This window comes from Setaria italica, chromosome II, assembly GCF_000263155.2.
Source record: "Setaria italica strain Yugu1 chromosome II, Setaria_italica_v2.0, whole genome shotgun sequence".
Lineage (NCBI taxonomy): Eukaryota > Viridiplantae > Streptophyta > Magnoliopsida > Poales > Poaceae > Setaria > Setaria italica.
The window spans coordinates 40042197-40110959 of record NC_028451.1 but is presented as its reverse complement, the minus strand read 5'-3'; the positions used below and the strand labels follow the sequence as shown (position 1 = coordinate 40110959).

Below are 68763 nucleotides of genomic sequence, written 5' to 3'. Positions count from 1 at the left end.
GATCCCACACTATTTCAAATTTTGTTTTATGAAACTTTTTTCATATTTTTTTTAAATTTTAAATGTGCTTTTAGACTGTTGCAATTGTAATTTAAAAATATTACAATTATAATTTTAAATATTGCAAAAGTGATATTGCAAACTTTATTTCTGTATTTTTCCGCTCGCTGGATATTGTATGAAACATAATGTCATGTTGCGGCTAGAACTTTCTATCCTAGAATTTGATGATAGAGTCATTTTTACGCATGTTTTAAATGTTACCATAGGTGATTTTCATATTGAGCAGTTAATTTTCAATGTTGCGATGGAGCGTCAAAATTGCTAGTAATTCTGTAGTATTATAGATCAACTATACAAGAGAGTTTGTAGGGATATATAGGAGCTTAATTACTATGTTCTAGCGTGGTGCCCCTTAGGCTCCTATGCTTTAAGGGGGGAGTTGTATCATGATATATACTTAGTTGTCCAACACTTGTTTTGAATTTTGGTGTACGGTTTACCCACTTGATAGACTATGATACCAGCAATGATTTAAGGAAATTATTTTAGGAGTAAATTTCACCAACAGTGCTTAAACTTATCTCGTATTCTCATTGCGGTCCCAATACTCCCAAAGTGAATATTGATGGTTCTTGAACCTATTCCATCTCATCTCAGTCCCATACTCCCAAAATGCATAGTAATTCCATCTTCTTCTCTCAATCCTTATACTTACACATATGCATTCATTTATTTAGAAAAACTTTATTTATTTGTTTCAAACCTTTAGGGTTCCAAACCAAGTTCGAATGCACTCAATACTAGCCCAAAATTTGTGATTTTTTATTTTTAGATTTTTTTTCTTTAACATATTTATTTAGTAGCTGATTTTATTTTAGAGATTAAAAAGGGATTTGAAAACCTTTGCTCTAAAATTTTGAAATAAAATCACAAAAAATACTTTGACTCTGGGTTATCATGTCTAGGAAATAATAACAAATTATAATTTTTTATGGATCCAAACTTGGTTTGAAATCCTAAAAGTTGGGAACAAATTATGAAAGTTTTTTCGTAAATAAATGGATGCATTTTAGAGCATATGGGCTGGGATGAGAACGTGTGACAAGTTTAAAAATGTTACGATGCATTTTGAGAGTACCGAAATCGAAATAAGAACACGAGATAAATTTAAGGACCGCTAATGAAATTAACTCTTATTGTATGCATGACCCTCAAGATAATTGTTGTTGCATTTCTAATTCAAATAGGACATTCAAATAGAGATTCTCTCCACTCCTTTCTTGTTGGAGAGTCGTGTAACATGTACTATCACTCTCTTTTTATTTGAAACATTGGCAGGAGCACTACCTTGCATTTAAGAGAGATAGAGGTTCCAGATTACAAGATATTGTCTATTACATAAATAAGTTGGCCTCTCTCGCAAACTAGAACAGAATGGTAAACATAAAACATTAAGATACATGGAACTCATCTCCTAACAAAGGAGTCCCACACGCTTGTCGGCGTGTTTTGATGTCATCTTGAATTAGCCCGAAAACTTGATCTAGCCGAAGAGCTTTGTAGTCGGACACCCTTCGGTTTCTTTCCTTCTAGATATGCCATGTTGTGTACATCAAGATTGCTGCTATGGATCTTCATTTCTTACCAGACAGTGGTGCCAAAGTTCTGTTCCACCATTCTTCAATATCCTCATCATCCCCTCTGTGCAATGTTGCATCATTACCTACCCAATTGCATACCAGAAACCAAACTTCTCTTGCATAGCAACATTGTAGGCACATATGTGATGCTGTTTCTGGAGCTTGATCACATAGTGCACAAACATCTGAACATGGCCAATTCCTCGCCATCAGTTTGTTGGCTACGACAATCTTGCTTTGAACTAGCAGCCATGCAAAAATATTTTGCTTTCCTTCGGCATGGGCTCTCCATATGCTGCTGCCTTGAAAGGTTGAGTATGTTACTTGTAATTGTGCAAGATACGCAGACTTTGAAGTGTAAGCACCATTTGAGGTCCAGCGCCAACGGATGCTATCCTCTTTTCCATTTAGCTGGAAATTTTCCACCAAAACCCACAATGTAACAAACTTAGCCATTTCTTCAACAGAATTCATACGCCACAACCCTCTTGTCCAATTGTGGATTGTTAAATCTTCCTGCACAGTTCGTTTCATCCTCCAAGCAAGCTTGTAAAGTTTAGGTGCTATGTCCATTGGTGCTCTACCATTGAGCCAACTGCAATGCCAAAACTTTGCACATGCTCCATTTCCAATAGTCACAACTATGCTTGCTCTGAAAAGTTGTCAGTCTATGTTGCCACATGGCGGTGTAGTTCCAACCTAGGGCCGGTCTGATTTATTCCATTCATACCATAACCATTGCAATCTAAATGCCCGGCTGAAAATCTCCAAGTCTAGGATCCCAAGTCCACCCATGTTTTTGGGCAGCACAACTTTTCTCCACTTCACAAGACAATGTCCCCCATATGCATTATCAGAGCCCTTCCACAAGAAACCCCTTCTCAATTTGTCTATCTTTTTGAGAGCCCATTTTTGCAAGGAGAACATAGAGAAAATATATGGGCATCGATGTAAGTACTGATCTGACAAGTGTCAACCTTCCCGCCTTATCGAGTAATTTGCCTTTCCATGCAGGTAGCTTTGCTGCAATTCTATCAATGAGAGGTTGCACTTCAATTTTTGTTATTCTTCTCAGACTCAATGGGAGGCCCAGGTATTTAAATGGAAAAAAATTTAGCTAACACGACATACTTTGCAGCACCTCCTCCACTTCCACTCCTTCACATCGAATTGGATATGCAGCACTTTTGGCAAGGTTAATATTGAGTCCTGACACTCTACCAAAGTGTCAAAAATCTCTCTAATTGTATCTATTTCTTCCTTGACTGGGTTGACAAACACTGCTGCATCATCAGCATATAGAGTGACTCTAATTTTTATTGTTGTGCTGCTTATAGGAGATAAGGAAGAGTTTTCCTCAGCCAATGTAAGTAGTCTTTGCAATGGCTCCAGAACAAGTATAAACAGCATGGGCGACAAGAGATCCCCCTATCTCAGCCTCGTCCTATGTCTGAATTTTGCCGTCCGGGACCCATTTACCAATACTGAGGAAGTTGCAGTGTGTAGAAGTATAGTGATCCACCCTCTCCACATTGTGCCAAACCCTATGTGCTCCATCACCTCCATCAAGTAATCCCACCGAACTGTATCAAATGCTTTTGCAATGTCTAGTTTGAGAAATAATGCCGGTCGATGTGCTCTGTGTAAATCTCTGATCAAGTTCTGAGTGTATAGAAAGTTGTCATGAATACTCCTTTTCCTAATGAAGGCACTCTGATTCCTTGACACCAGCAGATTTAGAGAGTTTGAGAGGCGGTTGGCTAGAAGCTTTGATATTATCTTGGCTATACTGCTTGGTTTGAAGTCAGTTATCTTTGTTGCCTCCGGGGTTTTGGATATAAGCACAATATGAGCCAAGTTTAATAGGTTAAAATGATACCCATGGAGGTTGTAGAAATACTAAACTGCTAGTATGAGATCTCCTTTGATAATGTCCCAGCATGATTTAAAGAATTTCCCAATAAATCCATCTGGCCCTGGTGCCTTCTCCGGCTTCAGATCCATTATCACCTCCTTAATTTCTTCCTCAGTGAAGTCTGCTTCTAAATATTGCAAGTCTTGTCTTGGCAGATTGATGGCTTCCCAGTTGAATGTTTCATTTCTTCCTGTCGTCCCCCCAAGAACTGAAGTGAAATGTTTGAGGATGGCTCCCTCTTTCTCTTCTTGTCGATGCCCTACCCCTTGAGTTGTATCCAAGCTTTGAATAAATTTTTTTCATCTTCTGCCATTTACATTGAGAAAGAAGTATTTGGAATTTGCATCTCCTGCTTTTATGAAAGTGATTCTTGGTTGCTGTCTCGCTCGCAGTTTTTCAATTGCTGACATTGCTAGGTATCTATTCTTCAGGTCTCTTTTTAGCAGTAACTCTTGTGGGCTTAAGGTTCTACGTTCCTGGACAACATCTAGGATCCATATAAGTTGTTTCGCAGCAGTCAATAAAAGTCGGTTATTCCCTATCCTTGATCTCGCCCAAACCCTTACCCACTTCGTCGTGCGCTGCATCTTGGTGTGCAATCTCAGGAATGGGTTATGCAATGACAACTGTTTGTTCCATGTCTCACTTACTTCTTCTTTAAAGCCTCGTATGTTTGGTCAAGATGATTCAAATCAAAAACCTATGTATGTCTTGAAGTTGTTTTCTGCAGTCATCAATAGAGGATAGTGATCTGAAACCAAGGATTAAGTTGCCTACAGCATGCAGTTCGGTAGCATGCACTCCCATTCCCCAGAGCAAAAGACCCTGTCAATTCTAGTATGGGTCACATTGTTCCTCCATGTGAATTTTCTTCCTCTCAGGTGAATCTCCTTTAATTCCATATCATCAATCGCTGCCTTGAAGGCTCCCATCACCTGCATATTAATATTGGTATTGTTTTTGTCTTGTGCATTGAAGATCATATTGAAGTTCCCGAAGAGGAGCCACCGATATGAATTGGCCGGCTTACACGATCTGATCTCATCCAGGAACTCAAGTTTCTCATTGTCATTCTGTTGGCCATATACCCCAGTTATCCACCAACTGATTGTGCCGTTGTAGCCTCTAATTTGGCCGTGACTGTGTTGATTGTGTTCAGCTTGGGACAAACTATAATAATCTTCATGCACTACCAGTAGAACCCCTCCTCTGGTTGCTTGAGCCGGCAAATAGGTGAAGCTTCTTGCAAACTGTGGCCCTAAAGTTTCCTTCACCACTATCTCATCTATGGTCTCCATCTTTGTTTCTTGCAGGCACACAATGGTGCATTTATGCTCACTCACTAGATCCTTCACCACTTTTCTTCTAGCTTTGCTATTTAATCCCCTCACATTCCAGTTTAAAATGATACATTTCTGCTCATTCATTTGTAACCTATGCATCTCCTCAGCCCATTTTGAGCCACTTTGCTTTCCATCCATCCCGTCACCCACCACCTTCCACCAGAACCCCTCAACCACCTTCCTCTAGAATCAACCATCTTGCTCCTAACAAAACATAATGGAAAACCAGAAAATAGATAGCTCACACTGGGCTTCCCCTCACCACACAACATCATCTTAACATTGAACATCTGAACACCTGTCCACACTGGACAGTACTAGAAACACCACAATAGACTACATATAGAAACTAAAACAAAAACACACACCCACACACCCCCTCCCCAATAGATGGAAGATGTAGAATTACTCATTTGCCTCCAGCGTCACCACGCTAAGAGGCCCCCCATCCGGATCATTCAGACCAAAAGCATCATGAAAACCATCCACTGCATTGTTTTGGAGAGGTTCCATGAACTGGCTCCTGAATCTGTGATGGTCTGCTTCATCTGCCATCTTCTTTGGTTCAAGGATCCCACATTTCTTCATGAGCAATTGTGTGGTCTATTCTTGAATAGACAGATCTATCTTCGGTTGGTTAACAATTCTTTCACTTTTCCTCTTAGATTCAGTTCTTACTTGAGATTGTGATTGGCATCCCTCATTTTCTTTGCCACGTGTCCTCGTACTAGTTTTTTTCTATCAATGGTGTTGACAGGATTCCTCCTGAATTGGCTTTTTCAGCAAAGGTATGGTTCTCCTAATCATATCACCATTCATCTCCATATGTAGTTTGCTTATTTGTGGATTTAGTTGCTTTCTTGTGATTGGCTTCTGCATTTTCTTTTCCCTTTCCTTAGAGTGGGATCTTCTGCAGTACCGGTGATACAGCTAGGGAATCCAAGATTGCCTTTGAAATTGGCTTGGTAATGGGCGTGTGCATCCCTGGCAATAGGATCCCCTTGTTTACTGTAGCCTATCCGACAACCGGCAGCCGTTCAGCAGAAACCGACCCTTCCTCAGCTTGCTGGACTCCTGCCTGGTTCAATATCAGCCCATCATCCTCTAGTGCACTCACCCCCTCTTGTTGAGCCATACCAATGCCAATTTGCTTATGACCCTGCTCATGATCATCTTCCATTTCTCCTCCCATCTTCTATTTCATTGCCCGTTCTGGCTTGTCAACACTGTCCACCAGATCGGCGTGCTTTGCCTATTCTGATTCACCCAGAGGTTGTGGTGAATAGTCCTTTTGTTGCACATGTGTTGTTATCTTCCCCCCTATCTCCTTGTCTCTTTTGCTGTCCCTTGCAGTCTGACCCTGCACATGTTTGCCCATCAATATGGCTTCCTTTCTCATCGGGTCCAAGCTTGGCCCATGCACCAATACTTTCATCAAAATGGAATGCTGGTTCTGTGTCTTGTAAAGTTGGTGTCATCACCTTCTATTTTGGTCTATATCTGACCTGCTCGCTGCCCCTCTTGCCAGAGCCCCCTTTATGGTTACTGTTGGTCATGAGGAGTGCGTCTTCACCAGCATCCTGATGTCGCTAGCCATGGACGCTCCTTCACCCATCATCATGGCTGCTACTGCCACCATGGAAACCTCTTGTCTCAACCCTTCTCAAGTCATGCCAGTTTGGAGGTGGATACTGCATTGCACCCCGACCAATTGCATCTCCTCCTCCCGGTGCTGATCTGTCTCACTACCCTACGAGTCTTTCCTGAACCGGGACCTGACGCCTAACAACACAGTCATCAGGGACTCCATAGTGCCACACAAATCTGTGTTTAATTGGCCATTCTTCCTCATAGAGATCATCAGGCAGGCCACTTATCCCATTGTGAACACTTTCATGTGAGGGGCTACTTGGCAATGGCAAGTAATCAAGAATCCTATCCAAATGAATAGTCACTGCATGCTCTAACATCTCAGCAGGACCAGTTTTAGCGGTTGGCAAATCCATTTCTCCCATTTTCCAGTAATACTCCTCAGGAAAAGTGAGTGGTTCTACTACTTGTAAAGATACCGTTTTAGCTAATCCATCAGGATTTGCTGTCCACACCCAAAGGCATAGACAGTCTCTCTCTTGCTCGGTTTCATGCTCAGTGTCAATCTCCTCTATGAAGGTTGGGGCATTGAAAATATTAGCTACGGTTTCAATTTGTTGTGCATGCTATGGTATATCTTCAATGCAAACTCTCGCACGATACATGAGCTTGGCAGCAGATGCACTGACCTGGCGCGTCCACGGCATGAGCCACAGAGTAGTGTGCCCAGCAGCCAGTGCGCCAAGGCAGAGCGTCGCGGTGCGTCATTCCAGGGTGGAGAAGTGGAGGAGGAAGGTTGATGTCGTCAGGCGCTTCACCCCCAACTCGTGTGCCGGGATGCATAGTTGTTGTAGAGCATCCCAGCGCACCACTTCACCGGAGAGCTTCGCACGACCATTGACATGCACGCCGATGAGCGCGGTCAAGGACAGACACCTCTCCTCCTCCCTCACTGCAACCGAGCGCGACACACAAACCGTAACATGATCCGGACTCCTATGGGCCGCACCAAGGATGAGCGCAGGGTCACCATACTTCATGGCAACCTTAGCAGAGGCACTCCTCGCCACAGCCGCGGTGCTCGGCCGTGAGGGAGCAGCCGCAAAAGGTTTTGGTTCTTGGCAACGGGTGGTATTGGTGGAGGATGTGGCAGAAGCTACAGCAACGGTGATGGTGGCGGAGGGAAAACGAGTGGGTGGCAAGTTGGAACGGCAATAGCGAGCTTTGTGTCTGGAGCGCAAATACAAAATGCACCTAGACGGGTCTCTGCATATGCTAATGCGATGGTCTGGTGCTAAGCAATTGAAGCACCGTGTGCTAGCCTTTGCCTTGAGCAGCTGAAACCACTGCACAGCGATGTGTGGGGAAGCTTGAAGCCTATCCTGAGCTATGGGAAGCACCGGTCATGAATGCTCTTGTGTGCAGGTCTAAGCCGGGATCAGACCAAGGCAGCCCTCAAGCGCGGCATCCTCCTTCTCTCTTCATGGAGCCATACCTGCTTTCCGTGAAATGACGAGTCCTTGGGGAATCTTGGCTTGAAGGTCCGTAGCTTCAAGAGCGCGTCTCTGTATGATACCCGGTGGTTGGCCGGCTTTAGTATGATCGAGGGAATCCGGCGAGGGGCAGCTGGTTCCGTGCCCCCCCCACCCCCCACCCCGGCTGTCCCCGGATTCCTGCTCTTCTCTTTCTACCGTTTCCTGCGCCTTCTCCATCTTCAATGCCCGCTCAATGATGCGACAAGAGCATGGGCTGTCTTCCTCTGATTCTGAGTAGAGTAGAGTAGGTCCAGAGCTTCCTCCGCGGCATGTAAAGGAGCCGGTGAGCTATGATAGGCTTTGATGGTAGGTTGCAGGTTGAGATGACCGGACGTCGCCGGCAAGTGGTGGGGTTGGCTTTGTGGATACGGTGGAGCTTGGCCCCCGCCGGCGTGATGCCGAGCGGCGTGGGTTGCTCGGCAGGCTCCGCGGTCATGTCTCTCCCCTCGTGAGTCAAAGGTGTGCACAGTGCGCGTCTGGAATCGTACTATCACTCTCCAGGCGAGATGCATGCGAGCAACGCTGTTTTTCTAGTCCAGTACATACAGGGAGAAAATGTAAGCTGTTCCCCCACCCAGCCGTTTCAGTTTGAGTGTCGTACCACGCTCTGTTTCGAACTTGGTGTATGCAACATCTTTCGTAGGTCGAATATTTCTCCCAACTTTCGTACGTAGGTTGTCCTTCATAATCTTCCGTTAAGATGAGCATTAATCGAACAAGAGTGGAAAACTGTAACGACTATATGGTTCACAAAAGTGGAATAATACTATACGTAGAAATAGAGATAGTGTAACAGCTAATTCTGAGCACAGCTGCCACTGCGAGCTCGATATCTCAGCTTGCTAGGACTCACAGATCACAAGATACGCTCCGACCAAAATGCTGATAAGTTCACCAAGGTTAAAACTGAAACAATGAATAACAGTCAATTTAGCAGTACATTAACTGATCAAAGATCATCTCAACCAATGACATGGCGTTAAAAGCAAGGTTTCAGTTCAGAAAGACAGACACTATATTACAGAATCTAAAGAAAGAAGGGGGGGGAAAACTAATCGTACATGACAGGAGTCCTTGACTATTGCTGGTTTAGTTGCAAGGGAAGTCCATGAACTAAACTTTTGCAGTATGAAATACATTTCTTCAGCGTCTTCTTATAGTTGCATCTCCACTGGACGGCTAGTTCCCATCTTTCCAGAGATCTCAGAAATTGAACCGGGAGTTGACTGTTATCAGAACAATCAAGCTTCAATCGATGATGGAAATGGAGGAACACAGCAAACTCCTGCTCAAAACCTGACTGCTTGACATCTGTTCTGCAGTTGGTACTGTTCTGTATTTTGCGTAAGAAGACAAGCAGACTTTCATCGAATTCAACAGTAGTAGGTAATTGTTGTAAAGTTCCTTCGCATTTGCTGATTAACCATTTCATAATCTCCACCTCATTTTCAGTCGAAAGGATTGATCCAGAGTAAATCTGATGACTGACAGCCTTTCTACGGTTTGTGGGAGTTGCCCACAGCCTTAATGCACACAACAGTGCAAATGAGGGGTGTCCATTTGTATGAATATATAGAGAATCTTTTGGCCAAGTTCCGATTGAGTAAATATCCACATCTAATTGGATGAAAGTTTTCTCATTAGGGTTCTCACTCAAAAGAAAACCATAGTGTTCAAGAAGTTCCAAGTTTGTGTATGTCCCGTAACCAAGGAGGACCTGTACAAAATGGCATAAGTGCATAAAAAGCAGAGACACCAAAAGAAAAAAGAAGCAAGATAATGTTATATTGGCAAAGAATAAAAACAAACCTGCTCTCCCTTTTTATAATTTTTTCTGGCATACAAACAATAGGCATTAGAATCTTCATACCCGCCATCTGTTAATCTCTCAACTTCAGCTATATCTTCTTCCTCAAATGAAGCATCATCAGGAGCAGCATAGTTAAACAGATCACCCACAGGGCATAGGCAACCAGCTTCATCCCATGCAATATGTAATGTGCGCGAAGACACCTTAATGTAGGAAAAATGAAACTTTAGAAAACAAACAAGTACAATATAGAAAACATTTAGGGCTAAATAACCTATATAGAAACTTGAGTTAGTATGAATTTCACATTGTAACTAAACCAACAGACAAAGCTAGCATACCATATTTGAAAATAACAAAAACAAACTGAGAATAAAAACAACTATACCGTTGCAAACGCCCAGAGCCACGATTTAAACATCAGAAGCTTAGGTTTAAATTCCAATTCTTTCATCAGGGGCGTCGCATCTTCCCAGTCTGATTTTATGGCACTATTAGCCTTTTGTGCAACCCAAATGGCATCATCAACCTGGTAACAAAAAAGTTACTGGATGCTTTTGGAGTGTATAGGCAAGGATAATGGGGAACAGAGAATTTGTTGACAGATCTACCGAGCTATACTTGGAGAGCTTCAACTTCAAAATCATTGAAGGTAGCCAAGATAGTGTAGTAGCTGGGCAGCTGAGACAGATAGATATACCAGACGGAATTCCTCCCTTTCCCCACTTCAGCCAATAAGCACACAATCAATATCTGTAATATATTATAAAGAGAAGGTCAGTAAGCACTAAGATGAATGCTCAAGAAGACATAACAAGGAAAACAAGAATGTTCTATACTGGCACTTGGAAAACAAAAACAGAAACACCAGTATACCATACCAGTAAAGATAATTGTACAATTTGCTAGTGATAAAACCAGAATATTTTAGTTAGCATTTAGTTTGATTACATAAGCAAAAGGGGTGCTATAAGTTTGCAAATCAAGCATACCAACCGTGTCCAAAGCAACAAACTGTATAGCACAAACAAAACTTGCACAGAAACTTTGCCCGAATTCATGGTGTGGTGGCACAAATACTATTACACTACAGCAATATTGTGCTCAACAATCCTTAGGGATGCAGGTTTTTCTGGGTCGCCCCAGTGACCCAATACCCAAAACAAAAACTCTGGTGTAATTACCCACCGGGCTGACCCACTGAAAATCCGGTGTCAAATAGTGCTAGGCACTCTGGGTCGATGGGTAGCCCATTTCCAACTCGAGCGACGGTGGCACTGCCTCGCCTGCCGCCGGTGTCGCGCCGCCCGTTGTACACAGCAGCTTGGCGCCTCCCACACCACTCCCCACTATCAAGGGCTCCACTATAGCCCCTCGCGCACGCTCCTGAGTCAACGGAGCCGAAGAGATCGGGAGACAAGCTGACTAGCTGAGGCGGCTCAGGGCTCCTGCGCCGGGCGGAGATTTGGATGCGCCCGCCGCTGGGTTGCTGCTGAGTGCTTGAGCAGGGAGCAGGTGAAGATCCGGGTAGTTTGCAATGACCCTAAACCTGCCTTCTTTCGTTTGTTTGAGAAAAAGCTCGGTCTTCACTCTTCTAGTACCAGTGATTACGTGCTTCCTGATCCAAATCTTCTTTCCAGGTTCAACTAGTTGTGGATTTAATTGCTGAGTTGTACCCTGATCCAAATGCTGAAGTCTTGTTCAGTTTGGTTCAGAGAGACTTGATAGTTTTTCAGTCTCAGGGCGAAGCAATTTTGGATTGGTTCAGTTTCAGAAACTTCAGAGGATGATTTAAAACTCCAATCGTTTTTGTATTGGTAATTTGGCATGGTGGGTTCGTGCGAGTTCTAGGTAATTTGCACAGAGTGGAATTTAATCTTGTCAAATTTGGTTGCCCATCTTGTCCTAAAGCTGCAGAGCTTGTTTTATGCATATCAGAAGCAGCAGTTCTTGTTCAGTTGTTCTCATGCATTTCAGAAAGCAGCAAAGCACTGGCAGCACAATTAATAGTGTTTTTTGGGTAACCCAATGGCTTTTTGGTTACCTTGTGCTTTTTTTTGGGTCAACCCATTACCCATAATTTTCCAATTGGGTTCAGTGGGTTGGGCACTGGTTGACCCAAAACTGACCCAGTTGCATCGCTACCAATCCTAGTCACTACTTATCCCCAATTCCTAATAACATCACCGGCAGCTTCACTAGAGCATGTACTACGACATCAGTTGAAGAAAGAAAATACAAACTAGGACGCCCAAGAAACGATGTTTACCTGCACAGAGGAGAGGTGGGGCCGGTGGGCGCTGATGCAGGCGGCGACCCTGGGGTCGTCGGCCGTGACGCGGTCGCTCGTGAGCAGCGCGGCGCGGGGCACGCGCAGCACCAACTCGCCGCGCCGCAGGTCGCGCGCCGCCGCGAGGCCCCTCCTGAGGCGGAAGCAAGGCAAATGCGGTGAGGCGAGCACAGGGAGACCAAGAACTGCGAGCGGATGGGGGGCTGGGGTTTTACCCGCCGGCGTCGGGGAAGTCGGCGACGACGAGGGAGCGGCCGATGCAGGAGGACGGCGCAGAGTAGGAGGCGGCGGCTGCGGAGGCGGATGAAGGGAACGGCGGAGGCGGCGAGTCGGAGACGCCCAGCTCGGCCGCCCACCGGAGGAGCGCCTCCATCGTCGGCGGCCGCCTTGGGTTTACGCCCTGTCCTTAGCGAAGGGTTTACGCCATCACAACTACGGGAAGTCGCGACCTTGACATGTTCGCTCGGAAAATTCAGAAGTTCGGATGCCCATTTCCTGTACTTTCTGTTTTACATTTAATCATTGTCAAAATCATTTATCACCTAAATTTTATATTTAGAATTCAAAATTAAAATTTAAATCATTATTAAAATCTTTGTCCAAAAATTAACTTGAATTATTTAAGATTCGCTACCATCACACATCCATAGTTGTATAATAAACTTACTTTTTTAATTCTTGACAGATTATCACTATATCTCCACAGTTTAAACCATACACAATGTGTATTACAACTTAGAAGTGATGTAAAAAAGATGAGAATGTATATTAGAAGTGATTCACAAAAGAGGAGAGAGGATTGTAGCATCACTCTCATCATGATAGGCGATATAGATCCGAGTGATGCTAAAAATATATAGAGCAAAACAAATTCTCGTGCATGTACCCATTTAGTTAATAATTATTGTTACAGTGAAAAAAAGTGTACTTCACTACAGTCTCATTTAATTCACGTGGCCAGACATTGAGGACTCGTTTGATAGCCCGGACGGAGGTTGGGCCAAGCCTAGCTAATGCAACCAACTGTGTTTGCTAGCCTGATCGGCCTCATGAGCCTGACCTGTGCGATGCAAAAGAGGCTCGCCAGTTTGCACCGCGTGGAACGTCAAAATCGGTCGTTCCACGCGGTGCAAGCTCGATGGCCTCGTTGCGGTGACCCCTGATTTTCTCGTCATGCACCAAAACACGCTCACCCTCCTCTGTTCTTCGCCACCGCCTCCTTTGCCGGTTCCCCTTCACCCGCGTTCGACTAGCAGAGCATGGCGGGGAGCAGCTACGGGAGGGAGGAGAGGGCAAAGGTGAGGCCACGACCGTTGAAGCGGTGGAGCAGGGCAGCATCTGCATCTCTCCGACGTTGGCAGCGGCGCCATGCTCGCAGGCTATCTCTATCTCATTCCCATGCTCGGCGCCTCTTCTCTGTTCCTATTGCTGGCCCACCCGCCATGCCCACCATTGAGCGCACGTGAGCACCTCCGTCATGCGGGATCGGCTCGATGAGCGGTAGCAGCACGATGATGGGGAGGCCATGCGGGCCCGCGGCTCCATCCCAACAGCCAGGGCCCGCGGCTCCATCCCAACAGCCAGCGCCCGCGGCCTCGTCCCCCGAGCAACGCTCCACCTCCACTATGGCAATCTCCAGCGAGGGATGCAGCCAAGCGGTGGCGGTGAGGGTGAGCAGCCGAGCTGTAGCGACATCGAGGCGAAGTTGCGGTGGCGCTGCCACGCGTGCGGGAAGAGGCGTGGTGGAAGAAGGGCGCGACGGCTGAAGACTGTGGTAACTCTATCACTTCCTCAATGCAAAAGTAAATCCATTTTATTGTGCAGCCCATCAAACCAAACTCCCAACCTAACCAACCATGAGGTACGGATTTGCCAAACGCGTCCTGAGAACCCATCTTGATCCTACAAGTGCAGCTGGCCTTATATCCCACGGACAGTGCCATTCCAAGTCGAACAGTCGACCTAGCGAGTCTTGCTCAAATGGCAGGATTAAATGAGTTTATCTCAAGTTAAGAATTCCGGGCGTTAGTTTCTAAATAACATGGTTTTACAGATGGTTTCCACCCAACAAAATTCAACAACCTGAGTTCCCATGAGCCATCGTGAACAGCAAGTATAACTTCCATTTATAGGCAACAGTGTTCTATGCTACATAATGTACAGATTGAGCTCTTTTATTCTATGATAATATGGTACAAATATCACATGTACATACAACTTTGGCTACATCAGTGTTAGTTTGTAAAATAAGGAATGGGCAATCCCCACCAACAGCTATACCGAGCTTCCATTGAAATATTTACTGAAAGCTTCCTCTTCCTTGCAATGCACCCACATGACCTTGTACACCTCAATTAGCAGCTTTGGAAATCGGCTTGCAAAGTAGCGGTCGAACCCCTCTGGCAGTGACCCAAGTATGGCCTGGAATTCATATTCATCAATTGGTGTTGCCTTATGAGAACAAAACAAAGCTTGACTCGACTGGCAAGCAAAACAATTTGTAATAGAAAACATAGTTTTATCTAAAAACTTGCCATAAGATTTCTCCAAATATGAGAGGGAAGAAAAGGGTGATGGTAGCCTAGTATTCTTAATTCATACAAAATCCCTAAAGCAGTGCCCTCCTATCATAAAACTGATGATAGTCAAACATCTTGCCACCTCTGGCAGGCTACTTCAGATCTATGTGTAATGCCATGTAAGTGAAGTTTAAAATACCAAGAAAAATATGTAATTTATCAGGTTCAACCTTGGGTTTAGCTCCCTTGTATGATGAATGTAGGTGTCAATGTACCATACTTAGGTATGACAGAACTAGTATTTCCTTCTCCAAATTTTAATAACACTGGCAACATAAATCTAGATTTTGTACTTTACAACTGAACCTTTGCACTACCTATTCTATACATTCACTTATGCAAAGCAAAACATTTCTAGGCAGAAAATAGGATGGGATAACTACCATGAAGAAATCAGAAATGTACTAAACATAGTTAAAATGGCATTTCAAAGCAAGCTAATTCACCATAGTTTGTTCACCTAATAGTTTATCCTTCATTATACAAATTCTCTCCATTATTCATTTACAACCTTCTGTCTCTTGCATGTTCTTTGGCCTGCGGTTGAGATGGTGGAAATCTAACCAAAAAGTACCAGGTAGTGCATGCAGCCATTGCTAATTAGGTCAACTAATCGATAATTTAATTGCATCCATAAATCAAAAGACAAAATCAAACACAGTAACAAGTGCATTCCAACGAACCTTGACATCATCTGAAAGTTCTCTGTAATGGCCTGATTTATTTCTGATATACCTCAGAAGATCACGAATGGACTCAAAGTTATATTTTCTATAACGCCCCATGTCTGTAACCAAAGCAGCATCGAATTTATCTCCCCATTTTCCACCAAACGCCACAGGTCCTACGCCTTCCAGGGCATTTATGAGGTCAGTTTCACTGGTTTTCTCAATTCTGTCACTGGTATCCCTTAGAAACGAAAGGCGCAATTCAGGGCTCCAGAATAGAGGATGATGCATCACATATACTGCCGTTGGTCTGTTAATGTTATAAAAAGTCAGTTCAGTAAAATCAAGAAGACAGATACATAGTCTACAAAAATCAGGGAAGGTTAGACTGCACAGGACCTTAGTTCTTACCTCATCTCTGGATTTGGATGTAACAATTGAGAAATAAGATGTACTGCTTCTGGTATGTAGTCCACCACAAAAAGATCAAAACAATTGTTTACAATGTTCCTATCCCGTTCATAGTACTCACCAAAAGGATGCTTCCCTTTAGTGATACAATAGAAAATAAGGCAGCCCAAACTAAACAGATCCATTGCGCGAGTTTGACGACCATGACAAAGCTGTTCAGGTGCTTGCCAGCCAGAGCTTCCAATTCCTGCAGTACACAATCAAGGATTAAACTGCTAGCTAAGAACTGTGTTTAAGAAATGCCATAAACAACATACAGAATGTATTTCCTAACTGTGCAACTTTGCATGGGGAAATCTCCTTACCTGTGCCATGATGGCTAACAGAAGTCATGTCATCTTGCAGGCGCTTACTGATACCCATATCAGAAAGCTTTGCTCTAATAGGTCCATCTGCGCTTATTAAGACATTCTGAGGCTTCAAATCACGGTGTATAATTCCCAAGTTATGCAAATGTGCAAGACCAGCAACTACATCTCTGCATAAGAAAAATCACAAAATTCAGCGACACCTACAAGCTACAGGTACGCATCATAGAATGCCCCACCCAACATAACAATAAGAAGACGCAAAATTACAGGTTCATGGTGTTCCAAATAGAATGTGGCGGAAGTATAATTATGAAGAGGGCATCATCTGTTTCTAACTGAGGAGTACAACATCTGTCTCAGAGTCAAAACACACACAGAAAAAAAAAATGCTTTTTACTCATTTAGACTAACATTGGTTAAAAAAAACTTGACTATTTAGACTCCACAATAAGATCAGCACACAGCACAACAATACAAACTATTGCAACTGTTTGAAAACTGGACCTGATCCTTTTAGGATGCATTCATTAAATAAATATAGGCACTATAAATCGAGAAGGAAATGGTGCTGAATTATTACACATAAGTATACGGCAACATAAAACATAATCAACACCACTAGCGACAAGCAAAACTGCATAATGGGAGACCATTCGCATACCTCATCAGCTTTAGGAGTTGTGCCGAAGGAAGCCCATCCTGCATCCACAACTCCACGTCTACTCCTTTCACATTTGAAAACTTTGACTTGATGCTGATACTAACTTCAATATTAGCAATAGATTCTCCGGAAGATAATGAGGACTGTTTTTGGATTAGATCAGCCAAGCTGCACTGGCACCTCTCAAGGGAGATATAAACAAAATCGTTGTCATGCTCACAACCATATAGTCTGACAATATTAGGATCCCGGTCAGATATAATAAGATTCTGAGTCTCCTTTTCAGCTATATCATTGTGGGAATGCAGTAGACGTTTCACAGCAACTTGACGACCATCATAAGATCCTTCAAAAACAACTGTGCCATTGCTCCCTCTACCAATTTCTTTATTGGACACAAAGAGTTTACCAATCTGACGACCATCAAGGCCACCTGTAATCCCCTTATCTGTTACTGCAGAATTTTCCCTAACTGGTGCCTCCATTGACCCACCAGTTTCATTGCTCTCCTTGTCAGATGCTGATAATGTCTCATGGCCATTGACAAGCCCATCTTTCTTCCGTGTTTTTCTTCTCTTATTAGGAGTTCCCTCTGACCTGCCTCTAATGTCAACCGGTTTCTTTTCACGCATGAATGGCCTCATAAGCTGAATAACGAACTGCCTACATGTCTTGTTTGCAGACATCAAGCTGAACAGATAACCTATGACCAGAAATATGGGGAACAGGGGGAAAAACCATCTATAAGTGTTCCTAGTGGGCATGTTGGTAGCTTTAGGATCAGGAGAGATGAAATGAGATCGAGCATCATCATGGGTTTGATTTTGAGCATCATCCAAGACAAAGTTTGACTTGCCAGAAACTTTTGGTAGCTTCCTTGAGGTTTGAAGTGATTTCAGAGTATCAGTACCATCCCTGGAGATTATTGGGGTCTCATCTCTCAAAATAATTGCATTAGCTGAATCTGAATCAGGTAAAGCAAGTGGCAAACCCTCAGTTCTAATGCACGGAATATCTCCTCGCAGGCAGGATGACTGATCAAGCATGTCAGGGTGGCTGTATTTCATATAGTAATTTGCAGTGAAAGAAGTTCTCGTCCAGTTAAATAAATGCTTGCCAAGATCTGATGCACTTAGAGAATAGTCAGTTCTCACAACCACTATGATATTATCACTGTCATCACTAGTTCGAGCATTTAACTTGGGTGGTGCTCCTTCAACCCCTGGTCCTTCCAATTCATTCAAGGGAGCTGGAATGCTGCGCTTGTAAATAATCTCACCATTGTCAGCATCAACTACAAAAACGGTTGAAGCTTTTGATCCAACAGTAACAACAGAATCCCGTATGTATGGACTTCTGGCAACAAATTCCTCCAGTTTCCACGGAAGCATCTGCAGGAATAGACACACAGATGAGAAAAGATATGTTTGTACAAGGAGGATTTCAGAAAAGCAATGTGCCTGAGAAAACATACCACGTTGTTCCCATTATAAACTTCCCAAAGTTCAGTCCCATTCCCATTCATGTTCTCATTCCCGTTCAAAGGATATATGAGGTAATTCAGACCAGACTCGGCGGTAGTAATATGATCTGAAAGTGGAGGCCCTGTGGAGATCTCCCAGAGAGGAGACTGTGACGACCGGTCCACAAGCTGAATTGTGCCGTTGTCGTAAAACTGAAGCACGGAGCTGTTCACAGACACAATCAAAAGTAATTCCTGTCAATCAATCAGACCTATCAACGAAACATAACTCACATGCCTCCTTCCACGCCAGAGGCCCCAAAATTATCCCAATATTTATATAAACATCAGTGAGGTAACCTCAGTCCCACAAGTACTATGGTGCAGAAGCAGTGTCTACATTACAAGAAACCTAATCAGCAAGACTTGCTCCATAGCAGCACGAAACAAGAAGAGGCCCAAGACGCTTCTACTTTTGGCAGATAAACCAAGGAAGCCCCCTTCACTACAAGAAACCTCATGCTATTAGCTACATTTCGTTCGCTGTATAACTAAAAAAACTCAAGCGCGGAGGCACCAATTCCGCCAAGAAGCGGCAACCGCGCACAAGGCAAACCCACACCACAGCCACAATGGGGACAGGGGAGGGAGACCACGATGCTCACCGGGGTTCGGCCTCCGCCTCGCCGCTCACCGCGCGAGCCGGCTCGTGGCGCGGGGGCTTCGGCACGACGAAGAGCTCACGGAGACTCTGCTTCTTCGGCGCCGCCGGCGCGACGACCTCGGTGGAGCGCGCCCCCGCGGCGGCGATCTCCGTGGAGCGCGACGCCGCGGCGGCCCCATCGTCCTCCGGACCAGCTACTCCAGGGAGCGCGAGGCGGGACGGCGGCCCGGGGAGCGCGGGGGGCGGGGGCGGGTGGTGCGGCGGGAGGTGCGCGGCGCCGCCGTCGTCCACGCGGAAGGCGAGCCCCACGAGGAGGACGAGCGGGACGAGGACCCGGCGGAGCGACCTCATCGTCGTCGGCGGCGGGGCATGCTAGGGCTTGTTCGGGGGGAGAGGTGGGGTCCGGAACTCCGGATCTGGCCGGAGATGGACTCTGTGGATTGCTTCGCGAGAAAGGGTCGAAGGGGACGGGAGGAGGCTTCTCGAAGCGGTTCGTTTTTTTTTTCTTGGCCGCCGCGGTTGGCAGTCAAAGCGATGGGTTTGCGAGCACGAGGAAGATAGCGGCGGCGGCGGATATGCTGCGCCGCGTACGCGCTATTATAAATCTAGATTTTAGCTTAATTTCTCTGCCCAATTATTTATGACTAATCAATGATCAACTATAGTAAAACAAAGTAGCGGAGAGATATGACAGAAGTGCCGGTATAAGTAGTTACCGCTTGTATTGTGGTAGACTAAAGAGTGAAAGGATATGCCGGTTCAATTTCTCGTATGTGTTTATAGGTGTAGGATTACGTGCGTATATTTATAGTTGAATGTACGTGCATTTATACGCTGTGTTTAGATAAAAAAAAGAGTGCTATGAATCGGTAGTATGATGGTATGGTCCTTTCTCCTTATTATTCTTTTTTATATCATGATTATTGGGACTATGTAAACTACATATCTTTTTTTAATGATGTTATTTTGTCTCATAAATTGAGTTATTACATTCTTGAGCAACAATTTGCTCAACACGCACGGGGTGACGCAACTGCCACAGTGTCGAATGCTTTGTTCGCTTTGCTAGTCGAGTAAGTTCATGCGCTGCACCATCTTCAATGCCAGTAATCTACTTTCCCCTTAACTGAACTTCCTTTATAATGAAGTGTAAACGAAACTTAAGACCACCTTTATTTTGGAGCATCGCCATCAAGAGACTTACAATTAGTCTCCAAGACCGCCTTCTCATTGCACCATTTAGTTGCGCCCCTCTCTACATGCTAAGATCTTAACTTCCTCCGCATTGTTTCCATGCACGAAGTACTCTAAGGCTGTGAGTTCTATTGCACCCTGTTCATTGTGAATAACTATTTTAACTCCTGCTTCACCACTTGATCCAAATTAGTAGTTGGCAGTTTCCATTTATCTGTTGGCTCTGCTTTCTTACCCTGCTTCTTCAGTTTTAATGTATCATTGACCAACCGCTTCCCTTCTGGATCAAAGGAACTATTATGCTTGATTACACATAGTTCCTCCCAATACTTGTATAATGGTGTACTTTCACAATTCTATTTGGAATGTTTAGTTCCATACCATTTCTCATCACAATTCACAACACTAGTGGCGCCGTCAAAAAAACTAATGGAGTTATTTGGTTGGCTAGCAGGATGTGGTAGCCATAGCGTTTCTCCTGGTTCTTTTTCTTGCCACGGATGCGGCAGAGGTACGGCCAGCAAGCAAACACGCTCTCAATATTGTTAACTAGTCAGCGTGTAATAAGTGCTTATGATCAACTTTCGATGTAAATACATTTGCATTTAAGACAATCTTTATAATAAATCATGCAAAGGTTTAGAATCAAGATTACTACCCCCGTCACTTTTATGACGTTTTGGACAACAAAATTGAACTATATACCTGCGAGTCAAAAAAAAGATGTCCGAAACGACATGTAATTTGGCCGGAGAGGGAGTTCTCTCTAAAAAGTAAAAAGAAGGGGATAGAATGGCCTTTTGGGCCTCTAACGGGCCGGACCCAGCTATCAGCCACAACCCAAACAGCCATTCCTCTCCCTCCTCTCGCGGAGCGCCACCGCAACACCTCCGGCCGTCCTCCCGTCCTGTCGTAAACACCAGCCTCCGCCGCCGCCGTCGTTGAGGACCGCCGTACCCTGCCACGATGAATTGCATCAAGTCGGCTCTACTCTCCGGCCACCGCCCGCACCCCCTCACGGCGTCTGCGGTGGCGGCGGCGGCCCCGCAGCATCAGCAGGTGGGGGGCGCCGCGTCGTTCCACTCCACCCCCGTCCTACAGCGGAAGCGCAAGACGCAGTGGCACAACGTAATCCCGCCTGCATCCGTCGCCCCTTCTCTTGTGATGTATTATTAGCAGGCCCTCGTTTTCATTGCTGAAAAAAAGATGTCTCCTTTTGTTTGATCCGACCGTGATTGGTATCTGGCCGGGAATCTGTTTGATGAAATGCCTGTAGAACCAGGTCTGCGGCACCATTGATGTGCTTTTATACGCACGCGCTTAGTGGAAATTATCATTCGGGGAAGGATTGGTGTGTTATTGCTCGATCCCTTTGGATCGATTTCGCATTATAAAACTATACTACCGGAAGGTTATTTATACAGCTCTGTACCGGGTGATAGATGCAGAAGTTGGGGATACCTTGCTCGATCTTTGATGCTTGTTAACCTTCTGTTTGTCTGGGTGCTTGTGCACTGTTTTCTGTATTGCTCATTTTGTGCTTGATGCTACATGTAGAACTTGGCCTCCAAATTTCACCAGATTGCTGAGGGCTTGACTGTGGTAAAATTGCACTGTGAATTTTCAAGTCGATTGTTTTTTTCTTGATGTTATGCATGTGAAACTTGGTCAACAGTGCTTAGTTCAGCTGGTTTCTCTGTTCTTTAAGTTTCTATGATATAGCATTGTATCTGGAATTCTGGATAGAAGTTTGTGCTAACTGACTATTCACAATATATGTGGTTCCATATTGCAAAGAAGTTTGTGCTTTGAATGGAGAAAGAATCAACACAATGTATCTTTTGGTTGAACAGAGATTCAACTATTATGCAAAACGTAGGAGGAATAGAGAAAATAAAAGGTCGATGATACGGAATATGTCGGAGTATGCAGAGTACCTCTTCCAGGTCAGTGTAATGAATTGTTTCACATTTTCATGTTATTTTAATATTGATCATTTTCCTGTTGTGTTGGAAACATAAGAGTAGGTAGATTATTAGCTCCCACAAATCCTGTAAGTCTGCTGACCTTTTTATTATTAAAACTATATCAACATATTAATTATTATGTTTTGTCATATTTCTTTGCGAAGTAGAGAGGAAAGAATCCTAAAAAACATTAGAATGGTGTGCTGCCTTCAGAAGCTCTTGCTAGATTCCACAGCAAAGCACAATAATTTCAAATTGGATCCTAAAATGCCAATTGAATCCCTGGGAGATTTTGGAAAACATTAGTGGTTCAGAATCAGCTGTCTGTATTCCTGGAAGATGACTTGGTAGGTTGATGCTTTAGACTCTGAGGCTTTTATGTCTCTAAGGAGTGTGGAATTCAATAGTGATGTGAAATTTGGGATAAAATAAACAGAAACTTCTTATTTTACCCTTTTATTTATCACCCTGTTTTGTTGCTGCTTTCCATTGCTTAAGACATTTGTGTTCATTTTGTTCTTGCTACAAAGTCGGTTTTAGCTTTCAATAACAATGTCTCTCAAATGCTTAATGCAGATATAGAATGTTCTGGTCCATTTATATTTTTATGTTTTTCTTGATGTTCAGAGTTGGCGTGATGAAGACGAGAAAACCGATGCATCTAGTGGACCTTCATGGTTTAGAGGACATCGTTGGGTTAGGAATTCAAACAACAATGGTTTCCGTACACATGATTTTTATTACGGGAATTTCAGAAGCAGAGGTCCCGCACTTTTTTGTTTTCCTATCTTATAAGCATATTTTGATTATTCTTCTCTATAAATCTTAACTCAATTTAAAACTTCTTCTGCCGGCCTTCCATGTCTAACAGTTTTTTTTGGAAATATTACGGATGTATTTAAGTGTGCAAGGCAACTTATGTTATGAAAGTTAGAAATCCTTAAATGACATTACAATGGACCTTGTGAAGTTTAAACGTCATTTGTTTCTTGTCTGGCAACAGGAGGATTTGAATTTTGCACGAGTGATGAGGATGAGGATGAACCAGAGATTCTGTTTCGTGATGCTTTTCGAGACCAGCACACATATTATTGGTCTTTTTCCTCCGATAATTTTCAATGGAGGAACTCCAGACGTGCTCGCTCAGAAAAATCCAGAAAATGGAGTTCTGAAACAGACGATGAGGATGAAGTATCCACTCCATCAGAGGTATCTTTGGCACGGCAAGCTCTGGGATTGAGCACTTCTGGTCCGCTAAAACTTGAAGATGTTAAAAGCGCGTAAGATCTTTGAGCATTTTCATGGCTTTGAGTCCTTTTCCCTTTCTGGCAGAGATTGTGCCATGATAGTGTATAATTTACTTCTTTTTTGAACTGTTCAAGATTATTTCATCATTTTTTTCCTTTCTCATGATACTAGATACCGAGCATGTGCACTTAGATGGCACCCAGATCGCCACAATGGCTCATCTAAGGCAAGTTGTTTGACATCCAAAGTTTATTGTTTAATTGCTTTACAAAATTATGTTCGACTTCTCTTTTTCTCTGAATAATGTGCTGGTACCTGGTAGTCTATGGCACATGTCCTGAGCACACGTGAGGTGCCACTGTCATGTAGGATTGAACTGAACATTAAACAGTATGGCTATATCAATTAGTGCTTAGACAATGTTTTGGACGTTTTTCTTCAATTAGTACATAAGTAATTAACTATTGTTGTTCTATGTACTCCCTCCATCCCAAATTGTAGGTTGTTTTAGCTTTTCTAGGTGCATAATGTTTGCTATGCACCTAGATATAGTGTATGTATAGATGCATAATTATATCTATGAATCTAGAAAAGCTAAAACGGCCTGCAATTTGAAACGGAGGGAGTAGCTAATTAAGCATTTTGTTTTTATTCGATGGACAGGCTACAGCGGAGGAGAAATTCAAGCATTGCAGTGCAGCATACCAGACCTTATGCGATAGTTTGGCTGCTGCATAGATAATTTTGAATGAAGATTGTGCTGCATGAGCCCCTTTCAAACTTGTCTGCAAATTCTGAAGAGTTGCCATGTGCTTGTGGTAGCCCTCACCTCCCCAATCCCAGAAGTCACATTGCTCTTAGCTCTTGGGGGAACTGAGTCAACCCAAAATTGACCAAATAATGGAGTACTGTACCATGTAAAATCTTTCCTCTCAGGGCATTGTTGTATTTTTTTAATGATAGGAAGACATTGTTTATACCACTCATTATTTTATCTTGGCTGAGTAACTATACTGCAATTTAGGTTAGGATGTTTTCGACGGGCTCATATCGTAACAAAGTATATTATCATCGTTGCTGCTGCCGAAGTTCTCGTGGACCACCTGATTTTGGCAATGTTAACATTGCGTTCATTTGTTCAGAACTGGATCCTGTGGGCATTTCTTGTGTGATGTTGTGGGGACATTTCCTGTGTTTGTTTTGATGGGGTTCCAAATTCCAATAGCGTCGTCAGGTTAATATGTGTTGCTGACTTGCTATGCGATCTCAGATACTCAATTCAGACACAATTGTGTAAGATGAGAATGACAAGCAGTTTCAACCCGTTCAATCCTGAAACAGGAGCCCATCGGTAAAAGAGTATAAACATTCTGCCTGTTTTGAGGAGATACACTTTGTTGCCTCGTTGGGTATGTTTCTGGAATTTTCACCGTTTTCAATATTTGTGAGATACATTAGACTACCTTAGGAACTCCACTCTCACTTGGTCTGAAGTTACTAATTCCTTAAGAAACCTGGCCTTGAAGTTTGAACAGGCTTAGACCATCATCATCATCGAAAATACTCAACAGTGATTCCGTATTTCTGAGAAACGTTTTTGAGTACATGTAACCATGCAGATACAGAATAGCACTACTCCGAGTTTTGCTTTACAAGGGTTAGTTGTACACCAATGGACAGTCTTAGAAATCTGAATTATATTGCCCAAACTAACCATATTGATTTTAGGTGCGCTCAACAATTAAAAAATGGAAATAGGCCCACATATCCTTCATTATGGTGTTTACGTTGCATTTGCGATGCGTAAGTGGACTAGCATGTGCTGGTTAAGCCTGGATATCCTTATCTTGCTGTCGATGTACCTGCAAAAGAAAACTCATTCAGACAAGCATTAGTTCTCTGCTATGCATATTTCCTAAATATAACTTGTGTCTTTAGATTTCCGGAAATCATGAATGACGTACAAGATTTCCATGACAAATTCTCCTTTAGTATCCAAGGGAAACTGCACACCACCAACTTGAACAGCTCCTTCATTCATGGACACGCTAAAGGTATTGCTTTTCCCTGTTTTGCTGCATGTCCAATGCAAAGCTCTGAGTCAAAACTGAAAATATAAGTGTGAACTGAAAGCACACTCCATGTAATATTTCACTCGTTTTAATGCAAAACGTTCATTTGTCCTCCCTGTAGTGCACAGTGCAGAGCTTTGTCTTACATTATCGCTCTTACTACAGTAACACTCTGTAAGTATAGCAGACTAGAGTTCTTTCAGTATATAACTATAGAACATAGAAGACACACTGCTTTAACAGTTATAGGTCACACTGCACACGTACAGGAGTGAAGTAAAGACTTCCTTTTCTTCTTTGTTAAGATGGTTGGACAGATGCAATTATGCAAACTACGCTACAAGAAACACACATAACCATTAATTCATGCAGGCTCTACAGACTTACCATATGTTGCCTCTTGCACTGAGGTTGACACCTGGAAAGGGACTCACCGAATTCTACAATTGACCATCTTCTTTAATAATCTAAATGGAAGTCCATTTTACTGTTAGTCATGTGAGGTACCCAAAGCCAATAAGGATACTTCAGTATTGCACTATCACTTTATCATTTTGCAAGGCTTGACTTTGTTCTGAAACTAACCTGAAAGTCCTTGAGACCGGCAGATGCAACAGACGACCAACTTTCACCTTCAGTCTGCACCCAAAGAAAGGCTAAATACCTTCAGGACTCTTAAATGTATGCAAATAAATATTATGAGAATTCAGTTGAGTTAGCACCCTGGCAACCTGTGAACGCCACAGCAGTTGCCATTCTCCAACCAGAATGTCCAGATCAACTTCAGCTCTATTTTGGCTTGAAATAAAATCATCAATGACCTGTCTAGCAAAAAAAAAAAAATTGTACAGAGACCTTTCTTCTTTTGGCATGACAACGGATGATGCAAGATGCAATGACACACCTCTTCTACTCCTGTCCCTGCAGATATAGTTGACAGCAAAGTTTGCCTTGCGTCTGCACTCTTCTGCAGGACAAATGTGGTCCCCTGCACTACAGATTGTTTTGGAAAGACGATGAAATACAAGCATGGAAACTAAATTCATGTCCTTAAAGCTGAATCTATGAACACTCCGATGTTGTCAAGGTAGTAAAACAACATCAAGGTTATAAAATTGTACCTTGTTTCCCCTTGAAATACGTATTTTCCCAGCGTGAGATAAGTATGTTGTGTCAAGCCAACCCTTTGCTTCATCTCCAAGAAGCCTAAATGGCACTGGGTATGGAACTTTGAATGGCAGAAATTTGAAGGTGAATGCTGCTCGGTCAAAACGGAAAAGAATGCGCTTTCCATCCTCAATAGTTGCTTCTGCCTGTTTTTATTTTCAGAAAATGCCTCACTGTAAGGTCATGGAGAAGTGTTATAAGCAATATAAAGTAGCATTCAGCAGTAACATAGAAGCATGCATTATTAGCCATGACATAAAATCAGCAGAATTCTTTTTAGTTAACTGTTAAGGCAGTACAAGGCCTTATCTCCAAACTCTATTTTTATTATTGACAAGATTGATGTAACACTTGGTGAATCTTCAACAATTTGTTAGTGAGTCTTCAAACAGTCTGTTCAAGACTTCAAGACGATGAAATACAAGCATGGAATCTTTCTTCATTTTTATCGGAGTAAAATCAAAGAATAAACGAACTTCCCTAGAACATGATACTACTAAAATATTATCATTGTAATGTAAGCGTGCGTAACGTCCCAGAAAAGCTCTTTATTTAATGCACATACATTATTAATTCCACAAACCAAGCTCCAGAAGGCATAATTAGACACAAGGTAATAACAAATGAATTGGTTGCTTTGGTAATGCAGAAATCACAAAAAGATACAGTATCAGACAGGATGGAACGAAATCTATGAAGCCCGTGCATAGTTAAAACTTGTGTGATATTGACAAAGAAATTACCTCTACTTTCAGATCACCAACTGACTCTGAAAACCTTACAACGTTAACCACCCTTGGATCATCTGTCCGGAGGTAAACTTCCTGGAAGATCCTGAAAGAGTCAACTCCAACAAAAGTCCTCTGCAGGCAATGCGAAATGACAATAATTTTAGTCATGTGTCTAGAGACTGAACAATCCAAAGTTGAAAGAACAGAGAGGCAAATAGTAGATGAAATACTATTATTTTCCCCTGTACAGAAGCAATTGTATTTTTTCTTAACCTGAATAGGGGATGCTGTCCCCGGTCTCGTAGTGAAGATGAGCTGCCAGCTACCTTCAATCAAACTTGAACTTGTCTGCAGAGAAACCATGAAAGGCTAAGAAGGCCAGATTTCCTCTCATGCTTTTGATAAACCTTTTCAGATTTATTGGGTACAAACATGCTAACAGTTTTTCAACTTCTCTTAGTCACTTTTCATGAATTTCGGTAAGAAATACAACACTTCACCAAAGTCACTGCTTTGCTATTCCAGATATTCACTGTCACCTCAATCAAATTCTACCAAGACGAACAATAGTGTGCCGTGCAGTTAAGCTTGTGCAGTTTGCAATATAAATTTCAAGAAATTAAATGATTCATTCTGCCAAAAAAAAAAAGCATACCAAGCTCTTCGCAATGAAGACCCATCTCCATTATATTATTTCTTTAAGGCAGTAAACCTACTAATTTAAACTTAAACTCCAGCATAATTTCTCAGTTCGGCTTCAACTTGAGTAAGAAAGGTTCAAGTCATCTGCATATAATGCCTGAATCTACTGACCAAAACCACCAAGCACCCCCTCAAGCAAGCTAGCTGTGACTAGAACACACTAGATTACAGTGGAGCAGAGCACATAGAAATTGAACGGCACACGCACCGGATCAGGAACGCCTCCCAGGGCCTCGAGGGCCTGCACGGCGCTCTCCACTTCCTGCACACGCGTATCACAGAGAAAGCCGTCAGTAGCACGCCTGGCACGCGGGAGGAGGCTGTCAGTCAAAAGTGAACCGCAGGTTCCTTGCCTGGAGCTGGCGCGGCGCGACGGCGCGACCGCGGCCTTGGACGCCGAGGAGGGCCTCGAGGAGCGCCGCCTCGGGCTCCGCGTACGCCGCCTCCTCGACCGCGACCGGCCGCGCAAAGAGCCGCCCGGCCCTGTGGCGGCGAGGCCGGTACCGGCCCGGCCACCGCGAGCGGAGCGGCGGCGCGCGGGGCGCGCCGAAGCGAGGTGCGGCGGACTGCGGAGGCGGGAGGTGGACGATGCCTCCGGCTGCTGCTGCGGAGGCGGCCATGGCGCGCGCGCGCGCGGTGGGAATCGGGATGGGGGCGCGGCGTTTCGTGGGTGGCTCGCGTGCGCGCTCGCGCTCACGCTTGGCGCGGGTGGTGGCTAGCTGTGATCGAAATCGTTCGTGTCGTGTGGCGACCAGTAGACGAGCGCCACGCGGCGGGAGGGGGGGGGGGGGGTTATCCCCCATTCCTTCCTCGGTTCCTCCTCTCGCATTTCACCAAGCCAGCTACCATGTTCAATCGGTGCTCTCTCTTAACTCTGCTTGTTGCAAGTTGCCGAATCACCACTACTTACCTGGCTGGGAATCTGTTCCAAGAAAATCTGGGGACCCGAATTGCTGATCATGCATGGCTTACATATGGATTTGGATGACTGATTTGGAGGACCTCTTGACTCGATCCAGGTTTGCAAATGCTTGACAAATGAAACCGAACAATATGAGGAAATGAACATTTGAATGTCTTGAGACACGTTGGCATGTCATTGATTAAAATTTCTGCAAGTTAACTTGTGTTGGTATACTAAGTTTTGTTGGTTCAAGAAAACTTGGTCCTTTCATACATGATAGAACATTAGAGGGAGGGACTTCAAGGTGTGCATATGTGGTGTATATATGAAGAAGTGGTTAATGGAAATAATTTAAGAGTGCAAATAGTATGTAAAATAATTCGAAAGCAATAAATTCAACACTATTTCAATTGATTGTACTAATAATCTTTGGCCTAACACCGGATATACTAGGAGCTAGGAGTCTTAAAAGGTCACACAGCTTATGAATTTCTGCAACAAGCTCAGGATATTCTCTATGCCAAGTTTCCAAGGACACGCAGGAACATGCTGACTGTCGACAATGTTGGTCTTGTGCACTGTCATGGTATAAGCCAAGCATGAGGATAATGTATTTGAATCTCTCAGCAGCTTTCTTTTTCTCATTCGTCCAAATTTGGCCACACAATGGCATGTGGGAGACAAGCGTGCAACCGCACGGCATATCTACATCATGTTTCTGATGGTTGATCTTCAGCTTTCTTGATGCCACCCATTCTCAAACTATAGCCATCTGACGCATTGAGGATGCACCTTTTCATTATTCATAAAAGGAAATCAAAGGGGAAAAGTTGCAGTGACCAATTTGCCATACGCTTGGCAACGGTGTGCAAAGCCATGTGGTCAGTGGAGGGGTTCGTTGTAGGTAGTGTGATGGATCGTGGTACACTGGCAACAAGAAGATGATAGGGCGGTGTATTATATACAGAAGAGAAGCCCAAGGAACAGAGTGTGCTAGACATGTAATTGACAGAGTTGGTGAAGGAAGGAGTAAAATTTCAGATTTTGATAGTTCTATATATGCATAGGCCATCATTAAAGTGAACACATATATAATGAGATACTGAGATAGGTACCGATGAGTGGCTTGCATGTATGTGTTTCGGTTTGATGCCATGTTCCGTAGGTGGCGTTGTCCCTTCACGATGATGCGCAGCTTGCTCAATGGGCGATGCCCGCCGGCGTGCGAGTCTTCACCATGTGGCCAAGTGCAATTTGCGTGATGAAGTTTGACTTGTAATGGCCATATCAGAAGTTTTAGAGCTAGAATGTTGGTACTTTCCTACAAGGCCTTGAGCCTTCTAAAACTCCTGAATACCAGCCTTCTGAATATTCCTTGAGCCTCCAATTCCTAGGAGGCTAGAACTAGAACCCATCAGAACAGAGGTGCGCCAAGTGAAAGTGGCTTCCATGATGATATATAGATACAGGGACAGAAGGAGATTGAGTTGATTGGAAGTTCTGCTATTACTCTGTTTTCATTCAACTTATATACAGGGGCTGTGGCAAACTAGTCATTGGACTCACCTTCCACCTGTCCTCTCCATCTTCTTTCCCCGCAAAAAAAAAAAAAAACCCCCAAAAACTTGGTTAAAAACAAAGAAATTACAAGGAGCAGCAAGACAATCTCACTTTGAACAGAATGATGTGATCGACAGTGAAATCGGTGATCTCTTTTTTACTCTGCTTGTTGCCAGATCGCCACTAGTCGCCTAGCTGGGAATCTGTTCCAAGAGAGTGTGGGGATCCAAATTGCGGATCATGGCTTGCATAGGGATTATTTTTACGATTGATTTGGATCTCACGATCAAATGCCATTATCTCTCATGATGAAAAATGCCATCTCATGTAATCGAAAGGTCAGGGTGATTTGCGTGTGATAGTTCTTTAATTTAATTTTGCCAGTGGTGATAACTGCTATGCACATAGGAATGAACGTTTGAATGTCTCTGGGCACATTGAAGTGTTATATATGGATTAAATTTTCTGTAAGTTAATTTGAGTGGTCTACTAAGCTTTGTTCAAGAAAACTTTGTTCTTCCGTACATAATGGGACATTAGAGGGAGGACTTCAAGGTGTGCATATGTGGTGTAAATATGAAAGTTGGTTGATGAAATTCAATAGTGTTTCTCTAAAAAAGAAGAGTGCGAACAAGCTGTATGTAAAAGATTCGAAAGCAATAAATTGAATACCACTTCAATTGATCATACTAATAATCTTTGGCCTAACAATTCCCCTAGGTGGATATAATAGTTATCCTCTATGCCAAGTTTCCAGGTACACGCATGAACAAGCTGACTGTCAGCATTGTTGCTGTGTACCTTGCCATGGTATAAGCCAAGCAAGAAGATGATACATATGAAGCTTTCTATTCATGCTTTGTCCAAATGTGCCCAGACAAGCGCAGCCATGAAACATGCGTGCAACAGCACAGCATATCTACATCTTCCTGTTGTTTGATAAACTTCAGCTTTCTTGATGCCACCCATTCTCAAACTAGTCATCTGCGCATTGAGGACGGCTTTTCATTATTTCTGAAAGGAAACCAGATCAAGGGCACAAGTTGCAGTGACAACTGCCATACACATCTGACAATAGTGAACTAACGTGCCCGGTGTCCTCATGATCTCTCTCATGTGGTGGGCAAAGCCAGGCGGTGGCCTGTGAAAGGAGAGCTAGTGTGAAGTGTGATGGATAGGGTGCATTACATTCAGAAGCCGAAGAAACAGAGTGTACTGCATGCATATAGGAGGAGTAAAATTTCAGATTTCGGTGGTACTTGGCCTTATTAGATAAAATGGACACATATCATGAGTGGCCTGCACACGTATATATGTGTTTCGGTTTTGTCAACTCACACTTCATATATCCTACTAGTGGGTTGACAAAATTCTATCGTTTCTTTCATTTTGGAATGGTTTATAACTACTGTCTGAGAGCGTACCACCTCTAGCACCGTACCTTACATGGATTAGAACGAGTATATATTGACACCAAATAACAAAAGAGATAATACAAACAGAACCCTTTTTTTTCTTAGAAATGTAAATCCAGAAAGTTGAGAACATATAATAGTGTACTCTGCCACGCACTAAAGAGGGGAAATAAATCGGTTCTTATGAAGGTTTACCTCAACTTTATGCTTGGCTGGTACACAAGCATAAACATTAACATAAAAAGACCTAAAGGTAATCGTACTTGCTTAATTAGGCAGTCAAGTTGACGCATACTAGTTTTCAATGTAGGCACAGGCATGCATTCCATATTCAGGGGATCTACACACATGTGAGAATCAATACGTTGATCTTGTATTGGCCATATACCAGAGGTTTTTTTTAGAGCAGCAGTTACAGAAATATTTAATCTTTACTCTTTGATTCACGTCAGTTTCATTTGTTTTATAGGTATAAATAGTGAAAGACCAGTTCATTTGTACCAGTAGTCGATATATGGTTTGGACAAGTTTGGCCAAATTTAGAAGTTCCATAAAAATTTTCATCCAAAATAAAAAATTCTCAAATGATCCCAACTTGGGTTTTCTCAACTGGGACGAGGATGAATCCTTTATAAAATTCCCGCGAGACCTGCACAAGTGAAGCTGGGTTTCTAGCAAGTGGCCTAGCTCCCTTGGAATCCATGGACAGTTACAAGCGCCAGTCACATACGGCTGTTCTTCTAGCTGCCGGGCGAGGATGGATCTCACCGCAAGTTCGAACTTGGCAGACCCCTATGGCTCTCCCAAGGCATGGACATCTCCATCACAAATCCAGCCATAGGCACTCCGCAGAACAGAGACGAGCGGCAAGGTGGATTTGCGTGCGTGCAGGACTAGATGGCTGGCGACATATGGGAACTCAAATAATAACCTTTCACGAAGCCGCTAACCACTAGTCTTGCTAGGAAGGCAGGTGAATTCCTTGAGCCTCCTATTCCTAGTAGGCTACAACTAGCTAGAACCCATACGAACAGAGGTGCACTTGTGTGCCAAGTGAGCGGTGGCACCCGTGGCTTCCAATATGATACTCCTATATAGATACTACTGGGCCAGAAGGTGGTGGAGCTGAAGGGAAGTTAATCAACGCAAGACACATTTATCATATGGCCCACACAATAATAGGATTCACGGTATACCCTTCCAGTCTCAATGCAATGCACTTCCCAACGAGATCCATCAGCCTTATCTATCAGAAATTTTGAGCTACAATAACTAGAGAAATTCCGGGTGATGAGTAGTGTTTAGGGGAAAAACGTTGAAAAAAACTTAATTTTGCTACTAAGGTTCATGCACATATTAGTTTAATCCCTTCTGAATAAGCTACATAAACATCATGTGCTATTAAGCTACCCCCGCCTCAGTGTTCCTCCAAGCTCGGCCAATTAATGTGCAAATCAACTTCTCCCCGTCCGTTCATGATGCCATCAACAGTTTGATCATGGGGCCATCAACTTCTTCAATTCCCGTCTGTTCTTTCCCACTCTTCTCTTGAAAACTTACTGCAATCCTCTTGTTACTTAAGCGATGAAGCACCATAAGAAAAACAGTATGGTTACCGCAAACCCCTTCAAGTCGTTTAATCTACTCTCTATCTTATCTTGAAGGTTGTCCTTTTTTCTATTAAAGAATATCAGCCCTTATATGTTCGAGATGGAAATGTACTACATATTGCGCACAAAATCATACATATCGGTATGAATAACCAATATGCTATTCTTATAAATACTGTGCATAAACAACAATATAAATAGCGATAGCATCCAAAGATGGCGCATTCAAGTGACTTGTATATATGGTGATACCTTAGCTGAAAATAACTTAAAAATTATCGGATAATTAAATAAAATATCAAAGGTGTTATTGCTAGATTTGCCATCTAAAGTACTCTAAGAATGTCGTATAACAGTTTGGTTATGCATTTGTGGAAAAATAATGGGCAAACTTTATATAAGAAAGTTAAAGTTATGTTTCTGGTTTTCTTTTGGTGACCTGTTGGCTAGCTAACTGTTAATTTTTCGAGTGATATACGATGTGGCCGCTGAGACCGAGTTTTCCTCACAAAAACGAAACGAGGGAATTGAACATCCTTTGAGACAAGACCTGTGGCAGTCAATCCTACTGATCTACTCGCCCTCACACCAACTCCAAGTGCCCCCTCAAAAATTTAGCCATGCACTCGACCCACGTGGCCGTCAGGAGTTTGCTGCTTAGTGGTGGCGCTGACGTTGCTTCGTCCTCGGCGATGTTCAGCCACACCGTCGGCGTCCTCATGCTGGAGCCAGTGGTTGCTTCCGTCCGTCGGTGGCGCGTCGCCTAGTGTACGGTGTTGGGTAGCTATGCTACCTATTGGCTAGTGATGACAGCAGGGAAGAACACGAGTCTGTCCCCAGCTCTCTATTTGTGACGAGTTCCTGACTCGCTAGAGAATGTGATAACAATGGAGTAGTGGAATAATTAAATTAGCAAGCGCGGTCCGTGGGATTCGAACCCACGGACCTCAAACCTCGCGCGAACCTTCCTTACCATCTCACTTACACAGCACATGTGATGGAGTTATATATGCATTCCTTTTGAAGTATCACGTGGAGTAGTATTTAGTACCGGGCAATAACACCGACCAGGTTGGTGTTATTGCCCAGTACTAAAAGGATTTTGAGGACCGAAAATTTCTACCCGGTACTAATTTCTCATGTTAGTACCGGACGAAAAGCTGTCTGGTACTAACGTCTTGGATGAATGCTCACTTTTCTTGTAGTGAACAAAATACTTGCATCAGCTAGCTTCCTAGAATATCAATCCCCATCATCTCGTATCAACATATAGATATATGCCTCTCATGCCAACTCATCCATACAAGCAACCATTTCACATATGGATCAATAGCAAGCAAGACGATGACTTAAATCAACACATATGGCAAGAAAAATACCAAATCAAGAGTAGACACCAAGATTTACGTGGAAACGCTCGTGGGAAAAACCACGGCGGCTCCAAGCAATGCACTATATAATGGCAACTTTTCAGATCGACCCTCAGAGCTTTAGAATATTGCAAACAACCCCAATGTTTAAGCAATGTTTACCATAACAAATGGCTAATGGGCTTTCAAATTGGTGACAGAGCACCACACCCACCGCTACATCACAATATAGCCGCTGCTCGTTGAACTGATATAGACTTAGTTTTCTCGACGCCACAAATTCAGATAAAAAACTAACATCGACCTGCAGTATCCTGCCTCAATGAGAAACTGAACAGAGAGGTATTGTAGCGACGGTTGCCATATCATGAAGGGGAAATTGAAGGAGTGCTTTGACAACAGATTCCATCCTTTTTCACCCATGTGTGAAGCATGATTGATCTGTGTCCCTCGCAAATTCCTCATGTGGTGAGGGCGACGGCTGCTAGTGTGTTATGGATCGTGGTATAACCAAGGGTGTACAAATACAGACGCTGTATATATAGTTGATGGGAAGTTGGTGAACAACTTAAGTAATTCTTTTCAGATAAGACATTATTACAATGACTCAACTGGCTAGAGGCGGGGACACAAAGTTAGAGGAGTGGCGTGCACGCCCGTGTTTAATTTGGTCTGATGCAAGCCATGAACGATCCATGTGAAAGGTCTCTGCGTCTGTACTAGTGTCTTCGGTGAACTGGTGGTATATATGCTTTGTATTTTGCATAACTTATTGATTTCGACGAAGTCTTTGCGAAAGGACTTAATAAAATCATACATTTTATCAAATGACTTTGAATTTGCGCAAATCAATGTATTGTATATGAATGTATCTGGTGAACCAATTCTATCATGACAAAATTCGAGGGCGCTCAGTCTTTGACTGCAACTAATTTTTTTTTAAGAAACAGAAGGGTTAGACCCCTGTCCATTATAGTAGTTGAAGTAAAGTCAAAGAAAGTTTGCTAAAGGTGATAATAATAGAAAAAGAAGAAAGAAAAGGAGAAGACTATCCAATTGAGTCTAATTTGTGTGGCACATAACTTTTTTCCCCACGGACGAAATGATAAAGAACAAACCTAAGGCACATGTAGAAAAACTTCCCATAGGAAAACAACTGGCCAAAATATTGATGAATTACTTGCATTTGAGTTACTGATAATTGTGCTGTCATAGCAGAAAAGGAAAAAGATTGCAAATTTTATTACACATGATTACTCACAAGTGACAATCGCACATTTTACTTGTAGCACAAACTTATTCAGAATGTTCTTGATGAAGAGTACTATCCTAGCAATGCAGTTTTTTTATAAAGGATAAAATCTGACCTGCTACATCCACATGGTGGATATATACATTATACAACCAAAGATTATAAGAGTTCAGAGTGTCCACAGAAAAAAAGAAACACAAAAGTAAATTATGTTTGTTGTTTCTTTTCTTTCCCTTTTTTTTTTGCAGTTGTAGCCTCTGGTGTTTGGTTAGCTAGCTCTGTGGTATTGGGTGTCAATCTGCATATGGCCAAATCTCCAAAATGCGCTATTAGAGTTGTGTCATCTGTCTTGATAGTGTGAGCATGTAAATTGCTCCAAGCACTACACATGTGCTTCAAGCTCTCTACATGCACGACTATTGGGTTTTAATCTCAATGATACCTTTTGAATTTTACTATTCATTTTTAACTAACAATATTTTTCAAATTATTTGTTTAACTAAAATGGTAAATGTGTCTCATTAGATTTAATTTGCCAAGGATTTACACTAAAGTTAGGACGTATCATATGTCATCTACTTTTATATAAAACAATATATAATTTTCAGTAACGTGGAGAAAAAAAGATAGATGTAAGACAAAGGAATGCGCTGTTTAGCGAAACTAAAAAGTATACTAGGTGATCACTAAGAGAGAGTGTAGCTTTTCGTTGGTGTTGGCCAAAAAAGAAAAAAAGAAATCCAACGACCTTTGACCTGCGGCAGTCAATTCTCCTCATGTCGCTCCGCCCGTCCCCAACACCCCCCTCAAAATCTCGCCATGAGCTCGACCCACCTCGCCGGCGCCGACCTTGCTTCGGCCTCGGCGATGGGCGGCCACACCGACCGAGTCTTCAGGGCGCTGGCGGTCGCCTCCCTCTACATCCTCATCCGCCGCTGGCGCGCCGGTGGGGTCGGCCTCGCCGAGCGGCCGGCGCCGGCGGAGATCGCCGCCGCGGCTGCGCTCTGCACCTCCGTGGCGTGGCTGTACGTGCTCCCCGCCCTGGGCCTCCGCCGGAGCTCGGACCGACGTCGGCACCAAGATTAGTTGACCAGAGCAGAGCAGAGATTGTTGTTGCGTTGCTGGTAACCACCCCTCTTCTGTTTTGGATGTAGTTCTTCTCCCAATTGTGGCCTGAGGAAATATAAGTACGGATCCGAATAGTTCAAAGATTATCTATCATGAAACGAACAAGTAAGCATATGGATCCAACTGTCCAATCCAAGATTAGTTGGATCACAGCTGTTCCATGAAATGCTGGTTCATATAACAGTTATAGGCTGGGGAGCCTTCCACCAGTGACTGGCCAAAGAGAATTGGTTCAAGGACTATTTGTGAATCTGCCGGTTTTCTTCAAGTTATTATTCCTGGCTTGCAGTTCAAAATCAAACTGTTTTGCCCCATTATATTACTCATCTGCCTTAAGACTAGCTGATTAGCTTGTTTCATTATCTCGAGTTCTCGACAATTTTCCTCACCTTGTCACATAAAGTGATTTGTGCCCAACCAGAAAGCTGACTGCTATATGGTTCCACACACAAGTTCTGTTCACTAAAATTTACAAGGAATGAACAATTGCTGTTTGATATCTCTGTCATGCTGTTTCTTGCACATTGAAGCTGTGCTGTCCTGGCTTACTTAGGCTTCATGCTTCTCCGGATCATCCAGTGATTCCATTCCCTAATTACCTGATGTGGCTGGATTGTTCCTGATGTTACTTATTCCCAAACGCCTACCTGGTTCACAAGAGCAATGCATTCTCTTCATTTTTTTTCTTCTAATTATGAAGAAAATAACTTTAGTAAGGGAGGTCGCAAGAACATATCTGGACAGCAGAGTACTTATGTTCTTCTCCTATCCTTTGCACTTTATTGGTATGTGCTTTGTCTCACATCATGTATTTTCTAGCTCTTATGGTGGCCACCAAAAGCTAGACAGAAGGGAATAAATACAAAAGGTGGAGGGAGAATGGTACATAGAACTATATAGGGGTTGTGCTTTTGCAAAGTCTGAGGGGAAGTGAGGCATGCTTGGTTGACTTGCCAACCCGTTCTTATTCAGGATAGCTGGCACAGAAATTACTGGTTTCAGAGCTCTGGTTTAAATCAAAGCAAATCCTTGCTTGCACTTGCCTAGAGGTAAAGGTGCACAAGGGAACCAAACATGGTCTACATTCTAGATATAAGGCAGATACAAACAGGGTAGCTTCATCATTTTGCTTGGAGTGAAGTGGGTGTTAGGTATCTAAGCTTGTGTTTTAAGTGTTGTGGGTCTTTGAACTTGAGAAGTGCACATTTAAGTCCTTGAACTTGAGAACCATAGATTTAAATTCGAAGGCGGCAGGCTAGCATAAATTAAACAGCTGTTTGGCTACAAAATAGTCAGGTCAATCTGTGGATAACTAATGATCTTAAATTCTTCTTCTTCCTCTTTTTGAAACAAAATCAGTTAGCATTCTGCTGACCTAAGTCCGGCAATGAGCAGCCATGCTTGCATCACTCAACATCCTCCATCGCCTGTGGTGTGCTGGCAGGGTCAAGCGATGGAAGCTGTCCTTGTGATCTTTCCATGCACTCCTCATCTTCAGACTTATGAGACTGGCACAGCAGATCCTTGGACCAGCAATTGCATCAAGACTACTTGATGGGTCCTAGTGGCCTGTTATCCTTTGATTTCATTGTCCTTTGCATTCATTGGTTAAGGATCTGCTCGATATTGCTGCTATTGTAATGTATGTTCTTTAAACACACATTCATGTTCAACTGTCCCTTAGGCCATCTCTGAACCTAACGATTGGCTTAGCACCAGCTTATTGGTTTGTTGGTGAGATCTTGCAGTTGCATGACTACCCGTGACTCCACGGCCAATTATGATCTTAAAATTATGTCATAACCCATGACTATAAGGGATTTTTTTTTTCTTGCATGAGCTCATATCTGGCTTGCAGTTCGAACAGATAATGGATGAAGAGTTTCAGGGAGGATGTGTGTAACGATCTCCAGACATAAAGGTTGGACGAAGCTTGTACTATTTGATTGATATCAGCCTGTAGAGGTTTATGAGTTGTTGCAAGTAAACAATGTTGCAATTGAGTTGTTGCAAGTAAAATTGTTGCAATACAAACATAGTTTTTTTTTGGTTCGCTTCTAATATTGTAAAACACTGATTCCTACTCCCTTGAGCCCAATTTTGCTTCCCAGACTGATCAGCTAGCTGTTTGAGGGTTACAGGAAACAAGCAAACACATAGCGGCGCGTTATTATTGTTTCCAGAGAAAGATGCCTAGCTGCTTCATGATCTGCAAATCCGAAAACCTAAAGCTAAGGCTACAGGAATGTCCTGTCCTCTGTAACGTAGATTTAGCACTGTGGCTCCATTTCCTTGGATGGGGTTTTCCGTCCTGATGACGCCCATTCCTAAAAAGATAGAATTCTCGGAGGCTATCATGCTTGGCATGTAAAAGTTGTAGTCTGGGACTTGTGTTTCGTGCACCTTGTCAGTCACAGCATCATTCGGCAAGGCCAACGGCTCCCCTGTTCCTTGCATCTTGTTTGTCACCTTATCCCCTGTTCCCTGCCCTTGGTTGCACGACACGATGTGAATGGATTGGCTTGGCACCAGCATAATGGTTTGTTGGTAACGTCTTGCAGTTGCAGTTGCATGACTACCTGTGACTAAAACGCCAATTCTGCTCCCAGAGATGTTTCCCCGCAGTGTAGGCGCGCCAATGGAATCCCTTGTGCGCTTTCTTCTCGCGATGAGGATGTTATTGGGTTCCTGATTATGTGGATGTAAATCCTAATGCCACCTATTCCTAACATGTTACCATGACCATCAGAAACACTACATTTCCTTCCAGACATATTGTACCTAAGAGAACCCCAGTCAGTGAGGGTTGAATAGTTGATGGGCATCACAACAATGCAAATATACTACTTGACAGGAGAGTCCTTTAAACTTGAGCCCTTTTAGTTTTATAGCGTGCGTGCCTGTCTAGTCTGATGGTCTCTAATATTATGCAGTTCCGTGCACATTGTACGGAAGGGAACGTTGGGAGACCAAAAGCAGCAAGTTGCATAAACCGACAAAGCTGGATGGCATAGACTACTGCGAGTTTAAGTGTCTTGCTTGCCATTGCTTATACGTATTAGGATCATAGTCAGAGTCGTAAGTTCGCAACAATGATTTCTGATTTAACTAACCCAAATTAGAATTTTAGAGGACCAACCAATGATTTCACTCTTTGTCAAAACAAAAGTGCTCCAAGTAGGAATTCTTTCCCCTTAGCGTTAAGACGGTAGATGCACGGAGCAGGGAAATGTTTGGAGATTCTTCGACGATAGGTAGCTAGTTGCCCAGCATTATGTTTTTGCTTACATACAAGTAAGCAATTATGTTAGTACGGTAGTATCTCAACTTCTATTTAGGGTGTGTTTGGTTGCATGCATCACATGATGCATGCATGGATGATCCTGGATGGGATGGTTCAACCAATTTGCTTGTACCATATGGTTCACTCTAATTAGTAGAATAATGTATTAAGTGGGATGGCCTCATCCTGGATGAGTTGGTCCAATTCACCCAACCAAACAAAATGATCATTATTATTTTGAATCATTTCATACATGAATCAAATAATACAACCAACCAAACACAGCCTCAGTGGAAACACAGGTCGAGTCATCGCTACAAAAGCCACACGCACAGTGATGGTTCAAGATAGATTAAAGCGAAAGTAACAAAACGCTTAAAAACGACAAAAGGTGGAAATCCAGTTATTATAATAACTTGATTCAACAGAACTACCTTACAAGTAGTAGACCTTAGTGACTATTGTTATCTTCTCTATCAATACAATGACCAGCAACCTGCCAGCTTCAGTTCACACACACACACACACACACAAAGACCTTGATGACTATAGTTGCTTCTGCTTCCCCGACGCCCCGACTTTTCATTTGATCGTAGGCTGTTGACGTAGGGAACTGCAAAAGTTCCTGGTTGATGATTGATCAGGCAGTAAGGTTCTCCATGCTTCTCTTGGCCTCTTGGCTGCACCAGTGCACCTGATCCAAAGTACAGCATCATGACACCCATCCATGAAGGACTAGCAAATTAATTTAATCTTAAATCCTGTACAATCAGATTCCAATAGAATTAACCAAACACCTGAATTTTCATCTTCAGGGATTACAATATCAGATTGCAAGTATAGTACAGTGAAAGAACTGGAAAAGAAAAAACACTGTTACCTCTCAACCCAAAAGCTAGTAACCCACACATTTGTTGCAACAAGGGATACTAAACAGTAAGAAGAACTGAGATAGTATTATACACATTTATATCTTTCAAAACATCTCCTTGATTTCTGTAAAATATTTACACAATTTACAGCTTCTAATATTTTACAATTTACATGCCAAGTTTACTCAACTAAGAATACATGACAAGTCAAATCATATATTACTTTTGAAACCAAATCTAGGTCCGTGTAAATGATTTTTATCCGGTGAAATATCAAAAAATTGATTTAAAATTTACGGAAAGATGGATAAGTCCCTTTGCTACGGGCTCTGTTCCAACTAAGAATACATGCATGTTTTTCTTAAAATTCATGATGGAGACTTAATTCGACCCATTCAGATATTTGAATCCTGAAAATTTCATGTCAAAGATATTTAGTGCTTTGCAACTTATTTTTGTGCTTTGAGTAAAAAATTGTATTTCGATACATATAGTTTTACTTTGGATTTTAAAATGTAATTATTGGCATGCATGATGAATAAATGGGTTCTTTTTTAGGTGCACTGCCCCCTTGATTTCTTATATCCACGCATGCTTAGTTTTATGAAGTATCGGCATTTGCCTTAGTTTTTCCTGTTCAGTTGTTTTGTATTAACTGGAAAGAGAAAACATAATTAATATTGTGCAAAACAAACCATTATTAATCAATGACTAGGAAATCTATCAGAAGTTGCAAGAAAAGAGACGGTATGGTCAAAAAAACCCTCAGCTCTGATTTAATTTGCCCAGTTGTCTTAAACCAAAAACACTCAATAGCCCACTATATACTAAAAGGCATATACAATAAAAGTATAAAACTGAAAAAAAAATCTACAGCAGCTAGATTCTCAAATAGCAGATAGGCTACATGGTAGCACCTACAACTAAAAATGGGGAGTTATACAGTTTCCAGTCTCCGTCTACAATAATAATAAGTACGGTATTGAAGTACTACTAACATGGCAAGTAAACTTTACATTTAACAGGAAAGGATCCCGAATCTCTGGAGAAAGTAAAATAAGCATGCATAGCTTATCAGCAAGATTAGTAGCTTACCACTTCATAGACATGGTTCCGACAGTGACGGTGGGAAGCCAAAATATGCACCCTCCACATAATACATTGGACCGGTTTTCATCCCACAAACTTTCTTGAGTTCAGAAGTCTTGACGTCCAGCGAAAAATATTCATCCAAAGACTCTACTGAGTTATGAGCTCTTGGTGTGCCACCAAGGAATAAGAAACCCTCAGTCACACCCAAGACAGAAGAAGTATACTGTCTGGGCAACGGTATATTGTTCTCCAATTGCTATTCACCGTCATTTGGCTTTAAGATATGCGATCGGACGATCGAGTCATCTTCATCATGTTGACTGAGAGAAACCATCCGAAGAGATCCATCTGCACTCACTACAATGCGGTGTTCAACATTTAGTGAAGGAACGTTGTTGATCACAGAGAACTCCATCCTGAGTGTGTCAAGAATAATCAACTTGTGACTCCAAGGCAAGATGATGTACAAGCAGCCCCGTGCATCAGCCAAAAAGGAGAAGTCATCGTCACAAAAGTGACCAGAGGGCACCCCAGTTCCCAAAGTACCCCAGCAAGGGGAAGCAGCAATACCCCATTGTCCAGTGATGGACGAGAAGACAAAAAGAAACAGCTTGGTTTTATTCCACGACATGCATATCACCCTGAACGAAGTCTGTTCATCCTCGCCGGTGGGCGCGAGCAAGACTCCGGCAGCAAAAAGGTGCCCATGCTGGGCTGTTAGCTGGTCAGGTATAGCAGGAATACAAAGACCCTGTCGAATACAAAGACGGCGGGGTCGAGACCGTGTAGGGGAAAAAAAACTCGACGAGGACGCGGCCCCGGCGAATGTCGCGAGGACAACGTAAATTGACGGTTCAAGATAGAAAGCACATCACCATCGGTTCTTGATTTTCATCTTCAAAAATGGTTAGAATCGCCTTCGCCTTTGCTTCCCCAACATCCCATTTGAGTAACCCATGCATATCAGACAATTATCATTTGACTTTTTTTTTGGGCAAAACCGACCAGCTGATTGACGAGGCTTAGGAAACACAGTTATTATTGCTTCTAGCGAAAGATGCCAACCAGCTTCATGACCTGGCAGCGCCGCAAGCCCCACGAATCCAACTCCTAAAGCTAGCTTCCCCTCCGTCTGTGCTCTGTCTTGCCTTCTCGCCCTACGGTCCTGTGTGGCTCCTCTTCCTCTGTGCGCTCGAGCTAAGGCGTCAGCATCCCTTGGCTAGGATTTTCCCAGTGACACCTATTCCTAAAAGATGTTGGAATCGGGGTTTTAAAGTGTGTATTGCATCTCATGTAGTGCTATGAGACTAGCTACAGCGCGGACTAAGATTTTTCTTTTACTACTTTATTTTCGCAGTGGCTCCCTCCCGAGCTGGGTGATGCTGGAGAGCTTCGTCTTTCGCAGGGACGACCCCGAGTCCTTCCGCGAGGACGAGAGGACCTCGGCGAGCTCCCCTTCCGCGTCTCCTTCATCCTCGCCGATCCCCCGACCCCGTCGCGCCTCTTCGTCTCGTGGCCCGACGGGCCCAAGAGAGGGATGGCGTGCCACCTCGTGGCGGCGCACGGCGGCCTCGTCCTCCTCAGGCTGGACTCCGTCGTCCTCGACTCGACCGAGAAGCACCCCACGCCTTACAAGGCGGTGATCCACGACTACTTCGTCTACTACATACCGGCCGGTCCAGACCCCAGACGCTCGCCGCCGCCGCCGGAGCGTCGGCCCTCGCTCAAACGGCTGCCGGCTTACGCCGAGTATTCCTCCATCGTCGACAAACCCGTCCTGTTCCCGTTCGAGACCCAATCTGTTGGTTTGTGTCGCCGCGGCGAAGAAGAAGAGTTTGCCCTGGCGTATCTCGGCATACACAGGACCGGCAAATCGGCGGGGGCAAACCCCGCAAGGAGCTCTACCGCAGCTTGTGCGTCACCGGAGATGGCCATCAGCTGAGGTTCGTCGACGTTGCCCGTGACGACGGAGAAGGCATAGGCCAGATGAAGCCCTGCGAAGAATGCTACATTGCAATATAATTAAATAGGTATATTACTTGGACACAAAAGGTTGATCAATCAAAGGTAAGAAGGAAGTATAACTATAAGGTTTATTGTGAGCTTGCAAGTTTACAATTTGCAGAGACAAACTTCTAGCCAAATATTCTATGCACAGTATTTATAAAAGGGACCAAAAAAGAGTTCGGATTGAGGGAATGTGCTTTAAGCTTATTGATGATGAGTTCCTAAACAAATTCCCTTATGTTCCACCAGAGCCTGCCAAGGCCTCATCCTGACTCTTAGAGCTTTTGGGTTTGGTCACTTCAGTATCATTAGCGACGAAACCTTGCATCACAAAACAATATATGCAGATGCCATTAGTATGTTCCTCTTGTCCTGATAAGGCTACAGGCCTACATCTCTTTTCACACACTCTATCTTCTCCTGGTGATCTAATGCCGCAACAGAAACATTTTAAAAACTTAAAAAGACGATCCAGGATGATTTATGTTTGAAAAATTAATAAAGTTAAAGGGACTTTATGATGCACCGAAAACTCACTAGCTAGCTACTACTTGCAACCAAAGATATTATGTTTTTGTTTCCTAAGGTTAGATGCAGCTTTATGTGATCGGAACCATACTCCATTATCAATGACTTCACCGATAAGATTAGGGATCTATAATATTTTGATGCCTTGTAGCAACATGTCTTGGTGTTGCCCCTTACCTGAACACATTAAGTCATTTTTTGTCGCATACGGACTCTTGACTTGATCCTGCTCAAAACAATATTATTATTGCTGATCTTCTCCTTGTGCAACTATCTTGGACAGGTTGCTTGGATGGTAAGTATTGATTCACACCACAATCATAATAATCAACACATTTTGCTTGGTTGATCCACTCAGCAAGAGAGTTGTTTTTTTCCCCTAAAGCATGAAAGGGTAACAAAATTGAAAAGATCTTAAAGTGCTCAATTCACCCGCAGCTGGTTTGTCAGGTCACAATTAAAACCTATGCATCTAACAAACTACCATGAATCCAGAAAAGTGAAACGCACGCCTTCTTTGTACTCTTTTCGAATATCTGATTTTCAAGGCTTGTACTACGTAAGCATTAGTGTGGCAGCAGGTCACCGCAAAACCAAACATCCTCCCAAGTCCCAAACCTGACCTTAGTGCTGACTGACTAGGATAGTGGGCAGAACTTTGTATAAAAATAGCATATTTGCAGCACTATTGGTGCTTTGGTGACGAACCTCCCTCATCGTTGCATCGCTAGGCATTGGCCAATAATAACCAACAAAAGATCATTAACTTTTGACGGTACGAATAATTGGATAGAGGGGTCATTATTAGTAGTTCATAGAACATTTAGTCATATACAACCTTCTAGACGCATACTAGGTATGTATACTGCTTAAATTGAATCACTGGTAGAGAAACGAGTAGTAGTCCCGGTTGGGATTCCCAACCGGGACTAAAGATCGTCCCAGGTCTTTCACCTTTAGTCCCTACTCAGAAGACCTGGATTTTGTGCCAAAAAATATTAGAAATTTTTGGGAGGCTCCCACACACGTGCATGTCGCAAGTCATGCAATTTTTCACGTGGTGTGTGGGATTCGAACCCACAACCTCAAGCTTCGTATGCAGCTTCCTTACCATCTCACATACACAGCCATCTAACTAAGTAAGGGATGCAATCCTTTTGTAGTAACTTATGGGGGACTAAAGGTGACCCTTTAGTCCGGATTTGTAACATCAACCGAAATTAAAGGTGTCTCTACGGACTACGAAATTTAGACCCGGAACTAAAGCCTCTTTAGTCCCATATCCAAAAACAACCGAAATTTTTGTTTTGGATGGAAGGTCATTTTTTCCACCGGTGAATATATGGCAATTTCAATGGAGAATCAAGCATACTCTTTGCCTTTTCACCTGATTGCAATTCATATAGTACTAGAATTAGACTACGTTTTGATATGTAAATTTTAGAATCTTGCTATGTTAAAGTGTTGACGAATCTGAATTTTCCCATTAAGAATACAGTCATATGAGCCGCCTGAGGGAGTGTCTGAGATTTGTAACGTGAATGCCCAACCCTCCTAAAATTACTTCGATCAGCTTGCCCTTCCACTCTAGTTGACTAGGATGTAGCAAATAAAAGCTCTCTAGTTGATCAGTGTGGGAGGTAACTTTGTAATTCTTGAGATTTGTCTAATTATAATGTTGCCGAAATTTAATTCTTGAACTCATCCAATGAAAATACTATATTCAAAGTAACTTTAGTTACAGTGCAATGGTAAGCCAAGGTATTTGCATGGTAAGTTCCTAATGCTCGAAAGGGGAATCAAAGCAGTGACGGTATCAGGCTGCAGTTTTATAAGATGCATTATTTCAGCTTTTTTAGACGCCAAAGCGCACCTTGTTATGTGATCCACGCACTTGGTGAGATACAAAATAAGAAGAAAAGATCCCCTCAAACTGCTCCGATCCCTTCATCAGCGTATAATTGCCGCATATAAGAGCATCATGCATGCCGTCTGTATATATATGTTCATTGACTTAATTCACTCTCCTGCTATCCTGTATGCGGCTTTGCTAGTTGCATGACGTGGCCCTCTCTTCCATCCCCATCACTCTGGCACAGAAACGCCACTCAGCACACTGAAAAGGCAAAAGAGCAGATCATCAGGTTTCCAATTGACCAATTTTCAGTTGTCCAAAAATGTCTTTATTTCCCCTGCCTTTTGCCTGAAAATGAATTCCATGTTATTCGCGTAACTGCACTACTAGCTATGTGGTTGTTAGATGTTGATATAATTTTTTTTAAAAAAAAACTGAACTAGACGAGATTAGAATTAGAACGTACCAAATTGAGCTATATATATGAGCTTAACTAATATATAGTATACTAGCTTTAGAAGCTCCTACGGCCAATTGAGATTTAATACTAGATGATGATCGAGTCCATTATTTCTCCAACATATCTTTGTGTGAAGGCCAGTAACAATGCGCGCGTCATGTCACTAGCCAGCAAACAAATAACGATGCGCGTTTTTTACTGGTCAGTATAGCAAAAGCTCGCGGAGGCATCACAGGATTCACCGCGAGTATATAATGACGCATCGGGCTGGAGCTAGCTCCAGGGCAGTGAGAAATAGCCACTGCCCACTCGACGGCAAGATGGACGCGTTTCTCGCCGCCGTTGCCGCCGCCGCTCTCAACCACCGCCGCGACCTTGGCGTCCCCGGCCGCCACGTGGCACAGCGGCTCCGGGCATGCTCGGTCGCGTACATGGCGCTGGGCGCCTCATTGCTCATCGCCGGCGATCACGACCACGACCACGACCACGTGCTTGTGGGTTTCTTGCTGTGGATGGCAGGGACGGTGCTGTTATTGCTCTCCTTCGTCGCCACTCGCTTCCCTGAGGTGGCTGCGGTGGCCGCCGGCGTCGCACAGTCGGCGCTCGAGGAGCTTGCCATGGCAACTATTCTAGCTCTAGCGCACAAACTTCGCCGTCATCCTCTTTAGTTTTGTTGCCATTTAGGCTGTGGGCACCAGGATGCACACCGACCCTATGTCGTCGTGTTCCTCGATCCCAGCTTGGCTGCCGTGTCGCCGGCCTATATATGGTCCATAGTACCTGCTGCATGTGTCTTGTGTTTGTATTTTTTTTTTATCAAATATAAGCAATATATATTTTTTTCAGTTTTTGTGTAGATCCAAAGTGAATTTTTTTTATTCACGCATGCCACATCGTAGGATCGCCGCATAATTAAATCTGCTGGCCAGGTCTAGTCGTCGTCGTACGTCCGCATGACCTACTACTTTTATAGGGAGCGCCCCTGTGGCCAACCTCGTCCAAGATTCATGGATCAATTAAGGTTTCTAATAATGGTGATCTGTGGAGCACTCGAGAATCCCTCTTTTAACTTTGCCCAAGGGCATCATTGCTTCACTGTTCATGGGCCAGTAACGACGCGTTTGTCACTAACTCAAATCGTTCCGTGCCTCCTGTTTGCACATTGGATGTCTGTGATTCTAATCCTTTATGAGTCCCTTTCTCCTTTTTTTTTTGGTTCAATTTTCATCCTGATCACAGCCTCAATTTGGGGTGACTGCCCGATCTTGTAGTATCTCCTTTGGAAGGCGTGCTTAAACCCAGTTGATACCTAGGAAAATTCATGCCTCCGTTGTAATAATATCTACGGCTTGGCTGTTATTGCTATGGATTATATCGCATATATATAGGCGTGCTTTGTATGAATCAGATCCCATTGAGAAAAATAGAAAATTAAATCGCAACAATCACATCACACGAACCAGACAAGCTTAACTGAAGAGGATAATGCTCATACTGAAAATTCCAAGGTTGCATAAGTGCAACGACCTCTCCTGATTGACACGCGACAAATCCTTCTAATCAACCTAAAGTTATCCCTCTTGCTAGCCTATATGAAAGATATCCCTAACACACTGCTACGATGCACAAACGACTAGTATTCTGCAAACCACATCTATACCTAATCTACTACTCCTGGCAAGATAATCCAACCAGCCTCTTGCTGCACCTCATCATGAACATCATCTCACTGCAAAACAAATTCAGATGCAGATCTATAAGAACATAACTCATATATGTTATGCCAGATCAATCAACCTTCTGAAAAGCAACTGAAAAGAAGAGGAACAAAATACTATACCATATTAAACTGGTGTTGGTTTTTTCTCTGCTCACGACGGTGGTGCTGGGGCGTCCATCGGCGGCACAGGGCCCCCTGCTCAATTCAACCACAATGCACGCATGGATAAGTCTCACGATGACATGGATATGTCGATTACACGATCAAGCTAGCAAGCATGAAGATTTACATATATGATATATATGTATACATATATATACGATGACTTACTGATGCACTGGCGAAGCGTGCCCAACGGCACCGCGGCGCCGCAGACGCGGGGGAGCGCCATGGCGCGCAGGCGCAGCATGGGCGCCGGCAGGAGCTTGCCGAGGTCGCCGTTCATCACGTGGCAGAGGCAGACGGGCGCGTCCTTCACCAGCGCCTTCACCCCGTCGCAGCACGCTGCCGGCGGCGGCACCAAGCTGCTAGTGGTGTTGGCGGCGGTGAGGAAGTCCGCGCACGCCGTCAGCGCCGACAGGGACGTGCCGCACTCCGCCGGCTGCGGCGCCGGCGGCGGCAGCGGCAGCGGCAGCGCGCCTCCGGAGGAGTCGTTGCAGGGGGGCAGGAACCGGGGTCGCGGTAGGCCCGGGATGCAGGGGAACGACGGGAGCGGCGTGAGCGGCGCGCCACCGGAGGAGTCGTTGCAGCGGGGCAGGAACCGGGGTCGCGGCAGGCCCGGGATGCAGGGGAACGACGGAAGCGGCACCCTGGGGCGCCAGGGGCGCCAGAAGGACGCGGGCGGCTGCGGAGACGCCCCTTCCTCTGCCTGGATCCTGGCCGCCGACGAGGGGTGGAGGCTGGCGGACACCGCGGCGAGGATGAGGAGGAAGGCGATCGTGCACTTGGACGGCGCCATCGCTTGGATGCTGACGAGGGGTTTGGGGTTGTTTCGCTGGTATTGGACGGCCTGGCGTCGAGATGGAGAATTTGAACGGTACAATGCTGCTGCTCGGAGATCAGTTTATCTCGTGTTTTAAAATTTCTATCGCCTCTTGTGCCAAATATGTTGGACTCTACGACCTCTGTTGTGTATTCGTTCGTGGTGGTTTATCTAAAGATTAAACGTGTCATGTCAATCTAAAACTAAACGGACTTGAGCGCTAATTTTGAACCCGGAAGTTGGAGGTTGTCAGGATCTATCAAGCAATCAACAGAACGCATTTCCATAGCTACTTTGCCGTACCTTATATTTTTATCTCCTATTTACAATTTCTGCTTCAATTTCGTCCCTTCTTTTTATCTCTAGTGTTGGATCCGCTAGGATCTGATAGAGATTTTTTTTAAGAAACACGCATTTCCATAGGGGTACGGTAGGATAACCTACGGCTTGTTTGGACGTCAAGTTTAGCACTTCCACTCATTAGCACTCCCGTTTGGAGACATGACTGATGGATAGAGCTAAAGTCCATAAAATATCACTTTTGCCCTTTATCTCCTCACCTTTTCCCTTTCCCTCTCACATTTTTTATCTTTTCACAAACCATTAGCACCCATTAGCTCCTCCCCACCGACTAATACTTTTTGCAATTTCTTTTTCTTGGGGGGCTAAAGTTTAGCCCTCCCGTTTGGACGGGTAATGCATAAATGTGCTAAACTTTAACATTTTCCCTCATTAGCACTTGGATCCAAACAGACTCTTAGCTCAGTACTATTGGCAATGTATTAAAAGGATGTTGCTTTTGTCGCACCGAAAGAGACAATTAAGCATTTATTTTGTGAATGTCGTGTGCTGTGTATCCATAGTGTATCCTATGTGTTTGGGTCTTGGCTATCAGGAATTATAGAAGAGAATTGAAAAATCATAATGCTAGTTCCGCTAGAGGTGGCTGCTACCGGTTGTGCATTGTGGCTATAGAGAAATGATTTAGTTTTTTCTTAAAGGACATAATGCTTTTAGCAATCTAAAAAAACTTCTCTCTTTTGCATATTATCTTTTCGACTATTCTTTGGCTCCGTACGTGGCTCCTTTATGGAGGCCGGCTTCGCAGGATTAAGTTGTTGCAGCGTCACAAGAATTAGCACGGACAACCAAGAAGCTTTTTTATCCAAATATACATAGACGGCGGTGTAGTCTACAAATTGATGGTCACTAGATTGACTTAGTTTTTCGATGTGCTATTTTAGGCTGTGTGCACGCTGCTTTGCAAAGATTGGCATCGCTTTTAAGACCTTGTATTAACTTGATGTAATATTCTTGGAAATTAGTAAAGCTCTTTATTATAATATTTTTTAACTAATAGGATGAATACTTACCAATTTATTTCTCATGCATTGCTAAACAAATATGAAAACTATCACTAATACTGTGCTTTGTGGAAACCAGATTTTATAAAAACTTGTTTTAGCCTAAGAACAGCTAAAACGATGTTTGGATACTCCAACTTGCTTGGATGTACCAGTTATCAGTCGTTTGCTCCTAGATGAAATCTAGTTTTAACAAAACTAGCTAGTTTTGGTTTGAATTTTAGGAAAACTAGTTTTAATAAAGCAAGTTTAATTTGTTTTGAATTTTAGAAAAAAACAAGTTTTAAGTTAGTTAGTTTGTTACAACATGTTTTGTGAGTTCCTTGTTTGGGGGAGGAGATGAGCCTAAAACATGTTTAACGAAGATGTCGTTTGGTGAATTAGTACTTGTGAGTTGTGACCGAGGTAACGGGCGACGTACGGGAGGATGCATTAGCCGTGCGTTGGTATGGATGGACATGCCAGTGGCCAGGAAAAGCGTCTGCATTTGCGCATGCAACCTCATCATGTGAAGATTTATGCGTTGTGTGCTTCAGTGCTTGAACTAGGAAGACCCAGCACAGGCCAGTAGGCCACTAGCTCTCCTCATCCTTGGGTTCAAGCACGCAATGCAAGCGAAATCAAGGGGGGGTTCCAATGGCGTCGAGGATCACAGTGATATGGCAACCGGTCCATCGTCGCCTGTGGTCTTCTCTTCTCCGATATAAATAGTACGTGCACGTGTTACCATGCGCAACGGTAGTCAAATCGATCGTTAACAGGCTACTAGTAGTTATCAGGTCAAGAACGAACTGTGCCGCTCTCTGACTGCTGAATATTTGGCTGTTTGTTGGATATCTGAGCGACGAGGATAGCCCAACATGCATGCATGGTTTTCGAGGTTAGCCAATCCAGCTCAGTCAATCTAACAAAGTCGCGGATTATTCCTCAACCAAAGCGCATATATACGTCGTTTAATCTCACTAATTTGCCGGTTGTCAACCGTCGTCGACCTCGATGTGCGAGTACTTCGTCTTCGTCTAAACACACTGTGTAACAAACTAACCGAAACCAAATTTAATTGAAGACATCCAAAGACTAAGAACTACGAGTAGGCACCTGGCCACCTGCAACCGAAATCTACTAAGCTGACTACTACTTGATTCTAATTCACCCGTTTAATTAATAAGGTGATTCTGCCGGCGGCGTTGCCACTGGCGTCGACGGCGATTCCGGCGCAGGGGTGGACGGCGACTCCTCCGGTGGCGAGGCCGCCGGTGCATCATCCGACGGTGGTGCCTCCTCCGGTGGCGAGGCCGCCGGTGCATCATCCGACGGTGGTGCCTCCTCCGGTGGCGAGGCCGCCGGTGCATCATCCGACGCTGGTGCCTCCTCCGGTGGCGAGGCCGCCGGTGCATCATCCGACGGTGGTGCCTCCTCCGGAGGTGAGGCCGCCGGTGCATCATCCGACGGTGGTGCCTCCTCCGGTGGCGAGGCCACCGGTGCATCATCCGACGGTGGTGCCTCCTCCGGTGGCGAGGCCGCCGGTGCATCATCGGACGGTGGTGCCTCCTCCGGTGGCGAGGCCGCCGGTGCATCATCCGACGGTGGAGCTTCCTCCGGTGGCGAGGCCGCCGGTGCATCATCCGACGGTGGTGCCTCCTCCGGTGGCGAGGCCGCCGGTGCATCATCTGACGGTGCCTCCTCTGGTGGCGAGGCCGCCGGTGCATCCGATGGCGATGCCGCTGGGGGAGACGAGGGTGATGCCGGTGGCGTTGCATCAGGCGTTGGCGCCGGTGGAGGGTTCATCGGCGGCACAGGTTCCCCTGATCAAATCAACAAGTGCACACCGTAGATTAGTTTCCTTAATCTAAGGACAAAACAAAAAAAAACTAGCTTTGGCACGATGAAGAAGATCACGAAACCGACTTACTGCTGCACTGGACGAGCGTTGCGCGCGGGAACGGGACGCGGCACATGCGAGGGAGCTGCATCATGCGCAGGCGCAGCATGGGCGCCGGCAGGAGCTTGCCGAAGTCGCCGTTGACGACGTGGCAGATGCAGATGGGCGCGCCGGTGACGAGGTTCCTGAAGCCGTCGCAGCACGCGGCCGCGGGCGCGAGCACGCCGGCGTTGGTGAGGAAGTCGGCGCAGGGCATCAACCCCGACACCGAGGTGTAGCACTCGGCCGGCTGCGGCGGCGGCGGCGAGCAGGGCGGCAGCCACGGCGGCCGCTGCACGCCCGGGACGCAAGGGAACGGCGGCAGCCGCGAAGGTTGGTCATCGGCCGCCGACGGCTGCGGGGTGGCCGCCGCCACCAGGGTGAAGGCGAGGAGGAAGGAGATCAAGGTGAGCTTCGCCATCCTTGATGCCTAGAGCTATTTGCGATTGTTGTTGGCAAGGAACAGACGTGGGGGGTCTTATTTATAGAGAAAGGAGGAGAGATATCTGTTCCGTTTGTGTCGAAGTGTTTGTTAAACCTGGAACAGATTGTTGTTGGCGATATTCCTTGTGCAAATCTTGTTTAGGCGACAAATTTTTCGGTACCAGGACCGACGCCTGCGAACCGTCGTTCTCGTCGCGCGTCGATTCCAGGCGTCCGATTTGATTTGATTTCAGTTCACGTACCCTCGCCTCCGCAATTCCCGGCCACGTTCGCGCCGTCCTGCGCATAGAGCGTCCGTGATCTCTCGTCATCTCGTGCGACCGTCGCCTGTCCGCTCAGACTCGAAGCCCTCGACACCCTCACCGATCCAGTGACGCCGGCGCGATCTTTCCTGCGATCGTCGCCTCTCCCTCAAGGAACCAGCGACGCCCACGCGAGCTGATCGGCCTGCGCCGGCGGGAGGGGAGGCGGGCGTTGTCTTCTCCTCGCGGCGTGGTAAGTCGTTCATCCACCAGGCCTTCATCAATCGACTCCAGTAGGAAACGGTGATTCAGAGAGCCATTGCCAACACAAACGGTGATCAAATGAACGCGCAGTAGCATCTGTTCCTCCCCCCATCGGCACCGGTCAATGCGCTAGCTGCCGTTGGTCTGCCACAGCACCTCCTCCCCATGCGTCGGTTCAACTCCATTCCAGGCCATCGCAGGATAATTAGGCCCTCGCCGCCGCCGCATCTACCTCCATTGCCCCGGTACAACATTTGGATTGATCATTGATGACATGCATGCAGTTTCTATTTCTTAATGTTTCTAATTTTTTTAGCTGCTTCAATTGATGGTGTATTTGACCAACTATTTTAAAACTGAAAGTTCAGTTAACATTGTTGCTGATCCAATTGATGGCTGTCTCAGATCGACTGGACAATAAGGAGTTTGTTTTCTTGAGATCGGAGTACACTTCATTAAATTGGGGTCTTCTCTTCTTTGCTGGGATGCTTTCTAGTTTGTGTTCTAATAGTGCAGCCAATTGATTTGATCAACTTGTAGGCTAGGCTATTTGCAGTACAGGGATTTTGCTTAGTTTGTAGTCTGACCACAGCAGCAAGTCAAGAGTACATCTAATTTAGTTTGCAATAATGCAGTTAACTTTGACCATCATAATAAGTTGTGAATGGCAATATCTGTTTAATATTTGTTTGCTAAGCTTGGCATCTCTTTGACCCAAATGTTGGGCGTATTGTAGAGGCATTGATAAGAGCTGTTGTAAAAGCAGCTATGGCCTCTAGGTACATGTGTTCTCAAGTGCAAATCACTAGCTGTTCTCTCCTCAATTGCCGCTGATGAATGGTTGGTTACTTCAGTAATCCAGCATGCATGAATTGTGGAGCCGGTTGTGTCGTGGTACCCTGTATATTGGTATTCATGCTGCAGATTTGTTGGCCTGAATAAATGTGTCAGTCCTGTGATCCTATTTTATGTCTGATGCACTAACACCGGCAGTGGATTACATTTGTTTGCAATACGATCTCTGTAAATACGTTCTCAATCATTGTTCATTCTGGAAGAATTGTTATTTTCATCCAAACCATACGTGCATGTAGCTAGACCTGATCATTTGTCGGGTCGGGTTCTTTCAGGTTTCGGGTCAAAAAAGTTCGGCCGCGCTTGACCCGTGCCGACCATCGGGTTGGATTTTTGGCCCGCACCTAACCCGTCACATAGTCAGGTCGGGTTGGGTTCAGGTTTTTATGTGCAATTTTCGGGTTGGGTCGGGTTTTTTCAGGTTTTGGTCAAAAATTTTAGCCCGTACCCGACCCGGGTCATAAGTATCAGCCCGCACCCCAGCAACATATTGATCGGGTCGGGTTTGTCAAGTCGGGTGGGTCAGATCGGGTTTGTCGGGTCGGGTGGTATATGATCAGGTCTGCTTAAAGCATCATGATTTTATGTCCGTATCCACCATGACTTGTTAATTAGATATTTTGCATGACATTTTTGGAATAATTATTATTTGCTTTAATTTTGATGTGCTCGTGGCAACGCACGGGCCATTAGCTAGTCTCGTAAGATGTCCAAACCAAAAGCTGATTCCCGCGGTGATATCCAGTCGCACGTCCAACCCTGACTGGATCCTGGATAACTGACCTGGTTAGTCTTCCCTCTAGTCCAAACAAAGCCGGCCGATTATTGTTCAGTCAACGGATCCGATCGTCTCGCTCTTTCCCTCATGATGTACGCCATACCGCCTGCTTCCCCGAGCCGACGCAGCTAAGTTGCACTGCTCTCCGGCGCAGGAGACCGTGTTTAACTCGAGTCGTCGGCGACGGCAGTAATGGAGCTGTTGTGCTGATCTCCACCAGGTTGCTACTAGCCCCATCTGGCGATCCATGTTTGTGTTGTCAATGCAATTTTGTATAAAAAACTGAGATGTTGAACCTGATTGCGGTCATGATGCAATGCAAACGGATTGTGCAGGGTTGGACATCTTAGTAAAATGCTCAATATATCTGAATCCAAATTACTATTATGAAAAATATGTTTGCAAAGGCATCTATTTCTTTGGCATATATGTTTTGCAGTGGAGTATTGCTGAGTTTTATGTTACTAAAGTTATGATTCACATTGTGTGGTAATTTTGAAAACAACATAATTCTCATGCGAACAAATTAGGATAATATAGTTTTTCTTGCCCCTTCCTACTTCTAACTCCAGCCCACACTGATACTTTTATTTGACACACAACACGTGCAAACACTCGGACACATGCATATACACTCACCGCGTAAACACAAGCAAGCTTGCCATCGAGGAAGATTGTGTGTTTGTTGTTGGTACAGAGATGTGGAATCTACGGAGAATATACAAGGATGGTTTTACACTTGAGACTTGGAGATATCCGTTTTCGGTCCCTCTGCCCCCCGTTCTGTACGTAGGAGTATTTGTTATCGTCAACACATGATAGACCCAGCCGTAATCACACGAATAGCCAGCTTGGTCTTTCCTTCTCATACTAATCTACATAAAGCCGGCCGATTCTTGGGTCAATGGATCCAAGACTACCTTGCTTGTGTACCAAGCGTGCACTTCGGTCTGGTTGTAGAGAGTATTTGAGGCTGCAGAGAGAATAATAGAGGTATAGAGTTCAGCAAGAGATATAATAATGAAGAGTTCGGCAGGAGATACTAAGAGTGGTGAGAAGAAGATCCGAGGAGGGAAATATATGGTCTGGTGGGAAATCACACCCATTCATCCATCCAATAAGCTAAAGAGAACAATTGATCATATCGTGCAATAGGCCTTTTTGCACAAAGCTAACTCTTATTCCTATTACACTGGATAACTAGGTGTCTAGGTAACTCTCTTTTCCTAGTACACTGCAACTTAGCAATGCGCATCTAATCTAATCTTTTCCAAACTGAAGTTATTACTAATCTTCTAACCTCTGCTGCTACTAATGGTGTTCCTGCAAAACATAAAAGCATACATGGATTTGATCAGAACACGTTACGATAACAATTGCTAGAAAAGTAATTGAAGAGGGGAAAAAACACCTACCATGTGATGCTTATGCGGCAGGACTAGGAGGAAGCAACGGCGGCACAGGTTCCGCTGTTCAATCAAACCATATTCATCATAGATTAGATTGGTATAAAAAGCAAACAGGAAACTTATATAACAAGTTCAACGACTCAGACGCATCTACGACTTACTATAGCACTCGGAGAGCGTTTCCACCGGCAGCGCGACGCCGCAGGTCGCCGGGAGGTCCGACACGCGGCTGAAGTCCGTGTTCGCCGGCATGAAGTTGTCGATGTCTCCGTTCATGGCGTGGCAGAGGCAGACGGCCGCGCCGTCGACGAGCGACTCGAGGCCCTTGCAGCACGTGCTCGAGGGCGCCGCCACGTCGGCGTCGGTGAAGAAGTCCATGCACGGGGTCATCCCCATGAACCACGACATGCACGACGTCGTCGCCGGCTCCGGCGGCGCGCTCGGAGACGGCGACGGCGCCAGCGCCAGCGCCAGCGAGGGCGGCTCCGCCCTGGTGGCTTGCGAGGTGGTGGCGACGGCCAGCGCCAGGGCGAGGAAGAGGGCGGCGATGAGCTTGGAGGATCCCATGGCTGCTTATTGCGTTGAGGGATTTGATGAGGTGTTTGGTGCGCGCGTGTTGGCGATGGACGACGTGCCAAACCCTGCGCCTGGGTGTTTATATAATGCTTGGGCTAGAGATAATTTTGTTTAAACGATACTCCGTACAGATAAAACTGCTTTAGCTGTTGGTTGGGGAGTTGGTTTAGATCTTTGGAATCGATTCGGCAACAGGTTTGCACGAACTCTTGATTGGTTTAACTGATCAATCTATTCCGCGTGAAATTCGTACGCTTTCGTGATTACCGCCCGAGGTGGCAAGGCGGAGGCCTAACAAAATCTCGATTTTGTGCGCTCAAATGATGCTATGCCCTCAAAAAAAAAATGCTAACTATGCTATATACTCTCTCCGTCCCCCAAAAAAAAAAATCTCATGAGTTCATATTCATGGTGCCATTACAATTCACAACTAGTTTTAGTTTTCCTCTAGCTAATTCAAAAAAAATATGTTAACAGGAGGTTTTATTTGTTTATTTCATCAATCCTCGTCAAGCCGGGACCTCTAGATAAGGGGGCGTTTGGTTTCACGGACTAAAATTGTCACATCGAATGTTTAGTTACTAATTAGGAGAACTAAATATGAGCTAATTATAAAACCAATTGCACAGATGGAGGCTAATTTGCGAGACGAATCTATTAAACCTAATTAGTTTATGATTTGACAATATGATACTACAGTAAATATGTACTAAGTAACGTACAGAAAATTTATTTTTCCATTAGCGCAGCTGCAGCTCTTGTTTCCATTAGCTATTCCCATTAAGTTATTTTTTTAGTGGCTGCAGCAATTGAACATGCTTGTGTGGCTGCAGCAGCGGTTGTTGGCTAGCTGTAGCTGCAGCACAGCCGCAGCCTCGCAGCGCTGCAGAAAAGCACAAGCGAACAACCTGCAGAAAAGCACTAGCTACGGCCATGATGCGGAATATTTATTGCAGTGTTGGATTTTCCTCATCATAAACAAATTCAGCAAAATCTCATAGTATCAACCATGAAAGTTGATGGTGTTCGCTGCTGAGCATTGTTCATCGTTGCATTGAAAACAAAAAGAGTAAAATGCACTGTAGGTCCCAAACTTTCTTAGCTGTGTCACTTACTTCCAAAATGTATTTTTTAGTCCCCAATCTATCTAAAGTGGTACATTCAGGTCCCCGACACGCCAAACAAACATACTGACGTGGAAGCCACCGTAGCACCACGTTGACGAATATATGTAAGAGAAACCCCCTAATTTCCATCATCTTTGTTCTGGGTCCTCAACTCCCCTCCCCTCCCATCTCGTATCTGCGTGCGCGCCATTCCCGCCGGCTGCCGCCGCCCTCGTCAGGGAAGGGCCACTGGGCCCGTGTGGGCGAGGACAACGCCAAGCGGCCGGCAGCTCGAGAGCAGGGCAAGCGGGGGCAGCAGCTACGGCGATGTGGACGGGCGGCGTGAAGGGGCCGACTGCCTGGGTGCGGCCGCGAGGCTGGCAATGAGCTTCGGCGCGGGTTGGGCTACATGGCTAGCGACGAGCTCGAGCACAGCTGCCCACCGTCCCACACATCCCGCCTGCGTCGCCCGTGCATCACGGAACTCACCGTCACCGCCCTTCCTCCGTCGCCGCACCCCGCCAGTCCCCCGACCACCCACCGCTCCCCTTCTCCTCTGCCTTCCTCACGTGTCTCATGTTCTCATCCTCCTTGCTCCTCTGGCAGCCGTCACTCGATTTGATCGAAGCCAGCAGTAGGATCCAATTCGTTTGCTCCTCTCTCCGATGGCTTGCTTGAGTTAAAAATCGGATGTACTTTCAAGATCCGTGTGTATTGGAGCAGAATGGATAGCATGTTGTAACAAATCAGTGTGTGGGAAAACGAATTTTGTAGCGCACAGCGGTGGACAGTCTCTGTCGCCACCCTGCTCGCCGGCAGCAAGTTTAATCGCCCATCCAGCCCGCGCAGCTCAACCGCCCGCCCGCGCCGTCCTCCCACAGGCAGCCGCGGGGCAGGGGCGGAGGAAGCGCCGTTGATTGTAGCCGCAGGGGAAGGGAGGTGGGGACCCTGCCGGCCACCGCGCGTATGCAGCTGCAGAGCCCCACGGGGGAATGGAGAGGCGACGCAGGAGGAGCGAATGGAGAAGATGGGGACTGCCGAGGGGGTTTGTTGCGTATTTTCACCAGTGTGGCGCCAAGGTGGCATGACACGTCGGCGTCGGAGGCTCGCCTGGCATGTTTGGATCTGGGATGGACACTTTAGATAACTTAAAAATGCATTTTAGAAATTTAGAAACCTGGTTGACACAGTGGGACAAGTTCATGGACCTGTGATGCATTTATTTGCAAGAAGCCCATGCAAGAGGATGATGCATCAACAAAAACAAAACAAAAAACAAGAAACTAAGCCTGATTTTTTTTTCATATAACTCACTTTTAATATTATCGCTCATGTTTCATTAACACAAGCCATATAACCAAGGTCACAAACGATCGATCACACCAAATTATTATCCGACACGACGACGAAGCACACACAAACCAAAACCCACAACCAAGCGGCTGAGGCATGCAAGGACTTGGACACGATCGAACACATATAGGACTTGACACGACGGCATGCATGGCGCGACACCATTAGTAGTAGTAGCTTCCTCCATTGGCCCGGACAGACCAATTCGAGAAGACGAGACGCGGCGGCCACCATGCATGTAGGTGGATCGTCGGACACCCTGGCTTCTGACGGGCCGACGATCATGCTTGGGCCCTGGCGACGGCCTTGCACACCAGCGGCGTCGCCATCTCCAGGGACATGTTCAAGCGCTCCGACAGGTCGACGCCGCCGCCGGCCGCCGCGGGGGCCCACTCGAACTGGTGCAGCAGCTGGGCGATCCAGAGGTGGGTGGTGGCGTGCGCGAGCATCTTCCCGGGCAGACGCGGCGGCCGGCGCCGAAGGGGGCGAGGCGGACGTCGCTGCCGAGCACGCTCACGTCCTCCTCCTGGAAGCGCTCCGCGCGGAACGCCTCCGGCTGGGACCAGATGGCGGGGTCGTGCGCGATGGCCCACATGTTCACCATCGCCGTCGTGCCGGCGGGGACGAGGTGGCCGCCGACGTGCGCGTCGTGGATGGCGAGGTGCGCCCACGAGAGGAGAGGGCCCGGCGGGTGCATGCGCAGCGTCTCCTTCACGATGCACTGGATGTAGGGGAGGCTGGCGACGTCGGTGTCGGCGACGGCGACTCCGCGGCCCACCACGGCGTCCAGCTCCGCCTGCGCCTTCACCTGGATGTCGGGGTGCAGCACCATCCTCGCCATGATCCACTCCATCAAGATCGCCACCGTGTCGGTGCCCCTGAAGATCATTTCCTGATGATGACAAAAATAGGACGAAACGCGCGTAAATCCAAATGCAACCGGAAATAATGGATTTAAAGATCATGCACTGTATACTACACGAAAATGCAAACTCGATCAACGATCAATCTTACCCAAAGAACAGCGATCATGTCAGAATCTGACAACTTGTCCTCTCCCTCGAGGCCGAGGAGGACGTCGACGAAGTCGCCTGTGAACTCATCAGCCACGCCTCCATTGGCGCGTCTCTCCCTGCGCTCCTGAATGATCTTGCCGACGAACACTTCGACTTTTCGAACCACCCTGTCGCAACGGCGGCGCACGCCCTGGAGGTCGAGCCACTTGAGCAATGGCAGGTGGTCGGCCCAGTTGAAGGACCCCAGGAGGTCGTACCCCTCGGTCACCATCTCCTCCAGCATGGCGCCCTCCTGGCTCGACAGGTCGTCGAAGTGTTTGCCGAAGACGGTGGCCATGATGTGCTTTAGCGATACGGCGTGCAGCACGCGCTTCAGGGGGACCTCGCCGTGGCGCGCCATGGCAGCGGCGACGCGCGGTGTTGGGCTGCCCCCACCACGCGGCGCGGTCCGAAGAGGTGCGCGGCGGTGAGGCGGCGGAGCCCGCGCCAGTGCGCGTCGCCGGACGGTGGAAGAGGAGGTGGCGCGCCGCGTCCTTGACGGGGCGGTCGCCGAACGCCGGGCTGGCGAGGATCTCGTGCGCCGTGCCAGGCTGGCTCGACACCACGAGGCGGGTGACGCCGACCGAGAAGAACATGAGCGCCGCGCCGCCGTCGACGGCGCGGGACAGCGCCGCCAGCATGCGGTGCGCCACGGGGCTGGAGAGCGCGGTGAGCACGCCCGGGGGGCCGGACGGCGGGCGGCGGGAGCGGGAGAGCGCCCACGCCTGGCCACCGGGGGAGAGCCACAGGAGGGCGGCGGCGAGGGGCGGGAGGGGGGAGGTGGTCGGGAGGAGGATCAGGAGGACGAAGTCCTCTTGGTCGGTGGTCATGGTGAGCACCATGGCTGCTTTGCTTGGCGGTGGGAGACGAGTGGTGGTTTGGTGAAATGGGGAGGGAAAGGGAGCCTTAAAAGTCTGTTTGGTTTGCCCTTGCTTAGGGACTAAATTCCTCTTTAATTAGGGATTAAAGTTTAGTCTCCCTATTTGGTTGCAGAGACTAAACAACATTTAATGACTTGAACAATGACCACATTACCTCTAATCATTGCTACCCCTGCTCTTTTCCCTCCTCCTAGGCAGCTGCCCTCCCGCCAGAAGTTCCTGCCACTCGCACCATCTTGCTGGCGCGCGCCCCCTGCCTGCATCTGCGATGCTTCTCTTCCTCGTCGCTTGCTTATGTGCCTTGCCACGGTGCTAGCCAGTGTTGCCATTTTTTTTATTCAATCCAAATAATGTTCAGGGATACATAAATCTCATTGTTACAAAATAAAAGAGCTACGACCTATTAAACAATCCATCCGCTATCCAATCCTTAAACTAATTCATATTTTGATCTTCATCCCTGTGTTGGGTACTAGCTGCATTTCCTTGAGACGACAATGCTTCCGACGGTGCAACATAGTTCTCATCATCATCCGTCATCTCGAAGTCCACATCCCCAATAGCACTCTCTCTAATGAAATTATGAATTGACATGCAAGCGATAATTATTTGGCTTTACTTTGCCATTGGATAAGCTAGTAAATTGCGCAAAATCTGCCATTTCGTCTTCAAAACTCAAAAAGACCGCTTGATGACATTTCTTAGTGACGAATGTGCATAATTGAAGAGCTCCTTTTTACCTCTTGGAACTGGGCCTTGTCGAAACTCCGGGAGATGATATATTTGTACCCTTGTATGGTGAAAGATAACATGGTCAGTTTGGGTACCCAGAGCCCACAAGATAAAACTTTCCTGCATATCCATATTACTCATGTTACTTACATGCAAAGGATTGAAATTATGTGAAGGAGTGGAGCATAGAACAGGGAAGTACCTTGAGGTGGATGTGGAAACTTGTCGCCATGCTTGTTCAATGCATCTTTGAAGATTCTCATGTCATGGACCGATCTAGACTATCCCGCAACAACAAAAGTAAATCTCATATCGAAGTCACATATGGCTAACACATTCTGACTGGTGTACCCATGTCGTCCCGTATGTTGGACAACCTTGTCAGTTGGCACTACAACAGGAACATGCATCCCATCTATTGCTCCAATGCAATTATCAAAGTATGGAGAAAATAGAGGAACTATAACCTCCAATGCACAGTACTAAATGTAGGGTCTACTGGCCTAATGATATCAACTGCAAGCTTGCTAACACTGCACAATACTTTGTCAAACTTCCTACTGCATGTCTCGGTTGACCTAACAAATCGATCTTTAGCTTGTCTCATGCTTTGAGGGGCATCACAAATCCATAAAAACATAGCTAAAGACTGTACTGATGACATTCTCCTCGTTGACTTCAATCCATAAGACTTGCCAAGGACATTGTGAAGCCTATCAAACACATCCCTATTCATATTAAACATGTTGTAACAAGATATCCTATTTCTTAGTATTTTAATCACCCATTCATAACTAGTTTCTGAAGGAACCCTGTAATCTGCTTTGTCCAGGTATGTGTTATAATAGTACATACCGAGCATGGCACCAACAGCAGCAATTTCTCTCCTCCTCTTTTGACTTCTCATCAGGTACTCATCATCAGAATCAGAATCCTGTGCAAACATAAGAATTTTGATCAGACAACATGTACAAACAAGCACAACATTGAAATAGTTCACACAACATTGAAATAGTTCATAGAAGACATCACACAGTTCACACAAACATGCAAATAGTTCATACAAGCCATCACACAACATTGAAATAGTTCACACACACATCACACTACATGAGGAAAAACAAACAGAACAATTTGCCCAAACCAATAGTTCCAGCCGAGCAAGTTTCATCTATTATCCTTGCAACACCTCCTCAACCAGCACAACCTTGCTTCATTTGTCTTCATGGAGCCAAATATGATTCGGTTATACTTTTTCTCAAACAACTTTGTAGCCATGTAGAACTCTTTTGTCTCTTTTGTTGCTCCACATTCCTCAGCCAATCTGCTCTTTTCAGGAATACATGCAAAACTGAGAATGTAATTCACTTGCAAAACAGTACCTTTGTGTGTGTTTTCCACCAACCTTCATCTGTCAATTATTGCTCCATTTGGGGCTCTGTCTAATCCTGATTCACCCAAGGACCATTTGTGAAAAGTATATAGTGTCTTATATTGTGTCCATTTGTTTCTAAATTATTTGAATTGATGGTTGAGGTTAGTCCTTTCTTGAAATTTTTTGCTATTTTCTTGTAACCTCTACTAGTCATTGTCCCACCAGGGCAATTCCCTAGCCGTATTTGTTCAACAACAAGTTCACAAAAAATATGTGTGTTCTCGTCGCTCCAATTTGCCTTCTGAAACTTGTTTTAATACACAAAATGTTCAAAACATCTCAGTTGAAACATCTAACATATCAAGTTAAACATCTAACAGATCAACTCAAGAATCTAACTAGATAACTAAATCATAACACCAGGTTTTCTAATTCAAACATCTAACGGACTTGATAATCAGACATTTTAGATAACTAAACTAACCAAAACAACAGGAAGTTGAACCTGAGCATGCAAAGATACAAAGCAAAGGATTCTTACCGAAGGAAAGGCGTCCTCATCTTCATCATCCAGGTCTTCATCATCCCCTGGGTTCCTGACCGAAGGAAAGGCGTTCATACTGGCAGAGGATACTCCACAGACAAACAACCTCCCATGACCTCCACCTCCCATCCCACTGCGAGAACCCAAAGGTGAGTCGCCAACGCGAAGGAGAGGACTTCCAACATGGGGAACAGAACCCAGGGGCAGTGGAGGGGATGCAGTGTTGACAGTTTGGCTACGGTGACCATGCGCAGCCATGCTTCTTCCACGGCCGGATCCAGCACCACTACCGCTCGGTCGAGGTGGTTGGAACGCGCCAAATCTACCGCCATCACCACGACCTCTTCCACGCTGCAGGATACCCGAGTACTCTTCGAGGAAGGGGAAACCATCATCCTGGGAGTTGAGATCAAGGTGCTCCATGTGCACCCTCCCAGCCGAGAGGCTTGGGGCTGCCGGTGCATACGACGGCGCTTACGACAGGAGGTCCAAGTCGTCAGGGTAAGAAGATACCCCCTGCGAGAAGTAGTCACGGTAGCCGTTGCCGTGGCCGTTCATGGTAGATCCAGCCTCAGCGTGGGGAGGAGCGGTGGCAGTGGTGGCTTAGCAAAACAGAGGGGCAGTGGCGGCGGATTTGGGGGGGAGGAGCGGTGGCGGTGGCGGCTTAGCGAAACAGAGGGGCAGTGGCGGCGGATTCGGGGGGGAGGAGCGGGCTCACGGCGGCGGAGGTGTGAGGAGGAGCGGTGGGGGTGGATCCGGGGGGAGGAGCGGGCTCGCGGTGGCGGAGGCGTGAGGAGGAGCGCGCTAGGTGGCGGCATACAAGAGCGGATCCGGGGAAGGCGTGGGTCGGAGTGGGGACGGTGCTGGCGTAGGGACGCGGTGGGAGCGGATCCGGAGGAGGAGCGGGGGCGCGACGGCGGAGGCGTGGGGAGGAGCGGGGACGCCGACGGGAGCAGTGGGTGCGGCGGCGGGGAGGGCGAAGGGTGCGGCGGTGGCAGGGAATGGAACGGGAAAGGCAGAAACGGATCAGGACGGGTGGGGTGCGGAGGGGTGCGCGGGGGAGGGGGTGAGGTGGTCATGGACAGGTCATGAATGAGGGGCAGGGGGTGTCCAGGGTACCTTTTAGACCCTATAAGCAAGCCTGTTTAGTATTTCAACAGGGCCTGAATAGGGGAGTGTCCAGCGATTAACGTGCTGATTCGGCAACTTATGTGGCAGATAATTTGCTGATTTCCGTTTAAATTGCATATATTCCCTACTAAATTGCAATATTGCCAAGGATTGATTGAGCGATAATCCTGCTTGCAATAATTAATAATAATAACGCATTTAAATGAGTGCCTAGTAACCTTCTCCATTGATGTCTTGATTTTTCCTCTTGGTGAAAAGAAATACGATGCTTTTTTAATAAAAAAAATAAAAGTTCTCTGTGCATTTGAAACGGTGCAAAGCTTTGAATAATTGTTCCTAGAGTAGTTTCTACGTACAGCCGTTCCAACTCATTGAATCGTCAGGTTCTTCAGAAGTCAGAACCGTCGCGGGAAATATCTCCTACTTTAGAGTTCATCTCTGCTTTTTTTTAAAAAAATATCTCCTACTCTTTTTAGGGATCTAAACTCCTATTCTATGCTGCATTGCTACGTACCCTTGGTCCATGTTACTACTTTACTCTTTTTAAAGTATTCCAGTTTCACGATAAAAATATTCCTGCTTAAACACAAAATATTCTAACTTAAATATAAATATTTCTAAAATATATGTATTTTCTTCATAAATTATAACCTTTTAAAATATATGTATTTTCCTAAAATATATGTTCCTACTTAAATAGAAAATACTCCACCTTGCAAACTAAGTTGATGGTGATTGGACCTACCCATCGGGTTTGACACATGCACCTCTCAAAGGTATACACAGGGTCAGGGTGCATATATGTGCGCGTGTTTGTAGGTGTGAGGGGCCGCGTTAACGTGCTACCGATCGTGCAAAAGGCGATTGCGCAACCCACTATCCAGAGCAAATCGCGTGCGTCGAGCATAGAGGTGTGAGCGCCAGGCGCTTTGTCATCACGTGGAGCAATTCATGAGAGAGAGGAGAGGAGCAGTGCAAGACTGGCAGCTGGATAATGTGACAGCGATGTCATCTTATCTCTTAGTGATCATGGCTCCCTCGTTAAGCATCCGTTTTCGAATCCATCTCCACCGTTATGTTTCTTATGATTTTATTTATGAAACAAGGCCTAACTTTTCTTAGGTTCGAAGTATTTTTATTTTCATTATCAAATTATGTATAACAGTATTAGCTATTTATGTAGATATTTTGCATATACAGTAATAACTTATATTCAAATGGCGTAGCACTTTTATGTTGTATTTTCAGAACTAGAAGTTGTCTTTTGTTGTAACTTTAGAGCCATCAGGTCCATCTAGCATGACCATAATCTCTCACCACGAAAGTCATTCTACTAGCGAGTATTCATTGATCTCATAATACACATAAATTACACCTATATGTTTTTAAAAAATTATGATATATATATATATATATGCTTATTTTTTTGTTTTTATATAAATAGTCATATTATTGTGTTTAATGAAGCATTTTTCACACGCTTGTGTCAAGTCCCTCCAAGAAACTTAGACCTAAGTTATGAAAGAGCTCTTTGCGGCCATCAACAGGTATTAATATTGCGGGACGGAGCCACGGATGAAGTATTATTTCCGTTGGCCGAACCGGCGTTCTCTGCTCTGGTAGGAGCGCAACGCTCCGAGGTACTCGTCCTCCCCGAAATCAGGCCACATGACGTCCGGGAAGAAGAGCTCCGAGAACGCCGACTGCCACAGCAGGAAGTTGCTCAGCCTCCTCTCGCCGCTTGTCCTGATGACGAGGTCGGGGCAGGAGAGCTCGCCGCCCGCGGCGACGCTGGTGCCCAGCCTCTCGGCGATGAGAGCCTCGTCGATGTCCTCCGGCTGGAGCTGGTTGCGCTGCGCCTCCGCGGCGAGCTCCCGGCACGCCTGCACCATGTCCCTTCGCCCGCTGTAGCCGATCGCCAGCATCAGAACCATCTCCGAGTTGCTTCTTGTGGCCTCGTGGGCTTCACTTGCCGCGCTCAGCAGCGAGGCTGGCCGTCCCGGCGAGTCGCCGATGAGGTGCAGCCGGATCCCCTCCCTGTGCATGTAGAACACAAGTTACTTACAGCCGCCATGGATATGATTTTGGAGGGTAAAAAGTGCGTACCTGGAGAACTCGTCGACGTTGTCACGGATAAACCCTTCGTACAGCCGCATCAAGAAGTCGATCTCTGCCTGAAAATCCCAAGCAAGAATCGTAAGTCGTCAGGCTCTCGACCGATCGGAGGCGAACTGGCGAAGGCAAGCTAGTCATTGCCGTGCCTTGGGGCGGGTCATGTTCTCGTGGGAGCAGACGAAGACGGTGAGCGCCCGGATGCCCCAGGCCCGGGAGAGCCGCACCGTGCGTTCCACGGCGCGCCGCCCGGCCGCGTGGCCCTCCGACACCGACAGGCCCCGGGCGCGCGCCCATCGCTCGTGCCCGTCGATCACCACCCCTACATGCCGCGGCAGCGACTCCGCCCGCAGCCCGCTCTCCCGGAGGAGGAGGAGCGCCTCAACCGTGCCCGCGGCGGCGGTGGTGCGCGTTTCCGTGGCCGCCGCCGCGGCCGGCCGAGCGCGGGGTAATGGGATGCGCGCGCGGCGCGAGACGATGGCGGGTGATGGTGCCGGCCGATGCCAGGCGGCGGCGGGTGGAGAGTGTGTGCGCAGCATGGGAGCGTTCATCCTGGGACC

The 68763-nt window shown here is 45.4% G+C and overlaps 9 protein-coding genes and 1 pseudogene across 10 annotated transcripts in view; 3 read left to right on the top strand and 7 right to left on the bottom strand.

Annotated features, from left to right (window-relative positions):
• Positions 1-8916: 8916 nt before the first annotated feature.
• LOC101783439 (protein SET DOMAIN GROUP 40) lies at positions 8917-12620 on the bottom strand. The gene is made up of 6 exons (XM_004957607.3): positions 12342-12620; positions 12106-12259; positions 10458-10589; positions 10225-10365; positions 9836-10039; positions 8917-9743 (listed from the first exon to the last, which is right to left on the bottom strand). The coding sequence occupies exons 1-6, from the start codon at positions 12497-12499 to the stop codon at positions 9105-9107; spliced, it is 1428 nt and encodes a 475-aa protein (XP_004957664.1). The 5' UTR covers positions 12500-12620; the 3' UTR covers positions 8917-9104.
• Positions 12621-14229: 1609 nt separating this feature from the next.
• LOC101783039 (serine/threonine-protein kinase/endoribonuclease IRE1) lies at positions 14230-19487 on the bottom strand. 2 transcript variants are annotated; one of them, XM_004957606.4, is made up of 7 exons: positions 18944-19484; positions 18291-18504; positions 16817-18207; positions 16150-16322; positions 15785-16031; positions 15389-15683; positions 14230-14547 (listed from the first exon to the last, which is right to left on the bottom strand). In XM_004957606.4, exons 1-7 carry the CDS (start codon positions 19291-19293, stop codon positions 14401-14403), a joined length of 2817 nt encoding a protein of 938 aa, XP_004957663.1. In that variant the 5' UTR covers positions 19294-19484; the 3' UTR covers positions 14230-14400. The 2 variants fall into 2 exon arrangements, with proteins under 2 accessions (XP_004957663.1, XP_022680120.1); XM_022824385.1 differs by lacking the exon at positions 14230-14547 and adding an exon at positions 14706-15264 and having other exon boundaries at positions 18944-19487.
• Positions 19488-20953: 1466 nt separating this feature from the next.
• LOC101782628 lies at positions 20954-24439 on the top strand. The gene is made up of 6 exons (XM_004957605.2): positions 20954-21264; positions 21990-22082; positions 22731-22866; positions 23107-23383; positions 23523-23577; positions 24015-24439. Exons 1-6 carry the CDS (start codon positions 21103-21105, stop codon positions 24087-24089), a joined length of 798 nt encoding a protein of 265 aa, XP_004957662.1. The 5' UTR covers positions 20954-21102; the 3' UTR covers positions 24090-24439.
• A 463-nt stretch (positions 24440-24902) lies between these two features.
• On the bottom strand, positions 24903-28758 carry LOC101782223 (probable plastid-lipid-associated protein 12, chloroplastic). Its single transcript, XM_004957604.2, has 11 exons — positions 28377-28758; positions 28232-28285; positions 27595-27669; positions 27334-27453; positions 26545-26736; positions 26328-26411; positions 26155-26244; positions 26009-26062; positions 25811-25890; positions 25316-25426; positions 24903-25213 (listed from the first exon to the last, which is right to left on the bottom strand). The coding sequence occupies exons 1-9, from the start codon at positions 28641-28643 to the stop codon at positions 25864-25866; spliced, it is 963 nt and encodes a 320-aa protein (XP_004957661.2). The 5' UTR covers positions 28644-28758; the 3' UTR covers positions 24903-25213; positions 25316-25426; positions 25811-25863.
• Positions 28759-36856: 8098 nt separating this feature from the next.
• On the top strand, positions 36857-37585 carry LOC101781276. Its single transcript, XM_012843877.2, has one exon. It carries the CDS (start codon positions 36954-36956, stop codon positions 37218-37220), a length of 267 nt encoding a protein of 88 aa, XP_012699331.1. The 5' UTR covers positions 36857-36953; the 3' UTR covers positions 37221-37585.
• Positions 37586-43649: 6064 nt separating this feature from the next.
• On the top strand, positions 43650-44627 carry LOC111256504. The gene is made up of 2 exons (XM_022824725.1): positions 43650-43784; positions 43867-44627. The coding sequence occupies exon 2, from the start codon at positions 44047-44049 to the stop codon at positions 44449-44451; it is 405 nt and encodes a 134-aa protein (XP_022680460.1). The 5' UTR covers positions 43650-43784; positions 43867-44046; the 3' UTR covers positions 44452-44627.
• Positions 44628-49230: 4603 nt separating this feature from the next.
• Positions 49231-50037, bottom strand: LOC105913806 (non-specific lipid-transfer protein C6). The gene is made up of 2 exons (XM_012843730.1): positions 49410-50037; positions 49231-49274 (listed from the first exon to the last, which is right to left on the bottom strand). Exons 1-2 carry the CDS (start codon positions 50035-50037, stop codon positions 49231-49233), a joined length of 672 nt encoding a protein of 223 aa, XP_012699184.1.
• Positions 50038-52586: 2549 nt separating this feature from the next.
• Positions 52587-53767, bottom strand: LOC111256405 (fibrous sheath CABYR-binding protein-like). Its single transcript, XM_022824339.1, has 2 exons — positions 53338-53767; positions 52587-53230 (listed from the first exon to the last, which is right to left on the bottom strand). The coding sequence occupies exons 1-2, from the start codon at positions 53765-53767 to the stop codon at positions 52587-52589; spliced, it is 1074 nt and encodes a 357-aa protein (XP_022680074.1).
• Positions 53768-60654: 6887 nt separating this feature from the next.
• On the bottom strand, positions 60655-62270 carry LOC101761444 (annotated as a pseudogene).
• A 5201-nt stretch (positions 62271-67471) lies between these two features.
• Positions 67472-68763, bottom strand: part of LOC101780870 (isoprenyl transferase) — a 1367-nt gene continuing 75 nt past the window's right edge. Inside the window, exons 1-3 of the mRNA XM_004957600.2 lie at positions 68353-68763; positions 68198-68265; positions 67472-68128 (exon numbers count right to left, since the gene is read on the bottom strand). The exon at positions 68353-68763 is cut by the window's right edge and continues 75 nt beyond it. Of these exons, the coding sequence (XP_004957657.1) occupies positions 67675-68128; positions 68198-68265; positions 68353-68754 (924 nt within the window). The 5' untranslated portion in view covers positions 68755-68763 and the 3' untranslated portion in view covers positions 67472-67674. The remainder of the gene's footprint in view (positions 68129-68197; positions 68266-68352) is intronic.

Bases quoted from the DNA above. Each gene is read 5' to 3' on its own strand.
- LOC111256504 (XM_022824725.1), top strand. From the start codon at position 44,047: ATGGCGTGCCACCTCGTGGCGGCGCACGGCGGCCTCGTCCTCCTCAGG.
- LOC101783039 (XM_004957606.4), bottom strand. From the start codon at position 19,293: ATGAGGTCGCTCCGCCGGGTCCTCGTCCCGCTCGTCCTCCTCGTGGGG. The intron at 18,505-18,943 runs GTGAGCATCGTG...GTCTGTGAACAG, and splicing joins GAGGCGGAGGCCGAACCCCG to CTCCGTGCTTCAGTTTTACG. The intron at 15,684-15,784 runs GTAAGAACTAAG...TAACATTAACAG, and splicing joins CATCCAAATCCAGAGATGAG to ACCAACGGCAGTATATGTGA.
- LOC101783439 (XM_004957607.3), bottom strand. From the start codon at position 12,499: ATGGAGGCGCTCCTCCGGTGGGCGGCCGAGCTGGGCGTCTCCGACTCG. The intron at 12,260-12,341 runs GTAAAACCCCAG...CTTCCGCCTCAG, and splicing joins GACTTCCCCGACGCCGGCGG to GAGGGGCCTCGCGGCGGCGC. The intron at 9,744-9,835 runs GTTTGTTTTTAT...CATTTTGTACAG, and splicing joins ATTATAAAAAGGGAGAGCAG to GTCCTCCTTGGTTACGGGAC.
- LOC105913806 (XM_012843730.1), bottom strand. From the start codon at position 50,037: ATGGCGCCGTCCAAGTGCACGATCGCCTTCCTCCTCATCCTCGCCGCG. The intron at 49,275-49,409 runs GTAAGTCATCGT...TGAATTGAGCAG, and splicing joins CACGCTTCGCCAGTGCATCA to GGGGCCCTGTGCCGCCGATG.
- LOC101781276 (XM_012843877.2), top strand. From the start codon at position 36,954: ATGAGCTCGACCCACCTCGCCGGCGCCGACCTTGCTTCGGCCTCGGCG.
- LOC101782628 (XM_004957605.2), top strand. From the start codon at position 21,103: ATGAATTGCATCAAGTCGGCTCTACTCTCCGGCCACCGCCCGCACCCC. The intron at 22,867-23,106 runs GTCCCGCACTTT...GTCTGGCAACAG, and splicing joins CGGGAATTTCAGAAGCAGAG to GAGGATTTGAATTTTGCACG. The intron at 23,384-23,522 runs GTAAGATCTTTG...TCATGATACTAG, and splicing joins CTTGAAGATGTTAAAAGCGC to ATACCGAGCATGTGCACTTA.
- LOC101782223 (XM_004957604.2), bottom strand. From the start codon at position 28,643: ATGGCCGCCTCCGCAGCAGCAGCCGGAGGCATCGTCCACCTCCCGCCT. The intron at 26,737-27,333 runs GTAATTTCTTTG...AAATAAAAACAG, and splicing joins TTGGTGATCTGAAAGTAGAG to GCAGAAGCAACTATTGAGGA. The intron at 26,063-26,154 runs GTTGCCAGGGTG...CTTTGGGTGCAG, and splicing joins AACTGCTGTGGCGTTCACAG to ACTGAAGGTGAAAGTTGGTC.
- LOC111256405 (XM_022824339.1), bottom strand. From the start codon at position 53,767: ATGGCGAAGCTCACCTTGATCTCCTTCCTCCTCGCCTTCACCCTGGTG. The intron at 53,231-53,337 runs GTAAGTCGGTTT...TGATTTGATCAG, and splicing joins AACGCTCGTCCAGTGCAGCA to GGGAACCTGTGCCGCCGATG.